The sequence below is a fragment of the Electrophorus electricus genome, chromosome 9 (assembly GCF_041902795.1).
Source record: "Electrophorus electricus isolate QZ-2024a chromosome 9, ASM4190279v1, whole genome shotgun sequence".
Classification (NCBI taxonomy): domain Eukaryota; kingdom Metazoa; phylum Chordata; class Actinopteri; order Gymnotiformes; family Gymnotidae; genus Electrophorus; species Electrophorus electricus.
In genome coordinates this window covers 3,252,322-3,324,410 of record NC_137505.1, presented here as the reverse complement: position 1 = coordinate 3,324,410, position 72,089 = coordinate 3,252,322, and positions in this window count along the sequence as shown.

The following is a 72,089-nucleotide window of genomic DNA, read 5'->3' as shown; positions in this document are numbered from 1 at the left end:
TCCTTGGGAGTAGAAAGTCTTTTCATGGCTCTTTGGAAAGGGCTGCATCTCCGCTGTAATCGCCTTCGAGCGGCACGCGGATCGAACCCACGGTTTTCACGCTATGATTTTTTTAAATGTGGTGCGCGGCGGAGAAAATGCGCGCGTCGGACGTCATTTCGGCTTAATATCTATTGTCTCCTTGGGAGTAGAAAGTCTTTTCATGGCTCTTTGGAAAGGTTTGCATCTCCCTTATAATCGCCTTTAAGCGGCACGCGGATTGGACCCACCGTTCTTCCGATACGATTTTTTAAATGTGGTGCGCGGCGTAGAAAAGACGCGCGTAGGACGTATTTGCGGCTTAATATCTTTGGGCTCCTTGGGAGTAGGAAGTCTGTTCATGCCTCTTTGGAAAGGGCTGCATCTCCCCTGTAATCGCCTTCGGGCGGCACGCGGATCGCACCCACGGTTTTCACGCTATGATTTTTTTAAATGTGGTGCGCGGCGGAGGAAATGCGCGCGTCGGACGTCATTTCGGCTTAATATCTCTTGTCTCCTTGGGAGTAGAAAGTCTTTTCATGGTTCTTTGGAAAGGGTTGCATCTCCCCTGTAATCGCCTTTAAGCGGCACGCGGATCGGACCCATCGTTCTCACGCTACGATTTTTTAAAATCCGCCAGGGAAGGAACGAACGCTTGGCAGGTGGCGTTCGTGACGGACAGTCAAGCAGTTAATGCGCACCGAGCTGCAGGCCATTTGGACCTGGCCCAGCCTAGATGTGAGTATTCAAAGTCAGCACGTTTGTTTCAAAGTTCTCCACCAATTCGTTGTAATTGCGTGTGTGCGCGTGAACACCAGGTTTGTGGAGGAGTTCGTCCTTGGACTGTACAAGGGGAGACAGTGTGTGGCCTGGCTGCGTGAGGTTGCAGTTTGCTGGGCATGAGAGATTGGCATGTGGTGCCCTGGAGGTGTGGTTGTTCCAGGACGGGCAAGGTGGGGTAGTGTGGCTGGGTGACGGTGCGCTTCACTGGGGATGTGGTTGTGAGTTGCAGGCCCATTCCTTTGAATGACAGAAAGGATCTGATTTGTTTCCAGGTTTAAACGTACTTTGCTGGGTATGACTGTGACCTCTTGGGCCAGGAAGTCTGTTTCTAGTTTTATTTAAACGGTCAAACTGCGTGAAGTGTGCCCAGGCCCAGAGCTACTTTGCTGGGCATGGCTGTGTGACCTCTTGGGCCTGGAAGTCTGGTTGTAGTATGATTTTAAAGGGTCAAATGCTCTCCATTGTGTGTCCAGGTTTAAGGCTACTTTGCTGGGCATGTGATTTGGACCCATCGGGTACGGAAGCCTTTCCGTCACGTGCTCGTTTTCCACGCCTTCAGCGCAGGTAGCCTGCGAATTTAAAACCGACGTGCATTTTATTCTTTTCCCCTTTTATCCTTTCATATCTCTCCGCTACCTTGGAGAAGAGAGACGCACGCGGGTAAATAAAATGTAAATATCTCTAAATATCTGTATAATATGTAAATAAAAGGAAGATGTGGTTGTGTAGTGTAGTCGTTTGATTATAAATAATCTCATAATAATTTTATCCACAAATTCTTATACATTTATACATGTTTATCTCTCTCTTTGTGTGTGTGTGTGTGTGTGTGGTTCTGTGTCACTAGTGGGGCCTGTGGCCCGATTGGAGTGTTTGCGGTGTGAGAAGGAGGAGTTGGAGAACAGTTTGTTGGAGCAGCTGAAGGAGTTGAGGTTGCAGAAGCAGAAGGAGCTGCAGGTTCTTCAGGAGATGCTGAAACACAAGCAGCAGGAGGAGACAGAGCTCCTGCAGAAACAGCAGGAGGAGGAGGAGCATAACAGGTCCATCAAGAGTAAGTACTATGGAAATGCAATAATACTAACATAACTAATAATGAATGTTAGCCTTTAGGCTCCAATAAAAGTGATACTAATATATGTATAGTACTATATATATTATATTTTATATATTCAGTAGTAATTATGTAGTATATACAATCTATGTTATATCCAGCAGTAATGATACTTGCTCTGGCAGATATGAAAATGGCCTGTGAACAGGAGAAGAAATCTCTGGAGGAAGAACTTGAGAAGCTCAGACTGTCACTGCAGGTAGAGATCCCTTATAGTGTCAGTACACATCCACCAGTAGCTCCACCTTTCACTTATAACGTCAGTACACATTCAGTACACATTCCCACCTTTCCATTGTACTGGCTGTAGTGATGATTCGTGTGTGTGTTATACCAGCCCATAGAGGAGGACATTATGAGTCTGAAAGTGGCGCTGGAGATGAAGAACCAGGAGATCAAAGATCAGCACGATCTTTTGGTCAAACTATATACTCTGTATGTATACTATATACTCTGTATGTAGTACCTGGTTTAACACTATATCCTCTGTATATATACTATATACTGTTTATGTAGTACCTGGTTTAACACTATACCCTCAGCTTACTCTAGTCTGCAGATGTGAAGAAATTAAACAGAATGTGTATCTGTGTATATGTGCGCACCTGTATGTGTCTGGTTGTAGTATTATTTAAAGGGTCAAACTGCGTGAAGTGTGCCCAGGCCCAGAGCTACTTTCATGGGCATGATTCTGTGACCTCTTGGGCCTTGAAATGTGGTGCTTTGAATGATTTAAAGAGTGAAACGGTCTGAAGTGTGCCCACGTTTAAAGCAACCTTGCTGGGCATGACTGTGTGACCTCTTGGGCCAGGAAGTCTGTTTCTAGTTTTATTTAAACGGTCAAACTGCGTGAAGTGTGCCCAGGCCCAGAGCTACTTTGCTGGGCATGACTGTGTGACCTCTTGGGCCTGGAAGTCTGGTTGTAGTATGATTTTAAAGGGTCAAATGGTCTCCATTGTGTGTCCAGGTTTAAGGCTACTTTGCTGGGCATGTGATTTGGACCCATCGGGTACGGAAGCCTTTCCGTGACGTGCTCGTTTTCCACGCCTTCAGCGCAGGTAGCCTGCGAATTTAAAACCCACGTGCATTTTATTCTTTTCCCCTTTTATCCCTTCATATCTCTCCGCTACCTTGGAGAAGAGAGACGCACACGGGTAAATAAAATGTAAATATCTCTAAATATCTGTATAATATGTAAATAAAAGGAAGAAGTGGTTGTGTAGTGTAGTCGTTTCATTATAAATAATCTCATAATAATTTTATCCACAAATTCTTATACATTTATACATGTTTATCTCTCTCTGTGTGTGTGTGTGTGTGTGTGTGTGTGTGTGTGTGTGTGTGTGTGTGTGGTTCTGTGTCACTAGTGGGGCCTGTGGCCCGATTGGAGTGTTTGCGGTGTGAGAAGGAGGAGTTGGAGAACAGTTTGTTGGAGCAGCTGAAGGAGTTGAGGTTGCAGAAGCAGAAGGAGCTGCAGGTTCTTCAGGAGATGCTGAAACACAAGCAGCATGAGGAGACAGAGCTCCTGCAGAAACAGCAGGAGGAGGAGGAGCATAACAGGTCCATCAAGAGTAAGTACTATGGAAATGCAATAATACTAACATAACTAATAATGAATGCTAGCCTTTAGGCTCCAATAAAAGTGATACTAATATATGTATAGTACTATATATATTATATTTTATATATTCAGTAGTAATTATGTAGTATATACAATCTGTGTTATATCCAGCAGTAATGATACTTGCTCTGGCAGATATGAAAATGGCCTGTGAACAGGAGAAGAAATCTCTGGAGGAAGAACTTGAGAAGCTCAGACTGTCACTGCAGGTAGAGATCCCTTATAGTGTCAGTACACATCCACCAGTAGCTCCACCTTTCACTTATAACGTCAGTACACATTCAGTACACATTCCCACCTTTCCATTGTACTGGCTGTAGTGATGATTCGTGTGTGTGTTATACCAGCCCATAGAGGAGGACATTATGAGTCTGAAAGTGGCGCTGGAGATGAAGAACCAGGAGATCAAAGATCAGCACGATCTTTTGGTCAAACTATATAGTCTGTATGTAGTACCTGGTTTAACATTATATCCTCTGTATATATACTATATACTGTTTATGTAGTACCTGGTTTAACACTATACCCTCAGCTTACTCTAGTCTGCAGATGTGAAGAAATTAAACAGAATGTGTATCTGTGTATATGTGCGCACCTGTATGTGTCTGGTTGTAGTATTATTTAAAGGGTCAAACTCCGTAAAGTGTGCCCAGGCCCAGAGCTACTTTGATGGGCATGATTCTGTAACCTCTTGGGCCTTGAAATGTGGTGCTTTGAATGATTTAAAGAGTGAAACGGTCTGAAGTGTGCCCACGTTTAAAGCATCCTTGCAGGGCATGACTGTGTGACCTCTTGGGCCAGGAAGTCTGTTTCTACTTTTATTTAAACGGTCAAACTGCGTGAAGTGTGCCCATGCCCAGAGCTACTTTGCTGGGCATGACTGTGTGACCTCTTGGGCCTGGAAGTCTGGTTGTAGTATGATTTTAAAGGGTCAAATGGTCTCCATTGTGTGTCCAGGTTTAAGGCTACTTTGCTTGGCATGTGATTTGGACCCATCGGGTATGGAAGCCTTTCCGTCAAGTGCTCGTTTTCCACGCCTTCAGCGCAGGTAGCCTGCGAATTTAAAACCGACGTGCATTTTATTCTTTTCCCCTTTTATCCCTTCATATCTCTCCGCTACCTTGGAGAAGAGAGACGCACACGGGTAAATAAAATGTAAATATCTCTAAATATCTGTATAATATGTAAATAAAAGGAAGAAGTGGTTGTGTAGTGTAGTCGTTTCATTATAAATAATCTCATAATAATTTTATCCACAAATTCTTATACATTTATACATGTTTATCTCTCTCTGTGTGTGTGTGTGTGTGTGTCTGTGTGTGTGTGTGTGTGGTTCTGTGTCACTAGTGGGGCCTGTGGCCCGATTGGAGTGTTTGCGGTGTGAGAAGGAGGAGTTGGAGAACAGTTTGTTTGAGCAGCTGAAGGAGTTGAGGTTGCAGAAGCAGAAGGAGCTGCAGGTTCTTCAGGAGATGCTGAAACACAAGCAGCAGGAGGAGACAGAGCTCCTGCAGAAACAGCAGGAGGAGGAGGAGCATAACAGGTCCATCAAGAGTAAGTACTATGGAAATGCAATAATACTAACATAACTAATAATGAATGTTAGCCTTTAGGCTCCAATAAAAGTGACACTAATATATGTATAGTACTATATATATTATATTTTATATATTCAGCAGTAATTATGTAGTATATACAATCTGTGTTATATCCAGCAGTAATGATACTTGCTCTGGCAGATATGAAAATGGCCTGTGAACAGGAGAAGAAATCTCTGGAGGAAGAACTTGAGAAGCTCAAACTGTCACTGCAGGTAGAGATCCCTTATAGTGTCAGTACACATCCACCAGTACCACCACCTCTCACTTATAACGTCAGTACACATTCAGTACACATTCCCACCTTTCCATTGTACTGGCTGTAGTGATGATTCGTGTCTGTGTTATACCAGCCCATAGAGGAGGACATTATGAGTCTGAAAGTGGCGCTGGAGATGAAGAACCAGGAGATCAAAGATCAGCACGATCTTTTGGTCAAACTATATACTCTGTATGTATACTATATCGAATCCACGGTTTTCACGCTACGATTTTTTAAAATGTGGTGAGCTGCGGAGAAAAGACGCGGTCCGGACGTATTTGTGGCTTAATATCTCTTGTCTCCTTGGGAGTAGGAAGTCTCTTCATGGCTCTTTGGAAAGGGCTGCATCTCCCCTCTAATCGCCTTCGAGCTTCAAGCGGATTGGACCCACGGTTATCACGCTACGATTTTTTAAAGCCGCCAGGGACGGGCCGAAAGCGTGGCAGGTGGCGTTCGTTAGGGACAGTCATGGAGGTGATGCGCACCGAGTTGCACGCCATTTGGACTTGGCCAGACCTAGATGTGAGCGTTCAAAGTCAGCGCGTTTGTTTAAACTTTCTCCTCCAATTCGTTGCAACTGCTCAAGCGTTTCTCGCTCATCCGACTGTAGCGTAACGCTTTATATGTTAATATCTCTTGTCTCCTTGGGAGTAGGAAGTCTGTTCATGGATCTTTGGAAAGGGCTGCATCTCCCCTGTAATCGCCTTTAAGCGGCACGCGGATCGAAGCCACGGTTTTCACGCTATGATTTTTTTAAATGTGTTGCGCGGCGGAGAAATTGCGCGCCTCGGACGTCATTTCGGCTTAATATCTCTTGTCTCCTTGGGAGTAGAAAGTCTTTTCATGGCTCTTTGGAAAGGGCTGCATCTCCCCTGTAATCGCCTTCAAGCGGCACGCGGATCGAACCCACGGTTTTCACGCTATGATTTTTTTAAATGTGGTGCGCGGCGGAGAAAATGCGCGCGTCGGACGTCATTGCGGCTTAATATCTCTTGTCTCCTTGGGAATAGAAAGTCTTTTCATGGCTCTTTGGAAAGGGTTGCATCTCCCCTGTAATCGCCTTTAAGCGGCATGCGGATCGGACCCACCGTTCTCACGCTACGATTTTTTAAATGTGGTGTGCGGCGGAGAAAATGCGCGCGTCGGATATCATTGCGGCTTAATATCTCTTGTCTCCTTGTGAGTAGAAAGTCTGTTCATTGCTCTTTGGAAAGGGCTGCATCTCCCCTGTAATCGCCTTCGCGCGGCACGCGCATCGGAACCATCGTTATCACGCTACGATTTTTTAATGCCGCCAGGGACGGGCCGAAAGCTTGGCAGGTGGCGTTCGTTAGGGACCGTCATGGAGGTGATGCGCACCGAGTTGCAGGCCATTTGGATCTGGCCCGGCCTAGATGTGAGCGTTCAAAGTCAGCGCGTTTGTTTAAACTTTCTCCTCCAATTCGTTGCAATTGTACAAGCGTTTCTCGCTCATCCGACTGGAGCGTAACGCTTTATCTGTTAATATCTCTGGTCTCCTTGGGAGTAGAAAGTCTGTTCATGGCTCTTTGGAAAGGGCTGCATCTCCCCTGTAATCGCCTTCGAGCGGCACGCGGATCGAACCCACGGTTTTCACGCTATGATTTTTTTAAATGTGTTGCGCGTCGGAGAAAATGCGCGCGTCGGACGTCATTGCGGCTTAATATCTCTTGTCTCCTTGGGAGTAGAAAGTCTTTTCATGGTTCTTTGGAAAGGGTTGCATCTCCCCTGTAATCGCCTTTAAGCGGCACGCGGATCGGACCCACCGTTCTTACGCTACGATTTTTTAAATGTGGTGCGCGGCGTAGAAAAGACGCGCGTAGGACTTATTTGCGGCTTAATATCTTTGGGCTCCTTGGGAGTAGAAAGTCTGTTCATAGCTCTTTGGAAAGGGCTGCATCTCCCCTGTAATCGCCTTCGCGCGGCACGCGGATCGGAACCATCGTTATCATGCTACGATTTTTTAATGCCGACAGGGACGGGCCGAAAGCTTGGCAGGTGGCGTTCGTTAGGAAAAGTCATGGACGTGATGCGGACCGAGTTGCAGGCCATTTGGACCTGGCCCGGCCTAGATGTGAGCCTTCAAAGTCAGCGCGTTTGTTTAAACTTTCTCCTCCAATTCGTTGCAATTGTACAAGCGTTTCTCGCTCATCCGACTGGAGCGTAACGCTTTATCTGTTAATATCTCTGGTCTCCTTGGGAGTAGAAAGTCTGTTCATGGCTCTTTGGAAAGGGATGCATCTCCCCTGTAATCGCCTTTAAGCGGCACGCGGATCGGACCCACCGTTCTCACGCTACGATTTTTTAAACGTGGTGCGCGTCGGAGAAAATGCGCGTAATATCTCTTGTCTCCTTGGGAGTAGAAAGTCTGTTCATGGCTCTTTGGAAAGGGCTGTATCTCCCCTGTAATCGCCTTCGAGCGGCACGCGGATCGAACCCACGTTTTTCACGCTACGATTTTTTTTAAATGTGTTGCGCGGCGGAGAAAAGACGCGCGCCGGACGTATTTGCGGCTTAATATCTCTTGTCTCATTGGATGTAGAAAGTCTGTTCATGGCTCTTTGGAAAGGGCTGCATCTCCCCTGTAATCGCCTTCGAGCGGCACGCGGATCGAACCCACGGTTTTCACGCTATGATTTTTTTAAATGTGGTGCGCGGCGGAGGAAATGCGCGCGTCGGACGTCATTTCGGCTTAATATCTCTTGTCTCCTTGGGAGTAGAAAGTCTTTTCATGGCTCTTTGGAAAGGGCTGCATCTCCGCTGTAATCGCCTTCGAGCGGCACGCGGATCGAACCCACGGTTTTCACGCTATGATTTTTTTAAATGTGGTGCGCGTCGGAGAAAATGCGCGCGTCGGACGTCATTTCGGCTTAATATCTATTGTCTCCTTGGGAGTAGAAAGTCTTTTCATGGCTCTTTGGAAAGGTTTGCATCTCCCTTGTAATCGCCTTTAAGCGGCACGCGGATTGGACCCACCGTTCTTCCGATACGATTTTTTAAATGTGGTGCGCGGCGTAGAAAAGACGCGCGTAGGACGTATTTGCGGCTTAATATCTTTGGGCTCCTTGGGAGTAGGAAGTCTGTTCATGCCTCTTTGGAAAGGGCTGCATCTCCCCTGTAATCGCCTTCGCGCGGCACGCGGATCGGAACCATCGTTATCACGCTACGATTTTTTAATGCCGACAGGGACGGGCCGAAAGCTTGGCAGGTGGCGTTCGTTAGGAAAAGTCATGGACGTGATGCGGACCGAGTTGCAGGCCATTTGGACCTGGCCCGGCCTAGATGTGAGCCTTCAAAGTCAGCGCGTTTGTTTAAACTTTCTCCTCCAATTCGTTGCAATTGTACAAGCGTTTCTCGCTCATCCGACTGGAGCGTAACGCTTTATCTGTTAATATCTCTGGTCTCCTTGGGAGTAGAAAGTCTGTTCATGGCTCTTTGGAAAGGGCTGTATCTCCCCTGTAATCGCCTTCGAGCGGCACGCGCATCGGAACCATCGTTATCACGCTACGATTTTTTAATGCCGCCAGGGACGGGCCGAAAGCGTGGCAGGTGGCGTTCGTTAGGGACCGTCATGGAGGTGATGCGCACCGAGTTGCAGGCCATTTGGATCTGGCCCGGCCTAGATGTGAGCGTTCAAAGTCAGCGCGTTTGTTTAAACTTTCTCCTCCAATTCGTTGCAATTGTACAAGCGTTTCTCGCTCATCCGACTGGAGCGTAACGCTTTATCTGTTAATATCTCTGGTCTCCTTGGGAGTAGAAAGTCTGTTCATGGCTCTTTGGAAAGGGCTGCATCTCCCCTGTAATCGCCTTCGAGCGGCACGCGGATCGAACCCACGGTTTTCACGCTATGATTTTTTTAAATGTGTTGCGCGTCGGAGAAAATGCGCGCGTCGGACGTCATTGCGGCTTAATATCTCTTGTCTCCTTGGGAGTAGAAAGTCTTTTCATGGCTCTTTGGAAAGGGTTGCATCTCCCCTGTAATCGCCTTTAAGCGGCACGCGGATCGGACCCACCGTTCTTACGCTACGATTTTTTAAATGTGGTGCGCGGCGTAGAAAAGACGCGCGTAGGACTTATTTGCGGCTTAATATCTTTGGGCTCCTTGGGAGTAGAAAGTCTGTTCATAGCTCTTTGGAAAGGGCTGCATCTCCCCTGTAATCGCCTTCGCGCGGCACGCGGATCGGAACCATCGTTATCATGCTACGATTTTTTAATGCCGACAGGGACGGGCCGAAAGCTTGGCAGGTGGCGTTCGTTAGGAAAAGTCATGGACGTGATGCGGACCGAGTTGCAGGCCATTTGGACCTGGCCCGGCCTAGATGTGAGCCTTCAAAGTCAGCGCGTTTGTTTAAACTTTCTCCTCCAATTCGTTGCAATTGTACAAGCGTTTCTCGCTCATCCGACTGGAGCGTAACGCTTTATCTGTTAATATCTCTGGTCTCCTTGGGAGTAGAAAGTCTGTTCATGGCTCTTTGGAAAGGGATGCATCTCCCCTGTAATCGCCTTTAAGCGGCACGCGGATCGGACCCACCGTTCTCACGCTACGATTTTTTAAACGTGGTGCGCGTCGGAGAAAATGCGCGTAATATCTCTTGTCTCCTTGGGAGTAGAAAGTCTGTTCATGGCTCTTTGGAAAGGGCTGTATCTCCCCTGTAATCGCCTTCGAGCGGCACGCGCATCGGAACCATCGTTATCACGCTACGATTTTTTAATGCCGCCAGGGATAGGCCGAAAGCGTGGCAGGTGGCGTTCGTTAGCGACAGTCATGGAGGTGATGCGCACCGAGTTGCACGCCATTTGGAGTTGGCCCGGCCTAGATGTGAGCGTTGAAAGTCAGCGCGTTTGTTTAAACTTTCTCCTCCAATTCGTTGCAATTGTACAAGCGTTTCTCGTTCATCCGACTGGAGCGTAACGCTTTATATGTTAATATTTCTGGTCTCCTTGGGAGTAGAAAGTCTGTTCATGGCTCTTTTGAAAGGGATGCATCTCCCCTGTAATCGCCTTCGAGCGGCACGCGGATCGAACCCACGTTTTTCACGCTACGATTTTTTTTTAAATGTGTTGCGCGGCGGAGAAAAGACGCGCGCCGGACGTATTTGCGGCTTAATATCTCTTGTCTCATTGGATGTAGAAAGTCTGTTCATGGCTCTTTGGAAAGGGCTGCATCTCCCCTGTAATCGCCTTCGAGCGGCACGCGGATCGAACCCACGGTTTTCACGCTATGATTTTTTTAAATGTGGTGCGCGGCGGAGGAAATGCGCGCGTCGGACGTCATTTCGGCTTAATATCTCTTGTCTCCTTGGGAGTAGAAAGTCTTTTCATGGCTCTTTGGAAAGGGCTGCATCTCCGCTGTAATCGCCTTCGAGCGGCACGCGGATCGAACCCACGGTTTTCACGCTATGATTTTTTTAAATGTGGTGCGCGTCGGAGAAAATGCGCGCGTCGGACGTCATTTCGGCTTAATATCTATTGTCTCCTTGGGAGTAGAAAGTCTTTTCATGGCTCTTTGGAAAGGTTTGCATCTCCCTTGTAATCGCCTTTAAGCGGCACGCGGATTGGACCCACCGTTCTTCCGATACGATTTTTTAAATGTGGTGCGCGGCGTAGAAAAGACGCGCGTAGGACGTATTTGCGGCTTAATATCTTTGGGCTCCTTGGGAGTAGGAAGTCTGTTCATGCCTCTTTGGAAAGGGCTGCATCTCCCCTGTAATCGCCTTCGCGCGGCACGCGGATCGGAACCATCGTTTTCACGCTACGATTTTTTAATGCCGACAGGGACGGGCCGAAAGCTTGGCAGGTGGCGTTCGTTAGGAAAAGTCATGGACGTGATGCGGACCGAGTTGCAGGCCATTTGGACCTGGCCCGGCCTAGATGTGAGCCTTCAAAGTCAGCGCGTTTGTTTAAACTTTCTCCTCCAATTCGTTGCAATTGTACAAGCGTTTCTCGCTCATCCGACTGGAGCGTAACGCTTTATCTGTTAATATCTCTGGTCTCCTTGGGAGTAGAAAGTCTGTTCATGGCTCTTTGGAAAGGGCTGTATCTCCCCTGTAATCGCCTTCGAGCGGCACGCGCATCGGAACCATCGTTATCACGCTACGATTTTTTAATGCCGCCAGGGACGGGCCGAAAGCGTGGCAGGTGGCGTTCGTTAGGGACAGTCATGGAGGTGATGCGCACCGAGTTGCACGCCATTTGGAGTTGGCCCGGCCTAGATGTGAGCCTTCAAAGTCAGCGCGTTTGTTTAAACTTTCTCCTCCAATTCGTTGCAATTGTACAAGCGTTTCTCGTTCATCCGACTGGAGCGTAACGCTTTATATGTTAATATTTCTGGTCTCCTTGGGAGTAGAAAGTCTGTTCATGGCTCTTTTGAAAGGGATGCATCTCCCCTGTAATCGCCTTCGAGCGGCACGCGGATCGAACCCACGTTTTTCACGCTACGATTTTTTTTTAAATGTGTTGCGCGGCGGAGAAAAGACGCGCGCCGGACGTATTTGCGGCTTAATATCTCTTGTCTCATTGGATGTAGAAAGTCTGTTCATGGCTCTTTGGAAAGGGCTGCATCTCCCCTGTAATCGCCTTCGAGCGGCACGCGGATCGAACCCACGGTTTTCACGCTATGATTTTTTTAAATGTGGTGCGCGGCGGAGGAAATGCGCGCGTCGGACGTCATTTCGGCTTAATATCTCTTGTCTCCTTGGGAGTAGAAAGTCTTTTCATGGCTCTTTGGAAAGGGCTGCATCTCCGCTGTAATCGCCTTCGAGCGGCACGCGGATCGAACCCACGGTTTTCACGCTATGATTTTTTTAAATGTGGTGCGCGTCGGAGAAAATGCGCGCGTCGGACGTCATTTCGGCTTAATATCTATTGTCTCCTTGGGAGTAGAAAGTCTTTTCATGGCTCTTTGGAAAGGTTTGCATCTCCCTTGTAATCGCCTTTAAGCGGCACGCGGATTGGACCCACCGTTCTTCCGATACGATTTTTTAAATGTGGTGCGCGGCGTAGAAAAGACGCGCGTAGGACGTATTTGCGGCTTAATATCTTTGGGCTCCTTGGGAGTAGGAAGTCTGTTCATGCCTCTTTGGAAAGGGCTGCATCTCCCCTGTAATCGCCTTCGCGCGGCACGCGGATCGGAACCATCGTTTTCACGCTACGATTTTTTAATGCCGACAGGGACGGGCCGAAAGCTTGGCAGGTGGCGTTCGTTAGGAAAAGTCATGGACGTGATGCGGACCGAGTTGCAGGCCATTTGGACCTGGCCCGGCCTAGATGTGAGCCTTCAAAGTCAGCGCGTTTGTTTAAACTTTCTCCTCCAATTCGTTGCAATTGTACAAGCGTTTCTCGCTCATCCGACTGGAGCGTAACGCTTTATCTGTTAATATCTCTGGTCTCCTTGGGAGTAGAAAGTCTGTTCATGGCTCTTTGGAAAGGGCTGTATCTCCCCTGTAATCGCCTTCGAGCGGCACGCGCATCGGAACCATCGTTATCACGCTACGATTTTTTAATGCCGCCAGGGACGGGCCGAAAGCGTGGCAGGTGGCGTTCGTTAGGGACAGTCATGGAGGTGATGCGCACCGAGTTGCACGCCATTTGGAGTTGGCCCGGCCTAGATGTGAGCCTTCAAAGTCAGCGCGTTTGTTTAAACTTTCTCCTCCAATTCGTTGCAATTGTACAAGCGTTTCTCGCTCATCCGACTGGAGCGTAACGCTTTATCTGTTAATATCTCTGGTCTCCTTGGGAGTAGAAAGTCTGTTCATGGCTCTTTGGAAAGGGCTGTATCTCCCCTGTAATCGCCTTCGAGCGGCACGCGCATCGGAACCATCGTTATCACGCTACGATTTTTTAATGCCGCCAGGGATAGGCCGAAAGCGTGGCAGGTGGCGTTCGTTAGCGACAGTCATGGAGGTGATGCCCACCGAGTTGCACGCCATTTGGAGTTGGCCCGGCCTAGATGTGAGCGTTCAAAGTCAGCGCGTTTGTTTAAACTTTCTCCTCCAATTCGTTGCAATTGTACAAGCGTTTCTCGTTCATCCGACTGGAGCGTAACGATTTATATGTTAATATTTCTGGTCTCCTTGGGAGTAGAAAGTCTGTTCATGGCTCTTTGGAAAGGGCTGCATCTCCGCTGTAATCGCCTTCGAGCGGCACGCGGATCGAACCCACGGTTTTCACGCTATGATTTTTTTAAATGTGGTGCGCGTCGGAGAAAATGCGCGCGTCGGACGTCATTTCGGCTTAATATCTATTGTCTCCTTGGGAGTAGAAAGTCTTTTCATGGCTCTTTGGAAAGGTTTGCATCTCCCTTGTAATCGCTTTCGAGCGGCACGTGGATCGAACCCACGGTTTTCACGCTATGATTTTTTTAAATGTGCTGCGCGGCGGAGAAAATGCGCGCGTCGGACGTCATTGCGGCTTAATATCTCTTGTCTCCTTGGGAGTAGAAAGTCTTTTCATGGTTCTTTGGAAAGGGCTGCATCTCCCCTGTAATCGCCTTCGAGCGGCACGCGGATCGGAACCATCCTTATCACGCTACGATTTTTTAATGCCGACAGGGACGGGCCGAAAGCTTGGCAGGTGGCGTTCGTTAGGAAAAGTCATGGACGTGATGCGGACCGAGTTGCAGGCCATTTGGACCTGGCCCGGCCTAGATGTGAGCCTTCAAAGTCAGCGCGTTTGTTTAAACTTTCTCCTCCAATTCGTTGCAATTGTACAAGCGTTTCTCGCTCATCCGACTGGAGCGTAACGCTTTATCTGTTAATATCTCTGGTCTCCTTGGGAGTAGAAAGTCTGTTCATGGCTCTTTGGAAAGGGATGCATCTCCCCTGTAATCGCCTTTAAGCGGCACGCGGATCGGACCCACCGTTCTCACGCTACGATTTTTTAAACGTGGTGCGCGTCGGAGAAAATGCGCGTAATATCTCTTGTCTCCTTGGGAGTAGAAAGTCTGTTCATGGCTCTTTGGAAAGGGCTGTATCTCCCCTGTAATCGCCTTCGAGCGGCACGCGCATCGGAACCATCGTTATCACGCTACGATTTTTTAATGCCGCCAGGGACGGGCCGAAAGCGTGGCAGGTGGCGTTCGTTAGGGACAGTCATGGAGGTGATGCGCACCGAGTTGCACGCCATTTGGAGTTGGCCCGGCCTAGATGTGAGCGTTCAAAGTCAGCGCGTTTGTTTAAACTTTCTCCTCCAATTCGTTGCAATTGTACAAGCGTTTCTCGCTCATCCGACTGGAGCGTAACGCTTTATCTGTTAATATCTCTGGTCTCCATATAAAGCGTTACGCTAACGCTTTATATGTTAATATTTCTGGTCTCCTTGGGAGTAGAAAGTCTTTTCATGGCTCTTTGGAAAGGGCTGCATCTCCGCTGTAATCGCCTTCGAGCGGCACGCGGATCGAACCCACGGTTTTCACGCTATGATTTTTTTAAATGTGGTGCGCGGCGGAGAAAATGCGCGCGTCGGACGTCATTTCGGCTTAATATCTATTGTCTCCTTGGGAGTAGAAAGTCTTTTCATGGCTCTTTGGAAAGGTTTGCATCTCCCTTGTAATCGCCTTTAAGCGGCACGCGGATTGGACCCACCGTTCTTCCGATACGATTTTTTAAATGTGGTGCGCGGCGTAGAAAAGACGCGCGTAGGACGTATTTGCGGCTTAATATCTTTGGGCTCCTTGGGAGTAGGAAGTCTGTTCATGCCTCTTTGGAAAGGGCTGCATCTCCTCTGTAATCGCCTTCGAGCGGCACGCGGATCGAACCCACGGTTTTAACGCTATGATTTTTTTAAATGTGGTGCGCGGCGGAGGAAATGCGCGCGTCGGACGTCATTTCGGCTTAATATCTCTTGTCTCCTTGGGAGTACAAAGTCTTTTCATGGCTCTTTGGAAAGGGCTGCATCTCCCCTGTAATCGCCTTTAAGCGGCACGCGGATCGAACCCACGGTTTTCACGCTACGATTTTTTTTAAATGTGTTGCGCGGCGGAGAATAGACGCGCGCCGGACGTATTTGCGGCTTGATATCTCTTGTCTCATTGGGAGTAGAAAGTCTGTTCATGGCTCTTTGGAAAGGGCTGCATCTCCCCTGTAATCGCCTTCGAGCGGCACGCGGATCGAACCCACGGTTTTCACGCTATGATTTTTTTAAATGTGTTGCGCGTCGGAGAAAATGCGCGCGTCGGACGTCATTGCGGCTTAATATCTCTTGTCTCCTTGGGAGTAGAAAGTCTTTTCATGGCTCTTTGGAAAGGGCTGCATCTCCGCTGTAATCGCCTTCGAGCGGCACGCGGATCGAACCCACGGTTTTCACGCTATGATTTTTTTAAATGTGGTGCGCGGCGGAGAAAATGCGCGCGTCGGACGTCATTTCGGCTTAATATCTATTGTCTCCTTGGGAGTAGAAAGTCTTTTCATGGCTCTTTGGAAAGGTTTGCATCTCCCTTGTAATCGCCTTTAAGCGGCACGCGGATTGGACCCACCGTTCTTCCGATACGATTTTTTAAATGTGGTGCGCGGCGTAGAAAAGACGCGCGTAGGACGTATTTGCGGCTTAATATCTTTGGGCTCCTTGGGAGTAGGAAGTCTGTTCATGCCTCTTTGGAAAGGGCTGCATCTCCTCTGTAATCGCCTTCGAGCGGCACGCGGATCGAACCCACGGTTTTCACGCTATGATTTTTTTAAATGTGGTGCGCGGCGGAGAAAATGCGCGCGTCGGACGTCATTTCGGCTTAATATCTATTGTCTCCTTGGGAGTAGAAAGTCTTTTCATGGCTCTTTGGAAAGGTTTGCATCTCCCTTGTAATCGCCTTTAAGCGGCACGCGGATTGGACCCACCGTTCTTCCGATACGATTTTTTAAATGTGGTGCGCGGCGTAGAAAAGACGCGCGTAGGACGTATTTGCGGCTTAATATCTTTGGGCTCCTTGGGAGTAGGAAGTCTGTTCATGCCTCTTTGGAAAGGGCTGCATCTCCCCTGTAATCGCCTTCGAGCGGCACGCGGATCGAACCCACGGTTTTAACGCTATGATTTTTTTAAATGTGGTGCGCGGCGGAGGAAATGCGCGCGTCGGACGTCATTTCGGCTTAATATCTCTTGTCTCCTTGGGAGTACAAAGTCTTTTCATGGCTCTTTGGAAAGGGCTGCATCTCCCCTGTAATCGCCTTTAAGCGGCACGCGGATCGAACCCACGGTTTTCACGCTACGATTTTTTTTAAATGTGTTGCGCGGCGGAGAATAGACGCGCGCCGGACGTATTTGCGGCTTGATATCTCTTGTCTCATTGGGAGTAGAAAGTCTGTTCATGGCTCTTTGGAAAGGGCTGCATCTCCCCTGTAATCGCCTTCGAGCGGCACGCGGATCGAACCCACGGTTTTCACGCTATGATTTTTTTAAATGTGTTGCGCGTCGGAGAAAATGCGCGCGTCGGACGTCATTGCGGCTTAATATCTCTTGTCTCCTTGGGAGTAGAAAGTCTTTTCATGGCTCTTTGGAAAGGGCTGCATCTCCGCTGTAATCGCCTTCGAGCGGCACGCGGATCGAACCCACGGTTTTCACGCTATGATTTTTTTAAATGTGGTGCGCGGCGGAGAAAATGCGCGCGTCGGACGTCATTTCGGCTTAATATCTATTGTCTCCTTGGGAGTAGAAAGTCTTTTCATGGCTCTTTGGAAAGGTTTGCATCTCCCTTGTAATCGCCTTTAAGCGGCACGCGGATTGGACCCACCGTTCTTCCGCTACGATTTTTTAAATGTGGTGCGCGGCGTAGAAAAGACGCGCGTAGGACGTATTTGCGGCTTAATATCTTTGGGCTCCTTGGGAGTAGGAAGTCTGTTCATGCCTCTTTGGAAAGGGCTGCATCTCCTCTGTAATCGCCTTCGAGCGGCACGCGGATCGAACCCACGGTTTTCACGCTATGATTTTTTTAAATGTGTTGCGCGGCGGAGGAAATGCGCGCGTCGGACGTCATTTCGGCTTAATATCTCTTGTCTCCTTGGGAGTAGAAAGTCTTTTCATGGCTCTTTGGAAAGGGCTGCATCTCCCCTGTAATCGCCTTTAAGCGGCACGCGGATCGAACCCACGGTTTTCACGCTACGATTTTTTTTAAATGTGTTGCGCGGCGGAGAATAGACGCGCGCCGGACGTATTTGCGGCTTGATATCTCTTGTCTCATTGGGAGTAGAAGGTCTGTTCATGGCTCTTTGGAAAGGGCTGCATCTCCCCTGTAATCGCCTTCGAGCGGCACGCGGATCGAACCCACGGTTTTCACGCTATGATTTTTTTAAATGTGGTGCGCGGCGGAGAAAATGCGCGCGTCGGACGTCATTTCGGCTTAATATCTATTGTCTCCTTGGGAGTAGAAAGTCTTTTCATGGCTCTTTGGAAAGGTTTGCATCTCCCTTGTAATCGCCTTTAAGCGGCACGCGGATTGGACCCACCGTTCTTCCGATACGATTTTTTAAATGTGGTGCGCGGCGTAGAAAAGACGCGCGTAGGACGTATTTGCGGCTTAATATCTTTGGGCTCCTTGGGAGTAGGAAGTCTGTTCATGCCTCTTTGGAAAGGGCTGCATCTCCCCTGTAATCGCCTTCGAGCGGCACGCGGATCGAACCCACGGTTTTAACGCTATGATTTTTTTAAATGTGGTGCGCGGCGGAGGAAATGCGCGCGTCGGACGTCATTTCGGCTTAATATCTCTTGTCTCCTTGGGAGTACAAAGTCTTTTCATGGCTCTTTGGAAAGGGCTGCATCTCCCCTGTAATCGCCTTTAAGCGGCACGCGGATCGAACCCACGGTTTTCACGCTACGATTTTTTTTAAATGTGTTGCGCGGCGGAGAATAGACGCGCGCCGGACGTATTTGCGGCTTGATATCTCTTGTCTCATTGGGAGTAGAAAGTCTGTTCATGGCTCTTTGGAAAGGGCTGCATCTCCCCTGTAATCGCCTTCGAGCGGCACGCGGATCGAACCCACGGTTTTCACGCTATGATTTTTTTAAATGTGTTGCGCGTCGGAGAAAATGCGCGCGTCGGACGTCATTGCGGCTTAATATCTCTTGTCTCCTTGGGAGTAGAAAGTCTTTTCATAGCTCTTTGGAAAGGGCTGCATCTCCGCTGTAATCGCCTTCGAGCGGCACGCGGATCGAACCCACGGTTTTCACGCTATGATTTTTTTAAATGTGTTGCGCGTCGGAGAAAATGCGCGCGTCGGACGTCATTGCGGCTTAATATCTCTTGTCTCCTTGGGAGTAGAAAGTCTTTTCATAGCTCTTTGGAAAGGGCTGCATCTCCGCTGTAATCGCCTTCGAGCGGCACGCGGATCGAACCCACGGTTTTCACGCTATGATTTTTTTAAATGTGTTGCGCGTCGGAGAAAATGCGCGCGTCGGACGTCATTGCGGCTTAATATCTCTTGTCTCCTTGGGAGTAGAAAGTCTGTTCATGGCTCTTTGGAAAGGGATGCATCTCCCCTGTAATCGCCTTTAAGCGGCACGCGGATCGGACCCACCGTTCTCACGCTACGATTTTTTAAACGTGGTGCGCGTCGGAGAAAATGCGCGCGTCGGACGTCATTGCGGCTTAATATCTCTTGTCTCCTTGGGAGTAGAAAGTCTGTTCATGGCTCTTTGGAAAGGGTTGCATCTCCCTTGTAATCGCCTTTAAGCGGCACGCGGATTGGACCCACCGTTCTTACGATACGATTTTTTAAATGTTGCGCGGCGTAGAAAAGACGCGCGAAGGACGTATTTGCGGCTTAATATCTTTGGGCTCCTTGGGAGTAGGAAGTCTGTTCATGCCTCTTTGGAAAGGGCTGCATCTCCCCTGTAATCGCCTTCGAGCGGCACGCGGATCGAACCCACGGTTTTCACGCTATGATTTTTTTAAATGTGTTGCGCGTCGGAGAAAATGCGCGCGTCGGACGTCATTGCGGCTTAATATCTCTTGTCTCCTTGGGAGTAGAAAGTCTGTTCATGGCTCTTTGGAAAGGGATGCATCTCCCCTGTAATCGCCTTTAAGCGGCACGCGGATCGGACCCACCGTTCTCACGCTACGATTTTTTAAACGTGGTGCGCGTCGGAGAAAATGCGCGCGTCGGACGTCATTGCGGCTTAATATCTCTTGTCTCCTTGGGAGTAGAAAGTCTGTTCATGGCTCTTTGGAAAGGGTTGCATCTCCCTTGTAATCGCCTTTAAGCGGCACGCGGATTGGACCCACCGTTCTTACGATACGATTTTTTAAATGTTGCGCGGCGTAGAAAAGACGCGCGAAGGACGTATTTGCGGCTTAATATCTTTGGGCTCCTTGGGAGTAGGAAGTCTGTTCATGCCTCTTTGGAAAGGGCTGCATCTCCCCTGTAATCGCCTTCGAGCGGCACGCGGATCGAACCCACGGTTTTCACGCTATGATTTTTTTAAATGTGCTGCGCGGCGGAGAAAATGAGCGCGTCGGACGTCATTGCGGCTTAATATCTCTTGTCTCCTTGGGAGTAGAAAGTCTTTTCATGGTTCTTTGGAAAGGGCTGCATCTCCCCTGTAATCGCCTTCGCGCGGCACGCAGATCGGAACCATCGTTATCACGCTACGATTTTTTAATGCCAACAGGGACGGGCCGAAAGCTTGGCAGGTGGCGTTCGTTAGGAAAAGTCATGGACGTGATGCGGACCGAGTTGCAGGCCATTTGGACCTGGCCCGGCCTAGATGTGAGCCTTCAAAGTCAGCGCGTTTGTTTAAACTTTCTCCTCCAATTCGTTGCAATTGTACAAGCGTTTCTCGTTCATCCGACTGGAGCGTAACGCTTTATCTGTTAATATCTCTGGTCTCCTTGGGAGTAGAAAGTCTGTTCATGGCTCTTTGGAAAGGGATGCATCTCCCCTGTAATCGCCTTTAAGCGGCACGCGGATCGGACCCACCGTTCTCACGCTACGATTTTTTAAACGTGGTGCGCGTCGGAGAAAATGCGCGCGTCGGACGTCATTGCGGCTTAATATCTCTTGTCTCCTTGGGAGTAGAAAGTCTGTTCATGGCTCTTTGGAAAGGGTTGCATCTCCCTTGTAATCGCCTTTAAGCGGCACGCGGATTGGACCCACCGTTCTTACGATACGATTTTTTAAATGTTGCGCGGCGTAGAAAAGACGCGCGAAGGACGTATTTGCGGCTTAATATCTTTGGGCTCCTTGGGAGTAGGAAGTCTGTTCATGCCTCTTTGGAAAGGGCTGCATCTCCCCTGTAATCGCCTTCGAGCGGCACGCGGATCGAACCCACGGTTTTCACGCTATGATTTTTTTAAATGTGTTGCGCGTCGGAGAAAATGCGCGCGTCGGACGTCATTGCGGCTTAATATCTCTTGTCTCCTTGGGAGTAGAAAGTCTTTTCATGGTTCTTTGGAAAGGGTTGCATCTCCCCTGTAATCGCCTTTAAGCGGCACGCGGATCGGACCCACCGTTCTTACGCTACGATTTTTTAAATGTGGTGCGCGGCGTGGAAAAGACGCGCGTAGGACTTATTTGCGGCTTAATATCTTTGGGCTCCTTGGGAGTAGAAAGTCTGTTCATAGCTCTTTGGAAAGGGCTGCATCTCCCCTGTAATCGCCTTCGCGCGGCACGCGGATCGGAAACATCGTTATCATGCTACGATTTTTTAATGCCGACAGGGACGGGCCGAAAGCTTGGCAGGTGGCGTTCGTTAGGAAAAGTCATGGACGTGATGCGGACCGAGTTGCAGGCCATTTGGACCTGGCCCGGCCTAGATGTGAGCCTTCAAAGTCAGCGCGTTTGTTTAAACTTTCTCCTCCAATTCGTTGCAATTGTACAAGCGTTTCTCGCTCATCCGACTGGAGCGTAACGATTTATCTGTTAATATCTCTGGTCTCCTTGGGAGTAGAAAGTCTGTTCATGGCTCTTTGGAAAGGGATGCATCTCCCCTGTAATCGCCTTTAAGCGGCACGCGGATCGGACCCACCGTTCTCACGCTACGATTTTTTAAACGTGGTGCGCGTCGGAGAAAATGCGCGTAATATCTCGTCTCCTTGGGAGTAGAAAGTCTTTTCATGGCTCTTTGGAAAGGGCTGCATCTCCGCTGTAATCGCCTTCGAGCGGCACGCGGATCGAACCCACGGTTTTCACGCTATGATTTTTTTAAATGTGTTGCGCGGCGGAGAAATTGCGCTCGTCGGACGTCATTTCGGCTTAATATCTCTTGTCTCCTTGGGAGTAGAAAGTCTTTTCATGGCTCTTTGGAAAGGGCTGCATCTCCCCTGTAATCGCCTTTAAGCGGCACGCGGATCGGACCCACCGTTCTCACGCTAAGATTTTTTAAATGTGGTGCGCGGCGGAGAAAATGCGCGTGTCGGACATCATTGCTGCTTAATATCTCTTTTCTCCTTGGGAGTAGGAAGTCTGTTCATGGCTCTTTGGAAATGCTGCATCTCCCCTGTAATCGCCTTCAAGCGGCACGCGGATCGAACCCACGGTTTTCACGCTATGATTTTTTTAAATGTGGTGCGCGGCGGAGAAAATGCGCGCGTCGGACGTCATTGCGGCTTAATATCTCTTGTCTCCTTGGGAATAGAAAGTCTTTTCATGGCTCTTTGGAAAGGGTTGCATCTCCCCTGTAATCGCCTTTAAGCGGCATGCGGATCGGACCCACCGTTCTCACGCTACGATTTTTTAAATGTGGTGTGCGGCGGAGAAAATGCGCGCGTCGGATATCATTGCGGCTTAATATCTCTTGTCTCCTTGTGAGTAGAAAGTCTGTTCATTGCTCTTTGGAAAGGGCTGCATCTCCCCTGTAATCGCCTTCGCGCGGCACGCGCATCGGAACCATCGTTATCACGCTACGATTTTTTAATGCCGCCAGGGACGGGCCGAAAGCTTGGCAGGTGGCGTTCGTTAGGGACCGTCATGGAGGTGATGCGCACCGAGTTGCAGGCCATTTGGATCTGGCCCGGCCTAGATGTGAGCGTTCAAAGTCAGCGCGTTTGTTTAAACTTTCTCCTCCAATTCGTTGCAATTGTACAAGCGTTTCTCGCTCATCCGACTGGAGCGTAACGCTTTATCTGTTAATATCTCTGGTCTCCTTGGGAGTAGAAAGTCTGTTCATGGCTCTTTGGAAAGGGCTGCATCTCCCCTGTAATCGCCTTCGAGCGGCACGCGGATCGAACCCACGGTTTTCACGCTATGATTTTTTTAAATGTGTTGCGCGTCGGAGAAAATGCGCGCGTCGGACGTCATTTCGGCTTAATATCTATTGTCTCCTTGGGAGTAGAAAGTCTTTTCATGGCTCTTTGGAAAGGTTTGCATCTCCCTTGTAATCGCCTTTAAGCGGCACGCGGATTGGACCCACCGTTCTTCCGATACGATTTTTTAAATGTGGTGCGCGGCGTAGAAAAGACGCGCGTAGGACGTATTTGCGGCTTAATATCTTTGGGCTCCTTGGGAGTAGGAAGTCTGTTCATGCCTCTTTGGAAAGGGCTGCATCTCCCCTGTAATCGCCTTCGAGCGGCACGTGGATCGAACCCACGGTTTTCACGCTATGATTTTTTTAAATGTGCTGCGCGGCGGAAAAAATGCGCGCGTCGGACGTCATTGCGGCTTAATATCTCTTGTCTCCTTGGGAGTAGAAAGTCTTTTCATGGTTCTTTGGAAAGGGCTGCATCTCCCCTGTAATCGCCTTCGCGCGGCACGCGGATCGGAACCATCGTTATCACGCTACGATTTTTTAATGCCGACAGGGACGGGCCGAAAGCTTGGCAGGTGGCGTTCGTTAGGAAAAGTCATGGACGTGATGCGGACCGAGTTGCAGGCCATTTGGACCTGGCCCGGCCTAGATGTGAGCCTTCAAAGTCAGCGCGTTTGTTTAAACTTTCTCCTCCAATTCGTTGCAATTGTACAAGCGTTTCTCTCTCATCCGACTGGAGCGTAACGCTTTATCTGTTAATATCTCTGGTCTCCTTGGGAGTAGAAAGTCTGTTCATGGCTCTTTGGAAAGGGATGCATCTCCCCTGTAATCGCCTTTAAGCGGCACGCGGATCGGACCCACCGTTCTCACGCTACGATTTTTTAAACGTGGTGCGCGTCGGAGAAAATGCGCGTAATATCTCTTGTCTCCTTGGGAGTAGAAAGTCTGTTCATGGCTCTTTGGAAAGGGCTGTATCTCCCCTGTAATCGCCTTCGAGCGGCACGCGCATCGGAACCATCGTTATCACGCTACGATTTTTTAATGCCGCCAGGGACGGGCCGAAAGCGTGGCAGGTGGCGTTCGTTAGGGACAGTCATGGAGGTGATGCGCACCGAGTTGCACGCCATTTGGAGTTGGCCCGGCCTAGATGTGAGCGTTCAAAGTCAGCGCGTTTGTTTAAACTTTCTCCTCCAATTCGTTGCAATTGTACAAGCGTTTCTCGTTCATCCGACTGGAGCGTAACGCTTTATATGTTAATATTTCTGGTCTCCTTGGGAGTAGAAAGTCTGTTCATGGCTCTTTTGAAAGGGATGCATCTCCCCTGTAATCGCCTTCGAGCGGCACGCGGATCGAACCCACGTTTTTCACGCTACGATTTTTTTTAAATGTGTTGCGCGGCGGAGAAAAGACGCGCGCCGGACGTATTTGCGGCTTAATATCTCTTGTCTCATTGGGTGTAGAAAGTCTGTTCATGGCTCTTTGGAAAGGGCTGCATCTCCCCTGTAATCGCCTTCGAGCGGCACGCGGATCGAACCCACGGTTTTCAAGCTATGATTTTTTTAAATGTGGTGCGCGGCGGAGGAAATGCGCGCGTCGGACGTCATTTCGGCTTAATATCTCTTGTCTCCTTGGGAGTAGAAAGTCTTTTCATGGCTCTTTGGAAAGGGCTGCATCTCCGCTGTAATCGCCTTCGAGCGGCACGCGGATCGAACCCACGGTTTTCACGCTATGATTTTTTTAAATGTGGTGCGCGTCGTAGAAAATGCGCGCGTCGGACGTCATTTCGGCTTAATATCTATTGTCTCCTTGGGAGTAGAAAGTCTTTTCATGGCTCTTTGGAAAGGTTTGCATCTCCCTTGTAATCGCCTTTAAGCGGCACGCGGATTGGACCCACCTTTCTTCCGATACGATTTTTTAAATGTGGTGCGCGGCGTAGAAAAGACGCGCGTAGGACGTATTTGCGGCTTAATATCTTTGTGCTCCTTGGGAGTAGGAAGTCTGTTCATGCCTCTTTGGAAAGGGCTGCATCTCCCCTGTAATCGCCTTCGAGCGGCACGCGGATCGAACCCACGGTTTTCACGCTATGATTTTTTTAAATGTGGTGCGCGGCGGAGGAAATGCGCGCGTCGGACGTCATTTCGGCTTAATATCTCTTGTCTCCTTGGGAGTAGAAAGTCTTTTCATGGCTCTTTGGAAAGGGCTGCATCTCCCCTGTAATCGCCTTTAAGCGGCACGCGGATCGAACCCACGGTTTTCACGCTACGATTTTTTTTTAAATGTGTTGCGCGGCGGAGAATAGACGCGCGCCGGACGTATTTGCGGCTTGATATCTCTTGTCTCATTGGGAGTAGAAAGTCTGTTCATGGCTCTTTGGAAAGGGCTGCATCTCCCCTGTAATCGCCTTCGAGCGGCACGCGGATCGAACCCACGGTTTTCACGCTATGATTTTTTTAAATGTGGTGAGCGGCGGAGGAAATGCGCGCGACGGACGTCATTTCGGCTTAATATCTCTTGTCTCCTTGGGAGTAGAAAGTCTTTTCATGGCTCTTTGGAAAGGGCTGCATCTCCCCTGTAATCGCCTTTAAGCGGCACGCGGATCGAACCCACGGTTTTCACGCTACGATTTTTTTTAAATGTGTTGCGCGGCGGAGAAAATGCGCGCGTCGGATGTCATTGCGGCTTAATATCTCGTTTCCTTGGGAGTAGAAAGTCTTTTCATGGTTCTTTGGAAAGGGTTGCATCTCCCCTGTAATCGCCTTTAAGCGGCACGCGGATCGGACCCATCGTTCTCACGCTACGATTTTTTAAAATCCGCCAGGGACGGAACGAACGCTTGGCAGGTGGCGTTCGTGACGGACAGTCAAGCAGTTAATGCGCACCGAGCTGCAGGCCATTTGGACCTGGCCCAGCCTAGATGTGAGTTTTCAAAGTCAGCACGTTTGTTTCAAAGTTCTCCACCAATTCGTTGTAATTGCGTGTGTGCGCGTGAACACCAGGTTTGTGGAGGAGTTCGTCCTTGGACTGTACAAGGGGAGACAGTGTGTGGCCTGGCTGCGTGAGGTTGCAGTTTGCTGGGCATGAGAGATTGGCATGTGGTGCCCTGGAGGTGTGGTTGTTCCAGGACGGGCAAGGTGGCGTAGTGTGGCTGGGTGACGGTGCGCTTCACTGGGGATGTGGTTGTGAGTTGCAGGCCCATTCCTTTGAATGACAGAAAGGATCTGATTTGTTTCCAGGTTTAAACGTACTTTGCTGGGTATGACTGTGACCTCTTGGGCCAGGAAGTCTGTTTCTAGTTTTATTTAAACGGTCAAACTGCGTGAAGTGTGCCCAGGCCCAGAGCTACTTTGCTGGGCATGACTGTGTGACCTCTTGGGCCTGGAAGTCTGGTTGTAGTATGATTTTAAAGGGTCAAATGGTCTCCATTGTGTGTCCAGGTTTAAGGCTACTTTGCTGGGCATGTGATTTGGACCCATCGGGTACGGAAGCCTTTCCGTCACGTGCTCGTTTTCCACGCCTTCAGCGCAGGTAGCCTGCGAATTTAAAACCGACGTGCATTTTATTCTTTTCCCCTTTTATCCTTTCATATCTCTCCGCTACCTTGGAGAAGAGAGACGCACGCGGGTAAATAAAATGTAAATATCTGTACATATCTGTATAATATCTAAATAAAAGGAAGAAGTGGTTGTATAGTGTAGTCGTTTGATTATAAATAATCTCATAATAATTTTATCCACAAATTCTTATACATTTATACATGTTTATCTCTCTCTTTGTGTGTGTGTGTGTGTGTGTGTGTGGTTCTGTGTCACTAGTGGGGCCTGTGGCCCGATTGGAGTGTTTGCGGTGTGAGAAGGAGGAGTTGGAGAACAGTTTGTTGGAGCAGCTGAAGGAGTTGAGGTTGCAGAAGCAGAAGGAGCTGCAGGTTCTTCAGGAGATGCTGAAACACAAGCAGCAGGAGGAGACAGAGCTCCTGCAGAAACAGCAGGAGGAGGAGGAGCATAACAGGTCCATCAAGAGTAAGTACTATGGAAATGCAATAATACTAACATAACTAATAATGAATGTTAGCCTTTAGGCTCCAATAAAAGTGACACTAATATATGTATAGTACTATATATATTAGATTTTATATATTCAGTAGTAATTATGTAGTATATACAATCTGTGTTATATCCAGCAGTAATGATACTTGCTCTGGCAGATATTAAAATGTCCTGTGAACAGGAGAAGAAATCTCTGGAGGAAGAACTTGAGAAGCTCAAACTGTCACTGCAGGTAGAGATCCCTTATAGTGTCAGTACACATCCACCAGTACCACCACCTCTCACTTATAACGTCAGTACACATTCAGTACACATTCCCACCTTTCCATTGTACTGGCTGTAGTGATGATTCGTGTCTGTGTTATACCAGCCCATAGAGGAGGACATTATGAGTCTGAAAGTGGCGCTGGAGATGAAGAACCAGGAGATCAAAGATCAGCACGATCTTTTGGTCAAACTATATACTCTGTATGTAGTACCTGGTTTAACATTATATCCTCTGTATATATACTATATACTGTTTATGTAGTACCTGGTTTAACACTATACCCTCAGCTTACTCTAGTCTGCAGATGTGAAGAAATTAAACAGAATGTGTATCTGTGTATATGTGCGCACCTGTATGTGTCTGGTTGTAGTATTATTTAAAGGGTCAAACTGCGTGAAGTGTGCCCAGGCGCAGAGCTACTTTGATGGGCATGATTCTGTGACCTCTTGGGTCTTGAAATGTGGTGCTTTGAATGATTTAAAGAGTGAAACGGTCTGAAGTGTGCCCACGTTTAAAGCATCCTTGCTGGGCATGACTGTGTGACCTCTTGGGCCTGGAAGTCTGGTTGTAGTATGATTTTAAAGGGTCAAATGGTCTCCATTGTGTGTCCAGGTTTAAGGCTACTTTGCTGGGCATGTGGTTTGGACCCATCGGGTACGGAAGCCTTTCCGTCACGTGCTCGTTTTCCACGCCTTCAGTGCAGGTAGCCTGCGAATTTAAAACCGACGTGCATTTTATTCTTTTCCCCTTTTATCCTTTCATATCTCTCCGCTACCTTGGAGAAGAGAGATGCATGCGGGTAAATAAAATGTAAATATCTGTAAATATCTGTATAATATGTAAATAAAAGGAAGAAGTGGTTGTGTAGTGTAGTCGTTTGATTATGAATAATCTCATAATAATTTTATCCACAAATTCTTATACATTTATACATGTTTATCTCTCTCTTTGTGTGTGTGTGTGTGTGTGTGTGTGTGTGTTGTGTGTGTGTGTGTGGTTCTGTGTCACTAGTGGGGCCTGTGGCCCGATTGGAGTGTTTGCGGTGTGAGAAGGAGGAGTTGGAGAACAGTTTGTTGGAGCAGCTGAAGGAGTTGAGGTTGCAGAAGCAGAAGGAGCTGCAGGTTCTTCAGGAGATGCTGAAACACAAGCAGCAGGAGGAGACAGAGCTCCTGCAGAAACAGCAGGAGGAGGAGGAGCATAACAGGTCCATCAAGAGTAAGTACTATGGAAATGCAATAATACTAACATAACTAATAATGAATGTTAGCCTTTAGGCTCCAATAAAAGTGATACTAATATATGTATAGTACTATATATATTATATTTTATATATTCAGTAGTAATTATGTAGTATATACAATCTGTGTTATATCCAGCAGTAATGATACTTGCTCTGGCAGATATGAAAATGGCCTGTGAACAGGAGAAGAAATCTCTGGAGGAAGAACTTGAGAAGCTCAGACTGTCACTGCAGGTAGAGATCCCTTATAATGTCAGTACACATCCACCAGTACCTCCACCTTTCACTTATAACGTCAGTACACATTCAGTACACATTCCCACCTTTCCATTGTACTGGCTGTAGTGATGATTCGTGTGTGTGGGTTATACCAGCCCATAGAGGAGGACATTATGAGTCTGAAAGTGGCGCTGGAGATGAAGAACCAGGAGATCAAAGATCAGCACGATCTTTTGGTCAAACTATATACTCTGTATGTATACTATATACTCTGTATGTAGTACCTGGTTTAACACTATATCCTCTGTATATATACTATATACTGTTTATGTAGTACCTGGTTGAACACTATACCCTCAGCTTACTCTAGTCTGCAGATGTGAAGAAATTTAAACAGAATGTGTATCTGTGTATATGTGCGCACCTGTATGTGTCTGGTTGTAGTATTATTTAAAGGGTCAAACTGCGTGAAGTGTGCCCAGGCCCAGAGCTACTTTGATGGGCATGATTCTGTGACCTCTTGGGCCTTGAAATGTGGTGCTTTGAATGATTTAAAGAGTGAAACGGTCTGAAGTGTGCCCACGTTTAAAGCAACCTTGCTGGGCATGACTGTGTGACCTCTTGGGCCAGGAAGTCTGTTTCTAGTTTTATTTAAACGGTCAAACTGCGTGAAGTGTGCCCAGGCCCAGAGGTACTTTGCTGGGCATGACTGTGTGACCTCTTGGGCCTGGAAGTCTGCTTGTAGTATGATTTTAAAGGGTCAAATGGTCTCCATTGTGTGTCCAGGTTTAAGGCTACTTTGCTGGGCATGTGATTTGGACCCATCGGGTACGGAAGCCTTTCCGTCACGTGCTCGTTTTCCACGCCTTCAGCGCAGGTAGCCTGCGAATTTAAAACCGACGTGCATTTTATTCTTTTCCCCTTTTATCCTTTCATATCTCTCCGCTACCTTGGAGAAGAGAGACGCATGCGGGTAAATAAAATGTAAATATCTGTAAATATCTGTATAATATGTAAATAAAAGGAAGAAGTGGTTGTGTAGTGTAGTCGTTTGATTATAAATAATCTCATAATAATTTTATCCACAAATTCTTATACATTTATACATGTTTATCTCTCTCTGTGTGTGTGTGTGTGTGTGTGTGTGTGTGTGTGTGAGTGTGTGTGTGTGTGTGGGTGTGTGTCTGTGTCTGTGTGTGTGTGTGGTTCTGTGTCACTAGTGGGGCCTGTGGCCCGATTGGAGTGTTTGCGGTGTGAGAAGGAGGAGTTGGAGAACAGTTTGTTGGAGCAGCTGAAGGAGTTGAGGTTGCAGAAGCAGAAGGAGCTGCAGGTTCTTCAGGAGATGCTGAAACACAAGCAGCAGGAGGAGACAGAGCTCCTGCAGAAACAGCAGGAGGAGGAGGAGCATAACAGGTCCATCAAGAGTAAGTACTATGGAAATGCAATAATACTAACATAACTAATAATGAATGCTAGCCTTTAGGCTCCAATAAAAGTGATACTAATATATGTATAGTACTATATATATTATATTTTATATATTCAGTAGTAATTATGTAGTATATACAATCTATGTTATATCCAGCAGTAATGATACTTGCTCTGGCAGATATGAAAATGGCCTGTGAACAGGAGAAGAAATCTCTGGAGGAAGAACTTGAGAAGCTCAGACTGTCACTGCAGGTAGAGATCCCTTATAGTGTCAGTACACATCCACCAGTACCTCCACCTTTCACTTATAACGTCAGTACACATTCAGTACACATTCCCACCTTTCCATTGTACTGGCTGTAGTGATGATTCGTGTGTGTGGGTTATACCAGCCCATAGAGGAGGACATTATGAGTCTGAAAGTGGCGCTGGAGATGAAGAACCAGGAGATCAAAGATCAGCACGATCTTTTGGTCAAACTATATACTCTGTATGTATACTATATACTCTGTATGTAGTACCTGGTTTAACACTATATCCTCTGTATATATACTATATACTGTTTATGTAGTACCTGGTTTAACACTATACCCTCAGCTTACTCTAGTCTGCAGATGTGAAGAAATTAAACAGAATGTGTATCTGTGTATATGTGCGCACCTGTATGTGTCTGGTTGTAGTATTATTTAAAGGGTCAAACTGCGTGAAGTGTGCCCAGGCCCAGAGCTACTTTGATGGGCATGATTCTGTGACCTCTTGGGCCTTGAAATGTGGTGCTTTGAATGATTTAAAGAGTGAAACGGTCTGAAGTGTGCCCACGTTTAAAGCAACCTTGCTGGGCATGACTGTGTGACCTCTTGGGCCAGGAAGTCTGTTTCTAGTTTTATTTAAACGGTCAAACTGCGTGAAGTGTGCCCAGGCCCAGAGCTACTTTGCTGGGCATGACTGTGTGACCTCTTGGGCCTGGAAGTCTGGTTGTAGTATGATTTTAAAGGGTCAAATGGTCTCCATTGTGTGTCCAGGTTTAAGGCTACTTTGCTGGGCATGTGATTTGGACCCATCGGGTACGGAAGCCTTTCCGTCACGTGCTCGTTTTCCACGCCTTCAGCGCAGGTAGCCTGCGAATTTAAAACCGACGTGCATTTTATTCTTTTCCCCTTTTATCCCTTCATATCTCTCCGCTACCTTGGAGAAGAGAGACGCACGCGGGTAAATAAAATGTAAATATCTCTAAATATCTGTATAATATGTAAATAAAAGGAAGAAGTGGTTGTGTAGTGTAGTCGTTTCATTATAAATAATCTCATAATAATTTTATCCACAAATTCTTATACATTTATACATGTTTATCTCTCTCTTTGTCTGTGTGTGTGTGTGTGTGTGTGTGTGTGTGTGTGTGTGTGTGGTTCTGTGTCACTAGTGGGGCCTGTGGCCCGATTGGAGTGTTTGCGGTGTGAGAAGGAGGAGTTGGATAACAGTTTGTTGGAGCAGCTGAAGGAGTTGAGGTTGCAGAAGCAGAAGGAGCTGCAGGTTCTTCAGGAGATGCTGAAACACAAGCAGCAGGAGGAGACAGAGCTCCTGCAGAAACAGCAGGAGGAGGAGGAGCATAACAGGTCCATCAAGAGTAAGTACTATGGAAATGCAATAATACTAACATAACTAATAATGAATGTTAGCCTTTAGGCTCCAATAAAAGTGATACTAATATATGTATAGTACTATATATATTATATTTTATATATTCAGTAGTAATTATGTAGTATATACAATCTGTGTTATATCCAGCAGTAATGATACTTGCTCTGGCAGATATGAAAATGGCCTGTGAACAGGAGAAGAAATCTCTGGAGGAAGAACTTGAGAAGCTCAGACTGTCACTGCAGGTAGAGATCCCTTATAGTGTCAGTACACATCCACCAGTACCTCCACCTTTCACTTATAACATCAGTACACATTCAGTACACATTCCCACCTTTCCATTGTACTGGCTGTAGATATGATTCGTGTGTGTGTTATACCAGCCCATAGAGGAGGACATTATGAGTCTGAAAGTGGCGCTGGAGATGAAGAACCAGGAGATCAAAGATCAGCACGATCTTTTGGTCAAACTATATACTCTATATGTATACTATATACTCTGTATGTAGTACCTGGTTTAACACTATATCCTCTGTATATATATTATATACTGTTTATGTAGTTCCTGGTTTAACACTATACCCTCAGCTTACTCTAGTCTGCAGATGTGAAGAAATTTAAACAGAATGTGTATCTGTGTATATGTGCGCACCTGTATGTGTCTGGTTGTAGTATTATTTAAAGGGTCAAATGGTCTCCATTGTGTGTCCAGGTTTAAGGCTACTTTGCTGGGCATGTGATTTGGACCCATCGGGTACGGAAGCCTTTCCGTCACGTGCTCGTTTTCCACGCCTTCAGCGCAGGTAGCCTGCGAATTTAAAACCGACGTGCATTTTATTCTTTTCCCCTTTTATCCTTTCATATCTCTCCGCTACCTTGGAGAAGAGAGACGCACGCGGGTAAATAAAATGTAAATATCTGTAAATATCTGTATAATATGTAAATAAAAGGAAGAAGTGGTTGTGTAGTGTAGTCGTTTGATTATAAATAATCTCATAATAATTTTATCCACAAATTCTTATACATTTATACATGTTTATCTCTCTCTTTGTGTGTGTGTGTGTGTGTGTGTGTGTGTGTGTGTGTGTGTGTGTGTCTGTGTGTGTGTGTGTGTGGTTCTGTGTCACTAGTGGGGCCTGTGGCCCGATTGGAGTGTTTGCGTTGTGAGAAGGAGGAGTTGGAGAACAGTTTGTTGGAGCAGCTGAAGGAGTTGAGGTTGCAGAAGCAGAAGGAGCTGCAGGTTCTTCAGGAGATGCTGAAACACAAGCAGCAGGAGGAGACAGAGCTCCTGCAGAAACAGCAGGAGGAGGAGGAGCATAACAGGTCCCTCAAGGGTAAGTACTATGGAAATGCAATAATACTAACATAACTAATAATGAATGTTAGCCTTTAGGCTCCAATAAAAGTGATACTAATATATGTATAGTACTATATATATTATATTTTATATATTCAGTAGTAATTATGTAGTATATACAATCTGTGTTATATCCAGCAGTAATGATACTTGCTCTGGCAGATATGAAAATGGCCTGTGAACAGGAGAAGAAATCTCTGGAGGAAGAACTTGAGAAGCTCAGACTGTCACTGCAGGTAGAGATCCCTTATAGTGTCAGTACACATCCACCAGTAGCTCCACCTTTCACTTATAACGTCAGTACACATTCAGTACACATTCCCACCTTTCCATTGTACTGGCTGTAGTGATGATTCGTGTGTGTGTTATACCAGCCCATAGAGGTGGACATTATGAGTCTGAAAGTGGCGCTGGAGATGAAGAACCAGGAGATCAAAGATCAGCACGATCTTTTGGTCAAACTATATACTCTGTATGTATACTATATACTCTGTATGTAGTACCTGGTTTAACACTATATCCTCTGTATATATACTATATACTGTTTATGTAGTACCTGGTTTAACACTATACCCTCAGCTTACTCTAGTCTGCAGATGTGAAGAAATTTAAACAGAATGTGTATCTGTGTATATGTGCGCACCTGTATGTGTCTGGTTGTAGTATTATTTAAAGGGTCAAACTGCGTGAAGTGTGCCCAGGCCCAGAGCTACTTTGATGGGCATGATTCTGTGACCTCTTGGGCCTTGAAATGTGGTGCTTTGAATGATTTAAAGAGTGAAACGGTCTAAAGTGTGCCCACGTTTAAAGCAACCTTGCTGGGCATGACTGTGTGACCTCTTGGGCCAGGAAGTCTGTTTCTAGTTTTATTTAAACGGTCAAACTGCGTGAAGTGTGCCCAGGCCCAGAGGTACTTTGCTGGGCATGACTGTGTGACCTCTTGGGCCTGGAAGTCTGCTTGTAGTATGATTTTAAAGGGTCAAATGGTCTCCATTGTGTGTCCAGGTTTAAGGCTACTTTGCTGGGCATGTGATTTGGACCCATTGGGTACGGAAGCCTTTCCGTCACGTGCTCGTTTTCCACGCCTTCAGCGCAGGTAGCCTGCGAATTTAAAACCGACGTGCATTTTATTCTTTTCCCCTTTTATCCTTTCATATCTCTCCGCTACCTTGGAGAAGAGAGACGCATGCGGGTAAATAAAATGTAAATATCTGTAAATATCTGTATAATATGTAAATAAAAGGAAGAAGTGGTTGTGTAGTGTAGTCGTTTGATTATAAATAATCTCATAATAATTTTATCCACAAATTCTTATACATTTATACATGTTTATCTCTCTGTGTGTGTGTGTGTGTGTGTGTGTGTGTGTGTGTGTGTGTGTGTGTGTGTGTGTGGTTCTGTGTCACTAGTGGGGCCTGTGGCCCGATTGGAGTGTTTGCGGTGTGAGAAGGAGGAGTTGGAGAACAGTTTGTTGGAGCAGCTGAAGGAGTTGAGGTTGCAGAAGCAGAAGGAGCTGCAGGTTCTTCAGGAGATGCTGAAACACAAGCAGCAGGAGGAGACAGAGCTCCTGCAGAAACAGCAGGAGGAGGAGGAGCATAACAGGTCCATCAAGAGTAAGTACTATGGAAATGTAATAATACTAACATAACTAATAATGAATGTTAGCCTTTAGGCTCCAATAAAAGTGATACTAATATATGTATAGTACTATATATATTATATTTTATATATTCAGTAGTAATTATGTAGTATATACAATCTGTGTTATATCCAGCAGTAATGATACTTGCTCTGGCAGATATGAAAATGGCCTGTGAACAGGAGAAGAAATCTCTGGAGGAAGAACTTGAGAAGCTCAGACTGTCACTGCAGGTAGAGATCCCTTATAGTGTCAGTACACATCCACCAGTACCTCCACCTCTCACTTATAACGTCAGTACACATTCAGTACACATTCCCACCTTTCCATTGTACTGGCTGTAGTGATGATTCGTGTGTGTGTTATACCAGCCCATAGAGGAGGACTTTATGAGTCTGAAAGTGGCGCTGGAGATGAAGAACCAGGAGATCAAAGATCAGCACGATCTTTTGGTCAAACTATATACTCTGTATGTATACTATATACTCTGTATGTAGTACCTGGTTTAACACTATATCCTCTGTATATATACTATATACTGTTTATGTAGTACCTGGTTTAACACTATACCCTCAGCTTACTCTAGTCTTCAGATGTGAAGAAATTTAAACAGAATGTGTATCTGTGTATTTGTGCGCACCTGTATGTGTCTGGTTGTAGTATTATTTAAAGGGTCAAACTGCGTGAAGTGTGCCCAGGCCCAGAGCTACTTTGATGGGCATGATTCTGTGACCTCTTGGGCCTTGAAATGTGGTGCTTTGAATGATTTAAAGAGTGAAACGGTCTGAAGTGTGCCCACGTTTAAAGCAACCTTGCTGGGCATGACTGTGTGACCTCTTGGGCCAGGAAGTCTGTTTCTAGTTTTATTTAAACGGTCAAACTGCGTGAAGTGTGCCCAGGCCCAGAGGTACTTTGCTGGGCATGACTGTGTGACCTCTTGGGCCTGGAAGTCTGGTTGTAGTATGATTTTAAAGGGTCAAATGGTCTCCATTGTGTGTCCAGGTTTAAGGCTACTTTGCTGGGCATGTGATTTGGACCCATCGGGTACGGAAGCCTTTCCGTCACGTGCTCGTTTTCCACGCCTTCAGCGCAGGTAGCCTGCGAATTTAAAACGGACGTGCATTTTATTCTTTTCCCCTTTTATCCTTTCATATCTCTCCGCTACCTTGGAGAAGAGAGACGCACGCGGGTAAATAAAATGTAAATATCTCTAAATATCTGTATAATATGTAAATAAAAGGAAGAAGTGGTTGTGTAGTGTAGTCGTTTCATTATAAATAATCTCATAATAATTTTATCCACAAATTCTTACACATTTATACATGTTTATCTCTCTGTGTGTGTGTGTGTGTGTGTGGTTCTGTGTCACTAGTGGGGCCTGTGGCCCGATTGGAGTGTTTGCGGTGTGAGAAGGAGGAGTTGGATAACAGTTTGTTGTAGCAGCTGAAGGAGTTGAGGTTGCAGAAGCAGAAGGAGCTGCAGGTTCTTCAGGAGATGCTGAAACAAAAGCAGCAGGAGGAGACAGAGCTCCTGCAGAAACAGCAGGAGGAGGAGGAGCATAACAGGTCCATCAAGAGTAAGTACTATGGAAATGCAATAATACTAACATAACTAATAATGAATGCTAGCCTTTAGGCTCCAATAAAAGTGATACTAATATATGTATAGTACTATATATATTATATTTTATATATTCAGTAGTAATTATGTAGTATATACAATCTATGTTATATCCAGCAGTAATGATACTTGCTCTGGCAGATATGAAAATGCCCTGTGAACAGGAGAAGAAATCTCTGGAGGAAGAACTTGAGAAGCTCAGACTGTCACTGCAGGTAGAGATCCCTTATAGTGTCAGTACACATCCACCAGTAGCTCCACCTTTCACTTATAACGTCAGTACACATTCAGTACACATTCCCACCTTTCCATTGTACTGGCTGTAGTGATGATTCGTATGTGTGGGTTATACCAGCCCATAGAGGAGGACATTATGAGTCTGAAAGTGGCGCTGGAGATGAAGAACCAGGAGATCAAAGATCAGCACGATCTTTTGGTCAAACTATATACTCTGTATGTATACTATATACTCTGTATGTAGTACCTGGTTTAACACTATATCCTCTGTATATATACTATATACTGTTTATGTAGCACCTGGTTTAACACTATACCCTCAGCTTACTCTAGTCTGCAGATGTGAAGAAATTTAAACAGAATGTGTATCTGTGTATATGTGCGCACCTGTATGTGTCTGGTTGTAGTATTATTTAAAGGGTCAAATGGTCTCCATTGTGTGTCCAGGTTTAAGGCTACTTTGCTGGGCATGTGATTTGGACCCATCGGGTACGGAAGCCTTTCCGTCACGTGCTCGTTTTCCACGCCTTCAGCGCAGGTAGCCTGCGAATTTAAAACCGACGTGCATTTTATTCTTTTCCCCTTTTATCCTTTCATATCTCTCCGCTACCTTGGAGAAGAGAGACGCACGCGGGTAAATAAAATGTAAATATCTGTAAATATCTGTATAATATGTAAATAAAAGGAAGAAGTGGTTGTGTAGTGTAGTCGTTTCATTATAAATAATCTCATAATAATTTTATCCACAAATTCTTATACATTTATACATGTTTATCTCTCTCTTTGTGTGTGTGTGTGTGTGTGTGTGTGTCTGTGTGTGTGTGTGTGTGTGGTTCTGTGTCACTAGTGGGGCCTGTGGCCCGATTGGAGTGTTTGCGGTGTGAGAAGGAGGAGTTGGAGAACAGTTTGTTGGAGCAGCTGAAGGAGTTGAGGTTGCAGAAGCAGAAGGAGCTGCAGGTTCTTCAGGAGATGCTGAAACACAAGCAGCAGGAGGAGACAGAGCTCCTGCAGAAACAGCAGGAGGAGGAGGAGCATAACAGGTCCCTCAAGGGTAAGTACTATGGAAATGCAATAATACTAACATAACTAATAATGAATGTTAGCCTTTAGGCTCCAATAAAAGTGATACTAATATATGTATAGTACTATATATATTATATTTTATATATTCAGTAGTAATTATGTAGTATATACAATCTGTGTTATATCCAGCAGTAATGATACTTGCTCTGGCAGATATGAAAATGGCCTGTGAACAGGAGAAGAAATCTCTGGAGGAAGAACTTGAGAAGCTCAGACTGTCACTGCAGGTAGAGATCCCTTATAGTGTCAGTACACATCCACCAGTACCTCCACCTTTCACTTATAACGTCAGTACACATTCAGTACACATTCCCACCTTTCCATTGTACTGGCTGTAGTGATGATTCGTGTGTGTGTTATACCAGCCCATAGAGGAGGACATTATGAGTCTGAAAGTGGCGCTGGAGATGAAGAACCAGGAGATCAAAGATCAGCACGATCTTTTGGTCAAACTATATACTCTGTATGTAGTACCTGGTTTAACATTATATCCTCTGTATATATACTATAGACTGTTTATGTAGTACCTGGTTTAACACTATACCCTCAGCTTACTCTAGTCTGCAGATGTGAATAAATTAAACAGAATGTGTATCTGTGTATATGTGCGCACCTGTATGTGTCTGGTTGTAGTATTATTTAAAGGGTCAAACTGCATGAAGTGTGCCCAGGCCCAGAGCTACTTTGATGGGCATGATTCTGTGACCTCTTGGGCCTTGAAATGTGGTGCTTTGAATGATTTAAAGAGTGAAACGGTCTGAAGTGTGCCCACGTTTAAAGCATCCTTGCTGGGCATGACTGTGTGACCTCTTGGGCCAGGAAGTCTGTTTCTACTTTTATTTAAACGGTCAAACTGCGTGAAGTGTGCCCATGCCCAGAGCTACTTTGCTGGGCATGACTGTGTGACCTCTTGGGCCTGGAAGTCTGGTTGTAGTATGATTTTAAAGGGTCAAATGGTCTCCATTGTGTGTCCAGGTTTAAGGCTACTTTGCTTGGCATGTGATTTGGACCCATCGGGTACGGAAGCCTTTCCGTCACGTGCTCGTTTTCCACGCCTTCAGCGCAGGTAGCCTGCGAATTTAAAACCGACGTGCATTTTATTCTTTTCCCCTTTTATCTTTTCATATCTCTCCGCTACCTTGGAGAAGAGAGACGGACGCAGGTAAATAAAATGTAAATATCTCTAAATATCTGTATAATATGTAAATAAAAGGAAGATGTGGTTGTGTAGTGTAGTCGTTTGATTATAAATATTCTCATAATAATTTTATCCACAAATTCTTATACATTTATACATGTTTATCTCTCTCTCTGTGTGTGTGTGTGTGGTTCTGTGTCACTAGTGGGGCCTGTGGCCCGATTGGAGTGTTTGCGGTGTGAGAAGGAGGAGTTGGAGAACAATTTGTTGGAGCAGCTGAAGGAGTTGAGGTTGCAGAAGCAGAAGGAGCTGCAGGTTCTTCAGGAGATGCTGAAACACAAGCAGCAGGAGGAGACAGAGCTCCTGCAGAAACAGCAGGAGGAGGAGGAGCATAACAGGTCCATCAAGAGTAAGTACTATGGAAATGCAATAATACTAACATAACTAATAATGAATGTTAGCCTTTAGGCTCCAATAAAAGTGATACTAATATATGTATAGTACTATATATATTATATTTTATATATTCAGTAGTAATTATGTAGTATATACAATCTGTGTTATATCCAGCAGTAATGATACTTGCTCTGGCAGATATGAAAATGGCCTGTGAACAGGAGAAGAAATCTCTGGAGGAAGAACTTGAGAAGCTCAGACTGTCACTGCAGGTAGAGATCCCTTATAGTGTCAGTACACATCCACCAGTACCTCCACCTTTCACTTATAACGTCAGTACACATTCAGTACACATTCCCACCTTTCCATTGTACTGGCTGTAGATATGATTCGTCTGTGTGTTATACCAGCCCATAGAGGAGGACTTTATGAGTCTGAAAGTGGCGCTGGAGATGAAGAACCAGGAGATCAAAGATCAGCACGATCTTTTGGTCAAACTATATACTCTGTATGTATACTATATACTCTGTATGTAGTACCTGGTTTAACACTATATCCTCTGTATATATACTATATACTGTTTATGTAGTTCCTGGTTTAACACTATACCCTCAGCTTACTCTAGTCTGCAGATGTGAAGAAATTTAAACAGAATGTGTATCTGTGTATATGTGCGCACCTGTATGTGTCTGGTTGTAGTATTATTTAAAGGGTCAAATGGTCTCCATTGTGTGTCCAGGTTTAAGGCTACTTTGCTGGGCATGTGATTTGGACCCATCGGGTACGGAAGCCTTTCCGTCACGTGCTCGTTTTCCACGCCTTCAGCGCAGGTAGCCTGCGAATTTAAAACCGACGTGCATTTTATTCTTTTCCCCTTTTATCCTTTCATATCTCTCCGCTACCTTGGAGAAGAGAGACGCACGCGGGTAAATAAAATGTAAATATCTCTAAATATCTGTATAATATGTAAATAAAAGGAAGAAGTGGTTGTGTAGTGTAGTCGTTTCATTATAAATAATCTCATAATAATTTTATCCACAAATTCTTATACATTTATACATGTTTATCTCTCTCTTTGTGTGTGTGTGTGTGTGTGTGTCTGTGTGTGTGTGTGTGTGGTTCTGTGTCACTAGTGGGGCCTGTGGCCCGATTGGAGTGTTTGCGGTGTGAGAAGGAGGAGTTGGAGAACAGTTTGTTGGAGCAGCTGAAGGAGTTGAGGTTGCAGAAGCAGAAGGAGCTGCAGGTTCTTCAGGAGATGCTGAAACACAAGCAGCAGGAGGAGACAGAGCTCCTGCAGAAACAGCAGGAGGAAGAGGAGCATAACAGGTCCATCAAGAGTAAGTACTATGGAAATGCAATAATACTAACATAACTAATAATGAATGTTAGCCTTTAGGCTCCAATAAAAGTGATACTAATATATGTATAGTACTATATATATTATATTTTATATATTCAGTAGTAATTATGTAGTATATACAATCTGTGTTATATCCAGCAGTAATGATACTTGCTCTGGCAGATATGAAAATGGCCTGTGAACAGGAGAAGAAATCTCTGGAGGAAGAACTTGAGAAGCTCAGACTGTCACTGCAGGTAGAGATCCCTTATAGTGTCAGTACACATCCACCAGTACCTCCACCTTTCACTTATAACGTCAGTACACATTCAGTACACATTCCCACCTTTCCATTGTACTGGCTGTAGTGATGATTCGTGTGTGTGTTATACCAGCCCATAGAGGAGGACATTATGAGTCTGAAAGTGGCGCTGGAGATGAAGAACCAGGAGATCAAAGATCAGCACGATCTTTTGGTCAAACTATATACTCTGTATGTAGTACCTGGTTTAACATTATATCCTCTGTATATATACTATATACTGTTTATGTAGTACCTGGTTTAACACTATACCCTCAGCTTACTCTAGTCTGCAGATGTGAATAAATTAAACAGAATGTGTATCTGTGTATATGTGCGCACCTGTATGTGTCTGGTTGTAGTATTATTTAAAGGGTCAAACTGCATGAAGTGTGCCCAGGCCCAGAGCTACTTTGATGGGCATGATTCTGTGACCTCTTGGGCCTTGAAATGTGGTGCTTTGAATGATTTAAAGAGTGAAACGGTCTGAAGTGTGCCCACGTTTAAAGCATCCTTGCTGGGCATGACTGTGTGACCTCTTGGGCCAGGAAGTCTGTTTCTACTTTTATTTAAACGGTCAAACTGCGTGAAGTGTGCCCAGGCCCAGAGCTACTTTGCTGGGCATGACTGTGTGACCTCTTGGGCCTGGAAGTCTGGTTGTAGTATGATTTTAAAGGGTCAAATGGTCTCCATTGTGTGTCCAGGTTTAAGGCTACTTTGCTTGGCATGTGATTTGGACCCATCGGGTACGGAAGCCTTTCCGTCACGTGCTCGTTTTCCACGCCTTCAGCGCAGGTAGCCTGCGAATTTAAAACCGACGTGCATTTTATTCTTTTCCCCTTTTATCCTTTCATATCTCTCCGCTACCTTGGAGAAGAGAGACGCACGCGGGTAAATAAAATGTAAATATCTCTAAATATCTGTATAATATGTAAATAAAAGGAAGAAGTGGTTGTGTAGTGTAGTCGTTTCATTATAAATAATCTCATAATAATTTTATCCACAAATTCTTATACATTTATACATGTTTATCTCTCTCTGTGTGTGTGTGTGTGTGGTTCTGTGTCACTAGTGGGGCCTGTGGCCCGATTGGAGTGTTTGCGGTGTGAGAAGGAGGAGTTGGAGAACAATTTGTTGGAGCAGCTGAAGGAGTTGAGGTTGCAGAAGCAGAAGGAGCTGCAGGTTCTTCAGGAGATGCTGAAACACAAGCAGCAGGAGGAGACAGAGCTCCTGCAGAAACAGCAGGAGGAGGAGGAGCATAACAGGTCCATCAAGAGTAAGTACTATGGAAATGCAATAATACTAACATAACTAATAATGAATGTTAGCCTTTAGGCTCCAATAAAAGTGATACTAATATATGTATAGTACTATATATATTATATTTTATATATTCAGTAGTAATTATGTAGTATATACAATCTGTGTTATATCCAGCAGTAATGATACTTGCTCTGGCAGATATGAAAATGGCCTGTGAACAGGAGAAGAAATCTCTGGAGGAAGGACTTGAGAAGCTCAGACTGTCACTGCAGGTAGAGATCCCTTATAGTGTCAGTACACATCCACCAGTAGCTCCACCTTTCACTTATAACGTCAGTACACATTCAGTACACATTCCCACCTTTCCATTGTACTGGCTGTAGTGATGATTCGTGTGTGTGTTATACCAGCCCATAGAGGAGGACATTATGAGTCTGAAAGTGGCGCTGGAGATGAAGAACCAGGAGATCAAAGATCAGCACGATCTTTTGGTCAAACTATATACTCTGTATGTAGTAGCTGGTTTAACATTATATCCTCTGTATATATACTATATACTGTTTATGTAGTACCTGGTTTAACACTATACCCTCAGCTTACTCTAGTCTGCAGATGTGAAGAAATTAAACAGAATGTGTATCTGTGTATATGTGCGCACCTGTATGTGTCTGGTTGTAGTATTATTTAAAGGGTCAAACTGCATGAAGTGTACCCAGGCCCAGAGCTACTTTGATGGGCATGATTCTGTGACCTCTTGGGCCTTGAAATGTGGTGCTTTGAATGATTTAAAGAGTGAAACGGTCTGAAGTGTGCCCACGTTTAAAGCATCCTTGCTGGGCATGACTGTGTGACCTCTTGGGCCAGGAAGTCTGTTTCTACTTTTATTTAAACGGTCAAACTGTGTGAAGTGTGCCCATGCCCAGAGCTACTTTGCTGGGCATGACTGTGTGACCTCTTGGGCCTGGAAGTCTGGTTGTAGTATGATTTTAAAGGGTCAAATGGTCTCCATTGTGTGTCCAGGTTTAAGGCTACTTTGCTTGGCATGTGATTTGGACCCATCGGGTACGGAAGCCTTTCCGTCACGTGCTCGTTTTCCACGCCTTCAGCGCAGGTAGCCTGCGAATTTAAAACCGACGTGCATTTTATTCTTTTCCCCTTTTATACTTTCATATCTCTCCGCTACCTTGGAGAAGAGAGACGCACGCCGGTAAATAAAATGTAAATATCTCTAAATGTCTGTATAATATGTAAATAAAAGGAAGATGTGGTTGTATAGTGTAGTCGTTTGATTATAAATAATCTCATAGTAATTTTATCCACAAATTCTTATACATTTATACATGTTTATCTCTCTCTCTGTGTGTGTGTGTGTGTGTGTGTCTGTGTGTGTGTGTGTGTGGTTCTGTGTCACTAGTGGGGCCTGTGGCCCGATTGGAGTGTTTGCGGTGTGAGAAGGAGGAGTTGGAGAACAATTTGTTGGAGCAGCTGAAGGAGTTGAGGTTGCAGAAGCAGAAAGAGCTGCAGGTTCTTCAGGAGATGCTGAAACACAAGCAGCAAGAGGAGACAGAGCTCCTGCAGAAACAGCAGGAGGAGGAGGAGCATAACAGGTCCATCAAGAGTAAGTACTATGGAAATGCAATAATACTAACATAACTAATAATGAATGTTAGCCTTTAGGCTCCAATAAAAGTGATACTAATATATGTATAGTACTATATATATTATATTTTATATATTCAGTAGTAATTATGTAGTATATACAATCTGTGTTATATCCAGCAGTAATGATACTTGCTCTGGTAGATATGAAAATGGCCTGTGAACAGGAGAAGAAATCTCTGGAGGAAGAACTTGAGAAGCTCAGACTGTCACTGCAGGTAGAGATCCCTTATAGTGTCAGTACACATCCACCAGTAGCTCCACCTTTCACTTATAACGTCAGTACACATTCAGTACACATTCCCACCTTTCCATTGTACTGGCTGTAGTGATGATTCGTGTGTGTGTTATACCAGCCCATAGAGGAGGACATTATGAGTCTGAAAGTGGCGCTGGAGATGAAGAACCAGGAGATCAAAGATCAGCACGATCTTTTGGTCAAACTATATACTCTGTATGTAGTACCTGGTTTAACATTATATCCTCTGTATATATACTATATACTGTTTATGTAGTACCTGGTTTAACACTATACCCTCAGCTTACTCTAGTCTGCAGATGTGAATAAATTAAACAGAATGTGTATCTGTGTATATGTGCGCACCTGTATGTGTCTGGTTGTAGTATTATTTAAAGGGTCAAACTGCGTGAAGTGTGCCCAGGCGCAGAGCTACTTTGATGGGCATGATTCTGTGACCTCTTGGGTCTTGAAATGTGGTGCTTTGAATGATTTAAAGAGTGAAACGGTCTGAAGTGTGCCCACGTTTAAAGCATCCTTGCTGGGCATGACTGTGTGACCTCTTGGGCCTGGAAGTCTGGTTGTAGTATGATTTTAAAGGGTCAAATGGTCTCCATTGTGTGTCCAGGTTTAAGGCTACTTTGCTGGGCATGTGATTTGGACCCATCGGGTACGGAAGCCTTTCCGTCACGTGCTCGTTTTCCACGCCTTCAGCGCAGGTAGCCTGCGAATTTAAAACCGACGTGCATTTTATTCTTTTCCCCTTTTATCCTTTCATATCTCTCCGCTACCTTGGAGAAGAGAGACGCACGCGGGTAAATAAAATGTAAATATCTCTAAATGTCTGTATAATATGTAAATAAAAGGAAGATGTGGTTGTATAGTGTAGTCGTTTGATTATAAATAATCTCATAGTAATTTTATCCACAAATTCTTATACATTTATACATGTTTATCTCTCTCTCTGTGTGTGTGTGTGTGTCTGTGTGTGTGTGTGTGTGGTTCTGTGTCACTAGTGGGGCCTGTGGCCCGATTGGAGTGTTTGCGGTGTGAGAAGGAGGAGTTGGAGAACAGTTTGTTGGAGCAGCTGAAGGAGTTGAGGTTGCAGAAGCAGAAGGAGCTGCAGGTTCTTCAGGAGATGCTGAAACAAAAGCAGCAGGAGGAGACAGAGCTCCTGCAGAAACAGCAGGAGGAGGAGGAGCATAACAGGTCCATCAAGAGTAAGTACTATGGAAATGCAATAATACTAACATAATAATGAATGCTAGCCTTTAGGCTCCAATAAAAGTGATACTAATATATGTATAGTACTATATATATTATATTTTATATATTCAGTAGTAATTATGTAGTATATACAATCTATGTTATATCCAGCAGTAATGATACTTGCTCTGGCAGATATGAAAATGGCCTGTGAACAGGAGAAGAAATCTCTGGAGGAAGAACTTGAGAAGCTCAGACTGTCACTGCAGGTAGAGATCCCTTATAGTGTCAGTACACATCCACCAGTACCTCCACCTTTCACTTATAACGTCAGTACACATTCAGTACACATTCCCACCTTTCCATTGTACTGGCTGTAGTGATGATTCGTGTGTGTGGGTTATACCAGCCCATAGAGGAGGACATTATGAGTCTGAAAGTGGCGCTGGAGATGAAGAACCAGGAGATCAAAGATCAGCACGATCTTTTGGTCAAACTATATACTCTGTATGTAGTACCTGGTTTAACATTATATCCTCTGTATATATACTATATACTGTTTATGTAGTACCTGGTTTAACACTATACCCTCAGCTTACTCTAGTCTGCAGATGTGAATAAATTAAACAGAATGTGTATCTGTGTATATGTGCGCACCTGTATGTGTCTGGTTGTAGTATTATTTAAAGGGTCAAACTGCGTGAAGTGTGCCCAGGCGCAGAGCTACTTTGATGGGCATGATTCTGTGACCTCTTGGGTCTTGAAATGTGGTGCTTTGAATGATTTAAAGAGTGAAACGGTCTGAAGTGTGCCCACGTTTAAAGCATCCTTGCTGGGCATGACTGTGTGACCTCTTGGGCCTGGAAGTCTGGTTGTAGTATGATTTTAAAGGGTCAAATGGTCTCCATTGTGTGTCCAGGTTTAAGGCTACTTTGCTGGGCATGTGATTTGGACCCATCGGGTACGGAAGCCTTTCCGTCACGTGCTCGTTTTCCACGCCTTCAGCGCAGGTAGCCTGCGAATTTAAAACCGACGTGCATTTTATTCTTTTCCCCTTTTATCCTTTCATATCTCTCCGCTACCTTGGAGAAGAGAGACGCACCCGGGTAAATAAAATGTAAATATCTCTAAATATCTGTATAATATGTAAATAAAAGGAAGATGTGGTTGTGTAGTGTAGTCGTTTGATTATAAATAATCTCATAATAATTTTATCCACAAATTCTTATACATTTATACATGTTTATCTCTCTCTTTGTGTGTGTGTGTGTGTGTGTGTGTGTGTGTGTGTGTGTGTGGTTCTGTGTCACTAGTGGGGCCTGTGGCCCGATTGGAGTGTTTGCGGTGTGAGAAGGAGGAGTTGGAGAACAGTTTGTTGGAGCAGCTGAAGGAGTTGAGGTTGCAGAAGCAGAAGGAGCTGCAGGTTCTTCAGGAGATGCTGAAACACAAGCAGCAGGAGGAGACAGAGCTCCTGCAGAAACAGCAGGAGGAGGAGGAGCATAACAGGTCCATCAAGAGTAAGTACTATGGAAATGCAATAATACTAAAATAACTAATAATGAATGTTAGCCTTTAGGCTCCAATAAAAGTGACACTAATATATGTATAGTACTATATATATTATATTTTATATATTCAGTAGTAATTATGTAGTATATACAATCTGTGTTATATCCAGCAGTAATGATATTTGTTCTGGCAGATATGAAAATGGCCTGTGAACAGGAGAAGAAATCTCTGGAGGAAGAACTTGAGAAGCTCAAACTGTCACTGCAGGTAGAGATCCCTTATAGTGTCAGTACACATCCACCAGTACCACCACCTCTCACTTATAACGTCAGTACACATTCAGTACACATTCCCACCTTTCCATTGTACTGGCTGTAGTGATGATTCGTGTCTGTGTTATACCAGCCCATTGAGGAGGACATTGAGTCTGAAAGTGGCGCTGGAGATGAAGAACCAGGAGATCAAAGATCAGCACGATCTTTTGGTCAAACTATATACTCTGTATGTATACTATATCGAACCCACGGTTTTCACGCTTCGATTTTTTTAAATGTGGTGAGCTGCGGAGAAAAGACGCGCGTCGGACGTCATTGCGGCTTAATATCTCTTGTCTCCTTGGGAGTAGGAAGTCTGTTCATGGCTCTTTGGAAAGGGATGCATCTCCCCTGTAATCGCCTTCGAGCGGCACGCGGATCGAACCCACTGTTTTCACGCTACGATTTTTTATATGTGGTGCGCGGCGGAGAAAATGCGCGCGTCGGACGTCATTGCGGCTTAATATCTCTTGTGTCCTTGGGAGTAGAAAGTCTGTTCATGGCTCTTTGGAGAGGGTTGCATCTCCCCTGTAATCGCCTTTAAGCGGCACGCGGATCGGACCCACCGTTCTTACGATACGATTTTTTAAATGTGGTGCGCGGCGTAGAAAAGACGCGAGTAGGACATATTTCCGGCTTAATATCTTTGGGCTCCTTGGGAGTAGAAAGTCTGTTCATGGCTCTTTGGAAAGGGCTGCATCTCCCCTGTAATCGCCTTCGAGCGGCACACGGATCGGAACCATCGTTATCACGCTACGATTTTTTAATGCCGCCAGGGACGGGCCGAAAGCGTGGCAGGTGGCGTTCGTTAGGGACAGTCATGGAGGTGATGCGCACCGAGTTGCAGGCCATTTGGACCTGGCCCGGCCTAGATGTGAGCGTTCAAATCAGCGCGTTTGTTTAAACTTTCTCCTCCAGTTCGTTGCAATTGTACAAGCGTTTCTCGCTCATCCGACTGGAGCGTAACGCTTTATCTGTTAATGTCTCTGGTCTCCTTGGGAGTAGAAAGTCTATTCATGGCTCTTTGGAAAGGGCTGCATCTCCCCTGTAATCGCCTTTAAGCGGCACGCGGATCGGACCCACCGTTCTTACGATACGATTTTTTAAATGTGGTGCGCGGCGGAGAAAAGACGCGCGTAGGAAATATTTGCGGCTTAATATCTTTGGGCTCCTTGGGAGTAGAAAGTCTGTTCATGGCTCTTTGGAAAGGGCTGCATCTCCCCTGTAATCGCCTTCGAGCGGCACGCGGATCGAACCCACGGTTTTCACGCTATGATTTTTTAAAATGTGTTGCGCGGCGGAGAAAATGCGCGCGTCGGACGTCATTGCGGCTTAATATCTCTTGTCTCCTTGGGAGTAGAAAGTCTTTTCATGGCTCTTTGGAAAGGGTTGCATCTCCCCTGTAATCGCCTTTAAGCGGCACGCGGATCGGACCCACCGTTCTTACTATACGATTTTTTAAATGTGGTGCGCGGCGTAGAAAAGACGCGCGTAGGACGTATTTGCGGCTTAATATCTTTGGGCTCCTTGGGAGTAGGAAGTCTGTTCATGCCTCTTTGGAAAGGGCTGCATCTCCCCTGTAATCCCCTTCGAGCGGCACGCGGATCGAACCCACGGTTTTCACGCTATGATTTTTTTAAATGTGGTGCGCGGCGGAGAAAATGCGCGTGTCGGACGTCATTTCGGCTTAATATCTCTTGTCTCCTTGAGAGTAGAAAGTCTTTTCATGGCTCTTTGGAAAGGGTTGCGTCTCCCCTGTAATCGCCTTTAAGCGGCACGCGGATCGAACCCACGGTTTTCACGCTATGATTTTTTTAAATGTGCTGCGCGGCGGAGAAAATGCGCGCGTCGGACGTCATTGCGGCTTAATATCTCTTGTCTCCTTGGGAATAGAAAGTCTGTTCATGGCTCTTAGGAAAGGGCTGCATCTCCACTGTAATCGCCTTCGAGCGGCACGCGGATCGGAACCATCGTTATCATGCTACGATTTTTTAATGCCTCTAGGGACGGGCCGAAAGCGTGGCAGGTGGCGTTCGTTAGGGACAGTCATGGAGGTGATGCGCACCGAGTTGCAGGCCATTTGGACCTGGCCCGGCCTAGATGTGAGCGTTCAAATTCAGCGCGTTTGTTTAAACTTTCTCCTCCAATTCGTTGCAATTGTACAAGCGTTTCTCGCTCATCCGACTGGAGCGTAACGCTTTATATGTTAATATTTCTGGTCTCCTTGGGAGTAGAAAGTCTGTTCATGGCTCCTTTGAAAGGGATGCATCTCCCCTGTAATCGCCTTCGAGCGGCACGCGGATCGAACCCACGGTTTTCACGCTACGATTTTTTTTAAATGTGTTGCGCGGCGGAGAAAAGACGCGCGCCGGACGTATTTGCGGCTTAATATCTCTTGTCTCATTGGGAGTAGAAAGTCTGTTCATGGCACTTTGGAAAGGGCTGCATCTCCCCTGTAATCGCCTTCGAGCGGCACGCGGATCGAACCCACGGTTTTCACGCTATGATTTTTTTAAATGTGGTGCGCGGCGGAGAAAATGCGCGCGTCGGACGTCATTGCGGCTTAATATCTCTTGTCTCCTTGGGAGTAGAAAGTCTGTTCATGGCTCTTTGGAAAGGGCTGCATCTCCCCTGTAATCGCCTTTAAGCGGCACGCGGATCGGACCCACCGTTCTTACGATACGATTTTTTAAATGTGGTGCGCGGCGTAGAAAAGACGCGCGTAGGACGTATTTGCGGCTTAATATCTTTGGGCTCCTTGGGAGTAGAAAGTCTGTTCATGGCTCTTTGGAAAGGGATGCATCTCCACTGTTTTCGCCTTCGAGCGGCACGCGGATCGGAACCATCGTTATCACGCTACGATTTTTTAATGCCGCCAGGGACGGGCCGAAAGCGTGGCAGGTGGCGTTCGTTAGGGACCGTCATGGAGGTGATGCGCACCGAGTTGCAGGCCATTTGGACCTGGCCCGGCCTAGATGTGAGCGTTCAAATCAGCGCGTTTGTTTAAACTTTCTCCTCCATTTCGATGCAATTGTACAAGCGTTTCTCGCTCATCCGACTGGAGCGTAACGCTTTATCTGTTAATATCTCTGGTCTCCTTGGGAGTAGAAAGTCTATTCATGGCTCTTTGGAAAGGGCTGCATCTCCCCTGTAATCGCCTTTAAGCGGCACGCGGATCGAACCCACGGTTTTCACGCTATGATTTTTTTAAATGTGCTGCGCGGCGGAGAAAATGCGCGCGTCGGACGTCATTGCGGCTTAATATCTCTTGTCTCCTTGGGAGTAGAAAGTCTATTCATGGCTCTTTGGAAAGGGCTGCATCTCCCCTGTAATCGCCTTTAAGCGGCACGCGGATCGAACCCACGGTTTTCACGCTATGATTTTTTTAAATGTGCTGCGCGGCGGAGAAAATGCGCGCGTCGGACGTCATTGCGGCTTAATATCTCTTGTCTCCTTGGGAGTAGAAAGTCTGTTCATGGCTCTTTGGAAAGGGCTGCATCTCCCCTGTAATCGCCTTCGAGCGGCACGCGGATCGAACCCACGGTTTTCACGCTATGATTTTTTTAAATGTGGTGCGCGGCGGAGGAAATGCGCGCGTCGGACGTCATTTCGGCTTAATATCTCTTGTCTCCTTGGGAGTAGAAAGTCTTTTCATGGCTCTTTGGAAAGGGCTGCATCTCCGCTGTAATCGCCTTCGAGCGGCACGCGGATCGAACCCACGGTTTTCACGCTATGATTTTTTTAAATGTGGTGCGCGGCGGAGAAAATGCGCGCGTCGGACGTCATTTCGGCTTAATATCTATTGTCTCCTTGGGAGTAGAAAGTCTTTTCATGGCTCTTTGGAAAGGTTTGCATCTTCCTTGTAATCGCCTTTAAGCGGCGCGCGGATTGGACCCACCGTTCTTCCGATACGATTTTTTAAATGTGGTGCGCGGGGTAGAAAAGACGCGCGTAGGACGTATTTGCGGCTTAATATCTTTGGGCTCCTTGGGAGTAGGAAGTCTGTTCATGCCTCTTTGGAAAGGGCTCCATCTCCCCTGTAATCGCCTTCGAGCGGCACGCGGATCGAACCCACGGTTTTCACGCTATGATTTTTTTTTAAATGTGCTGCGCGGCGGAGAAAATGCGCGCGTCGGACGTCATTGCGGCTTAATATCTCTTGTCTCCTTGGGAGTAGAAAGTCTTTTCATGGTTCTTTGGAAAGGGTTGCATCTCCCCTGTAATCGCCTTTAAGAGGCACGCGGATCGGACCCACCGTTCTCACGCTACGATTTTTTAAACGTGGTGCGCGTCGGAGAAAATGCGCGTAATATCTCTTGTCTCCTTGGGAGTAGAAAGTCTGTTCATGGCTCTTTGGAAAGGGCTGTATCTCCCCTGTAATCGCCTTCGAGCGGCACGCGCATCGGAACCATCGTTATCACGCTACGATTTTTTAATGCCGACAGGGATAGGCCGAAAGCGTGGCAGGTGGCGTTCGTTAGGGACAGTCATGGAGGTGATGCACACCGAGTTGCACGCCATTTGGAGTTGGCCCGGCCTAGATGTGAGCGTTCAAAGTCAGCGCGTTTGTTTAAACTTTCTCCTCCAATTCGTTGCAATTGTACAAGCGTTTCTCGTTCATCCGACTGGAGCGTAACGCTTTATATGTTAATATCTCTTGTCTCCTTGGGAGTAGAAAGTCTTTTCATGGCTCTTTAGAAAGGGCTGCATCTCCCCTGTAATCGCCTTTAAGCGGCACGCGGATCGAACCCACGGTTTTCACGTTATGATTTTTTTTAAATGTGTTGCGCGGCGGAGAATAGACGCGCGCCGGACGTATTTGCGGCTTGATATCTCTTGTCTCATTGGGAGTAGAAAGTCTGTTCATGGCTCTTTGGAAAGGGCTGCATCTCCCCTGTAATCGCCTTCGCGCGGCACGCGCATCGGAACCATCGTTATCACGCTACGATTTTTTAATGCCGCCAGGGACGGGCCGAAATCGTGGCAGGTGGCGTTCGTTAGGGACCGTCATGGAGGTGATGCGCACCAAGTTGCAGGCCATTTGGACCTGGCCCGGCCTAGATGTGAGCGTTCAAAGTCAGCGCGTTTGTTTAAACTTTCTCCTCCAATTCGTTGCAATTGTACAAGCGTTTCTCGCTCATCCGACTGGAGCGTAACGCTTTATCTGTTAATATCTCTGGTCTCCTTGGGAGTAGAAAGTCTGTTCATGGCTCTTTGGAAAGGGCTGCATCTCGCCTTCGAGCGGCACGCGGATCGAACCCACGGTTTTCACGCTATGATTTTTTTAAATGTGTTGCGCGTCGGAGAAAATGCGCGCGTCGGACGTCATTGCGGCTTAATATCGCTTTTCTCCTTGGGAGTAGAAAGTCTTTTCATGGCTCTTTGGAAAGGGCTGCATCTCCGCTGTAATCGCCTTCGAGCGGCACGCGGATCGAACCCACGGTTTTCACGCTATGATTTTTTTAAATGTGGTGCGCGGCGGAGAAAATGCGCGCGTCGGACGTCATTTCGGCTTAATATCTATTGTCTCCTTGGGAGTAGAAAGTCTTTTCATGGCTCTTTGGAAAGGTTTGCATCTTCCTTGTAATCGCCTTTAAGCGGCACGCGGATTGGACCCACCGTTCTTCCGATACGATTTTTTAAATGTGGTGCGCGGGGTAGAAAAGACGCGCGTAGGACGTATTTGCGGCTTAATATCTTTGGGCTCCTTGGGAGTAGGAAGTCTGTTCATGCCTCTTTGGAAAGGGCTCCATCTCCCCTGTAATCGCCTTCGAGCGGCACGCGGATCGAACCCACGGTTTTCACGCTATGATTTTTTTAAATGTGCTGCGCGGCGGAGGAAATGCGCGCGTCGGACGTCATTGCGGCTTAATATCTCTTGTCTCCTTGGGAGTAGAAAGTCTTTTCATGGCTCTTTGGAAAGGGCTGCATCTCCCCTGTAATCGCCTTTAAGCGGCACGCGGATCGGACCCACCGTTCTCACGCTACGATTTTTTAAACGTGGTGCGCGTCGGAGAAAATGCGCGTAATATCTCTTGTCTCCTTGGGAGTAGAAAGTCTGTTCATGGCTCTTTGGAAAGGGCTGCATCTCCCCTGTAATCACCTTCGAGCGGCACGCGGATCGAACCCACGGTTTTCACGCTATGATTTTTTTAAATGTGGTGCGCGGCGGAGGAAATGCGCGCGTCGGACGTCATTTCGGCTTAATATCTCTTGTCTCCTTGGGAGTAGAAAGTCTTTTCATGGCTCTTTGGAAAGGGCTGCATCTCCGCTGTAATCGCCTTCGAGCGGCACGCGGATCGAACCCACGGTTTTCACGCTATGATTTTTTTAAATGTGGTGCGCGGCGGAGAAAATGCGCGCGTCGGACGTCATTTCGGCTTAATATCTATTGTCTCCTTGGGAGTAGAAAGTCTTTTCATGGCTCTTTGGAAAGGTTTGCATCTTCCTTGTAATCGCCTTTAAGCGGCGCGCGGATTGGACCCACCGTTCTTCCGATACGATTTTTTAAATGTGGTGCGCGGGGTAGAAAAGACGCGCGTAGGACGTATTTGCGGCTTAATATCTTTGGGCTCCTTGGGAGTAGGAAGTCTGTTCATGCCTCTTTGGAAAGGGCTCCATCTCCCCTGTAATCGCCTTCGAGCGGCACGCGGATCGAACCCACGGTTTTCACGCTATGATTTTTTTTTAAATGTGCTGCGCGGCGGAGAAAATGCGCGCGTCGGACGTCATTGCGGCTTAATATCTCTTGTCTCCTTGGGAGTAGAAAGTCTTTTCATGGTTCTTTGGAAAGGGTTGCATCTCCCCTGTAATCGCCTTTAAGAGGCACGCGGATCGGACCCACCGTTCTCACGCTACGATTTTTTAAACGTGGTGCGCGTCGGAGAAAATGCGCGTAATATCTCTTGTCTCCTTGGGAGTAGAAAGTCTGTTCATGGCTCTTTGGAAAGGGCTGTATCTCCCCTGTAATCGCCTTCGAGCGGCACGCGCATCGGAACCATCGTTATCACGCTACGATTTTTTAATGCCGCCAGGGATAGGCCGAAAGCGTGGCAGGTGGCGTTCGTTAGGGACAGTCATGGAGGTGATGCACACCGAGTTGCACGCCATTTGGAGTTGGCCCGGCCTAGATGTGAGCGTTCAAAGTCAGCGCGTTTGTTTAAACTTTCTCCTCCAATTCGTTGCAATTGTACAAGCGTTTCTCGTTCATCCGACTGGAGCGTAACGCTTTATATGTTAATATCTCTTGTCTCCTTGGGAGTAGAAAGTCTTTTCATGGCTCTTTAGAAAGGGCTGCATCTCCCCTGTAATCGCCTTTAAGCGGCACGCGGATCGAACCCACGGTTTTCACGTTATGATTTTTTTTAAATGTGTTGCGCGGCGGAGAATAGACGCGCGCCGGACGTATTTGCGGCTTGATATCTCTTGTCTCATTGGGAGTAGAAAGTCTGTTCATGGCTCTTTGGAAAGGGCTGCATCTCCCCTGTAATCGCCTTCGCGCGGCACGCGCATCGGAACCATCGTTATCACGCTACGATTTTTTAATGCCGCCAGGGACGGGCCGAAATCGTGGCAGGTGGCGTTCGTTAGGGACCGTCATGGAGGTGATGCGCACCAAGTTGCAGGCCATTTGGACCTGGCCCGGCCTAGATGTGAGCGTTCAAAGTCAGCGCGTTTGTTTAAACTTTCTCCTCCAATTCGTTGCAATTGTACAAGCGTTTCTCGCTCATCCGACTGGAGCGTAACGCTTTATCTGTTAATATCTCTGGTCTCCTTGGGAGTAGAAAGTCTGTTCATGGCTCTTTGGAAAGGGCTGCATCTCGCCTTCGAGCGGCACGCGGATCGAACCCACGGTTTTCACGCTATGATTTTTTTAAATGTGTTGCGCGTCGGAGAAAATGCGCGCGTCGGAAGTCATTGCGGCTTAATATCGCTTTTCTCCTTGGGAGTAGAAAGTCTTTTCATGGCTCTTTGGAAAGGGCTGCATCTCCGCTGTAATCGCCTTCGAGCGGCACGCGGATCGAACCCACGGTTTTCACGCTATGATTTTTTTAAATGTGGTGCGCGGCGGAGAAAATGCGCGCGTCGGACGTCATTTCGGCTTAATATCTATTGTCTCCTTGGGAGTAGAAAGTCTTTTCATGGCTCTTTGGAAAGGTTTGCATCTTCCTTGTAATCGCCTTTAAGCGGCACGCGGATTGGACCCACCGTTCTTCCGATACGATTTTTTAAATGTGGTGCGCGGGGTAGAAAAGACGCGCGTAGGACGTATTTGCGGCTTAATATCTTTGGGCTCCTTGGGAGTAGGAAGTCTGTTCATGCCTCTTTGGAAAGGGCTCCATCTCCCCTGTAATCGCCTTCGAGCGGCACGCGGATCGAACCCACGGTTTTCACGCTATGATTTTTTTAAATGTGCTGCGCGGCGGAGGAAATGCGCGCGTCGGACGTCATTGCGGCTTAATATCTCTTGTCTCCTTGGGAGTAGAAAGTCTTTTCATGGCTCTTTGGAAAGGGCTGCATCTCCCCTGTAATCGCCTTTAAGCGGCACGCGGATCGGACCCACCGTTCTCACGCTACGATTTTTTAAACGTGGTGCGCGTCGGAGAAAATGCGCGTAATATCTCTTGTCTCCTTGGGAGTAGAAAGTCTGTTCATGGCTCTTTGGAAAGGGCTGTATCTCCCCTGTAATCGCCTTCGAGCGGCACGCGCATCGGAACCATCGTTATCACGCTACGATTTTTTAATGCCGCCAGGGATAGGCCGAAAGCGTGGCAGGTGGCGTTCGTTAGGGACAGTCATGGAGGTGATGCACACCGAGTTGCACGCCATTTGGAGTTGGCCCGGCCTAGATGTGAGCGTTCAAAGTCAGCGCGTTTGTTTAAACTTTCTCCTCCAATTCGTTGCAATTGTACAAGCGTTTCTCGCTCATCCGACTGGAGCGTAACGCTTTATCTGTTAATATCTCTGGTCTCCTTGGGAGTAGAAAGTTTGTTCATGGCTCTTTGGAAAGGGATGCATCTCCCCTGTAATCGCCTTTAAGCGGCACGCGGATCGGACCCACCGTTCTCACGCTACGATTTTTTAAACGTGGTGCGCGTCGGAGAAAATGCGCGTAATATCTCTTGTCTCCTTGGGAGTAGAAAGTCTGTTCATGGCTCTTTGGAAAGGGCTGTATCTCCCCTGTAATCGCCTTCGAGCGGCACGCGGATCGAACCCACGTTTTTCACGCTACGATTTTTTTTAAATGTGTTGCGCGGCGGAGAAAAGACGCGCGCCGGACGTATTTGCGGCTTAATATCTCTTGTCTCATTGGGTGTAGAAAGTCTGTTCATGGCTCTTTGGAAAGGTTTGCATCTCCCTTGTAATCGCCTTTAAGCGGCACGCGGATTGGACCCACCGTTCTTCCGATACGATTTTTTAAATGTGGTGCGCGACGTAGAAAAGACGCGCGTAGGACGTCATTTCGGCTTAATATCTCTTGTCTCCTTGGGAGTAGAAAGTCTTTTCATGGCTCTTTGGAAAGGGCTGCATCTCCCCTGTAATCGCCTTCGAGCGGCACGCGGATCGAACCCACGGTTTTCACGCTATGATTTTTTTAAATGTGCTGCGCGGCGGAGAAAATGCGCGCGTCGGACGTCATTGCGGCTTAATATCTCTTGTCTCCTTGGGAGTAGAAAGTCTTTTCATGGCTCTTTGGAAAGGTTTGCATCTCCCCTGTAATCGCCTTTAAGCGGCACGCGGATCGGACCCACCGTTCTTACGCTACGATTTTTTAAATGTGGTGCGCGGCGTAGAAAAGACGCGCGTAGGACGTATTTGCGGCTTAATATCTTTGGGCTCCTTGGGAGTAGGAAGTCTGTTCATGCCTCTTTGGAAAGGGCTCCATCTCCCCTGTAATCGCCTTCGAGCGGCACGCGGATCGAACCCACGGTTTTCACGCTATGATTTTTTTAAATGTGCTGCGCGGCGGAGAAAATGCGCGCGTCGGACGTCATTGCGGCTTAATATCTCTTGTCTCCTTGGGAGTAGAAAGTCTTTTCATGGTTCTTTGGAAAGGGTTGCATCTCCCCTGTAATCGCCTTTAAGCGGCACGCGGATCGGACCCACCGTTCTCACGCTACGATTTTTTAAACGTGGTGCGCGTCGGAGAAAATGCGCGTAATATCTCTTGTCTCCTTGGGAGTAGAAAGTCTGTTCATGGCTCTTTGGAAAGGGCTGTATCTCCCCTGTAATCGCCTTCGAGCGGCACGCGCATCGGAACCATCGTTATCACGCTATGATTTTTTAATGCCGCCAGGGATAGGCCGAAAGCGTGGCAGGTGGCGTTCGTTAGGGACAGTCATGGAGGTGATGCACACCGAGTTGCACGCCATTTGGAGTTGGCCCGGCCTAGATGTGAGCGTTCAAAGTCAGCGCGTTTGTTTAAACTTTCTCCTCCAATTCGTTGCAGTTGTACAAGCGTTTCTCGTTCATCCGACTGGAGCGTAACGCTTTATATGTTAATATTTCTGGTCTCCTTGGGAGTAGAAAGTCTGTTCATGGCTCTTTTGAAAGGGATGCATCTCCCCTGTAATCGCCTTCGAGCGGCACGCGGATCGAACCCACGGTTTTCACGCTATGATTTTTTTAAATGTGGTGCGCGGCGGAGGAAATGCGCACGTCGGACGTCATTTCGGCTTAATATCTCTTGTCTCCTTGGGAGTAGAAAGTCTTTTCATGGCTCTTTGGAAAGGGCTGCATGTCCGCTGTAATCGCCTTCGAGCGGCACGCGGATCGAATCCACGGTTTTCACGCTATGATTTTTTTAAATGTGGTGCGCGTCGGAGAAAATGCGCGCGTCGGACGTCATTTCGGCTTAATATCTATTGTCTCCTTGGGAGTAGAAAGTCTTTTCATGGCTCTTTGGAAAGGTTTGCATCTCCCTTGTAATCGCCTTTAAGCGGCACGCGGATTGGACCCACCGTTCTTCCGATACGATTTTTTAAATGTGGTGCGCGGCGTGGAAAAGACGCGCGTAGGACGTATTTGCGGCTTAATATCTTTGGGCTCCTTGGGAGTAGGAAGTCTGTTCATGGCTCTTTGGAAAGGGCTGCATCTCCCCTGTAATAGCCTTCGAGCGGCACGTGGATCGAACCCACGGTTTTCACACTATGATTTTTTTAAATGTGCTGCGCGGCGGAGAAAATGCGCGCGTCGGACGTCAATGCGGCTTAATATCTCTTGTCTCCTTGGGAGTAGAAAGTCTTTTCATGGTTCTTTGGAAAGGGCTGCATCTCCCCTGTAATCGCCTTCGCGCGGCACGCGGATCGGAACCATCGTTATCACGCTACGATTTTTTAATGCCGACAGGGACGGCCCGAAAGCTTGGCAGGTGGCGTTCGTTAGGAAAAGTCATGGACGTGATGCGGACCGAGTTGCAGGCCATTTGGACCTGGCCCGGCCTAGATGTGAGCCTTCAAAGTCAGCGCGTTTGTTTAAACTTTCTCCTCCAATTCGTTGCAATTGTACAAGCGTTTCTCGCTCATCCGACTGGAGCGTAACGCTTTATCTGTTAATATCTCTGGTCTCCTTGGGAGTAGAAAGTCTGTTCATGGCTCTTTGGAAAGGGATGCATCTCCCCTGTAATCGCCTTTAAGCGGCACGCGGATCGGACCCACCGTTCTCACGCTACGATTTTTTAAACGTGGTGCGCGTCGGAGAAAATGCGCGTAATATCTCTTGTCTCCTTGGAGTAGAAAGTCTGTTCATGGCTCTTTGGAAAGGGCTGTATCTCCCCTGTAATCGCCTTCGAGCGGCACGCGCATCGGAACCATCGTTATCACGCTACGATTTTTTAATGCCGCCAGGGACGGGCCGAAAGCGTGGCAGGTGGCGTTCGTTAGGGACAGTCATGGAGGTGATGCGCACCGAGTTGCACGCCATTTGGAGTTGGCCCGGCCTAGATGTGAGCGTTCAAAGTCAGCGCGTTTGTTTAAACTTTCTCCTCCAATTCGTTGCAATTGTACAAGCGTTTCTCGTTCATCCGACTGGAGCGTAACGCTTTATATGTTAATATTTCTGGTCTCCTTGGGAGTAGAAAGTCTGTTCATGGCTCTTTTGAAAGGGATGCATCTCCCCTGTAATCGCCTTCGAGCGGCACGCGGATCGAACCCACGTTTTTCACGCTACGATTTTTTTTAAATGTGTTGCGCGGCGGAGAAAAGACGCGCGCCGGACGTATTTGCGGCTTAATATCTCTTGTCTCATTGGGTGTAGAAAGTCTGTTCATGGCTCTTTGGAAAGGTTTGCATCTCCCTTGTAATCGCCTTTAAGCGGCACGCGGATTGGACCCACCGTTCTTCCGATACGATTTTTTAAATGTGGTGCGCGGCGTAGAAAAGACGCGCGTAGGACGTCATTTCGGCTTAATATCTCTTGTCTCCTTGGGAGTAGAAAGTCTTTTCATGGCTCTTTGGAAAGGGCTGCATCTCCCCTGTAATCGCCTTTAAGCGGCACGCGGATCGAACCCACGGTTTTCACGTTACGATTTTTTTTAAATGTGTTGCGCGGCGGAGAATAGACGCGCGCCGGACGTATTTGCGGCTTGATATCTCTTGTCTCATTGGGAGTAGAAAGTCTGTTCATGGCTCTTTGGAAAGGGCTGCATCTCCCCTGTAATCGCCTTCGAGCGGCACGCGGATCGAACCCACGGTTTTCACGCTATGATTTTTTTAAATGTGTTGCGCGTCAGAGAAAATGCGCGCGTCGGACGTCATTGCGGCTTAATATCTCTTGTCTCCTTGGGAGTAGAAAGTCTTTTCATGGCTCTTTGGAAAGGTTTGCATCTCCCCTGTAATCGCCTTTAAGTGGCACGCGGATCGGACCCACCGTTCTTACGCTACGATTTTTTAAATGTGGTGCGCGGCGTAGAAAAGACGCGCGTAGGACGTATTTGCGGCTTAATATCTTTGGGCTCCTTGGGAGTAGGAAGTCTGTTCATGCCTCTTTGGAAAGGGCTCCATCTCCCCTGTAATCGCCTTCGAGCGGCACGCGGATCGAACCCACGGTTTTCACGCTATGATTTTTTTAAATGTGCTGCGCGGCGGAGAAAATGCGCGCGTCGGACGTCATTGCGGCTTAATATCTCTTGTCTCCTTGGGAGTAGAAAGTCTTTTCATGGTTCTTTGGAAAGGGTTGCATCTCCCCTGTAATCGCCTTTTAGCGGCACGCGGATCGGACCCACCGTTCTCACGCTACGATTTTTTAAACGTGGTGCGCGTCGGAGAAAATGCGCGTAATATCTCTTGTCTCCTTGGGAGTAGAAAGTCTTTTCATGGTTCTTTGGAAAGGGCTGCATCTCCCCTGTAATCGCCTTCGCGCGGCACGCGGATCGGAACCATCGTTATCACGCTACGATTTTTTAATGCCGACAGGGACGGGCCGAAAGCTTGGCAGGTGGCCTTCGTTAGGAAAAGTCATGGACGTGATGCGGACCGAGTTGCAGGCCATTTGGACCTGGCCCGGCCTAGATGTGAGCCTTCAAAGTCAGCGCGTTTGTTTAAACTTTCTCCTCCAATTCGTTGCAATTGTACAAGCGTTTCTCGCTCATCCGACTGGAGCGTAACGCTTTATCTGTTAATATCTCTGGTCTCCTTGGGAGTAGAAAGTCTGTTCATGGCTCTTTGGAAAGGGATGCATCTCCCCTGTAATCGCCTTTAAGCGGCACGCGGATCGGACCCACCGTTCTCACGCTACGATTTTTTAAACGTGGTGCGCGTCGGAGAAAATGCGCGTAATATCTCTTGTCTCCTTGGAGTAGAAAGTCTGTTCATGGCTCTTTGGAAAGGGCTGTATCTCCCCTGTAATCGCCTTCGAGCGGCACGCGCATCGGAACCATCTTTATCACGCTACGATTTTTTAATGCCGCCAGGGACGGGCCGAAAGCGTGGCAGGTGGCGTTCGTTAGGGACAGTCATGGAGGTGATGCGCACCGAGTTGCACGCCATTTGGAGTTGGCCCGGCCTAGATGTGAGCGTTCAAACTCAGCGCGTTTGTTTAAACTTTCTCCTCCAATTCGTTGCAATTGTACAAGCGTTTCTCGTTCATCCGACTGGAGCGTAACGCTTTATATGTTAATATTTCTGGTCTCCTTGGGAGTAGAAAGTCTGTTCATGGCTCTTTTGAAAGGGATGCATCTCCCCTGTAATCGCCTTCGAGCGGCACGCGGATCGAACCCACGGTTTTCACGCTATGATTTTTTTAAATGTGGTGCGCGGCGGAGGAAATGCGCACGTCGGACGTCATTTCGGCTTAATATCTCTTGTCTCCTTGGGAGTAGAAAGTCTTTTCATGGCTCTTTGGAAAGGGCTGCATGTCCGCTGTAATCGCCTTCGAGCGGCACGCGGATCGAATCCACGGTTTTCACGCTATGATTTTTTTAAATGTGGTGCGCGTCGGAGAAAATGCGCGCGTCGGACGTCATTTCGGCTTAATATCTATTGTCTCCTTGGGAGTAGAAAGTCTTTTCATGGCTCTTTGGAAAGGTTTGCATCTCCCTTGTAATCGCCTTTAAGCGGCACGCGGATTGGACCCACCGTTCTTCCGATACGATTTTTTAAATGTGGTGCGCGGCGTGGAAAAGACGCGCGTAGGACGTATTTGCGGCTTAATATCTTTGGGCTCCTTGGGAGTAGGAAGTCTGTTCATGGCTCTTTGGAAAGGGCTGCATCTCCCCTGTAATCGCCTTTAAGCGGCACGCGGATCGAACCCACGGTTTTCACGCTACGATTTTTTTTAAATGTGTTGCGCGGCGGAGAAAAGACGCGCGCCGGACGTATTTGCGGCTTAATATCTCTTGTCTCATTGGGTGTAGAAAGTCTGTTCATGGCTCTTTGGAAAGGGCTGCATCTCCCCTGTAATCGCCTTCGAGCGGCACGCGGATCGAACCCACGGTTTTCACGCTATGATTTTTTTAAATGTGGTGCGCGGCGGAGGAAATGAGCGCGTCGGACGTCATTTCGGCTTAATATCTCTTGTCTCCTTGGGAGTAGAAAGTCTTTTCATGGCTCTTTGGAAAGGTTTGCATCTCCCTTGTAATCGCCTTTAAGCGGCACGCGGATTGGACCCACCGTTCTTCCGATACGATTTTTTAAATGTGGTGCGCGGCGTAGAAAAGACGCGCGTAGGACGTATTTGCGGCTTAATATCTTTGGGCTCCTTGGGAGTAGGAAGTCTGTTCATGCCTCTTTGGAAAGGGCTGCATCTCCCCTGTAATCGCCTTCGAGCGGCACGCGGATCGAACCCACGGTTTTCACGCTATGATTTTTTTAAATGTGGTGCGCGGCGGAGGAAATGCGCGCGTCGGACGTCATTTCGGCTTAATATCTCTTGTCTCCTTGGGAGTAGAAAGTCTTTTCATGGCTCTTTGGAAAGGGCGGCATCTCCCCTGTAATCGCCTTTAAGCGGCACGCGGATCGAACCCACGGTTTTCACGTTACGATTTTTTTTAAATGTGTTGCGCGGCGGAGAATAGACGCGCGCCGGACGTATTTGCGGCTTGATATCTCTTGTCTCATTGGGAGTAGAAAGTCTGTTCATGGCTCTTTGGAAAGGGCTGCATCTCCCCTGTAATCGCCTTCGAGCGGCACGCGGATCGAACCCACGGTTTTCACGCTACGATTTTTTTTAAATGTGTTGCGCGGCGGAGAAAAGACGCGCGCCGGACGTATTTGCGGCTTAATATCTCTTGTCTCATTGGGTGTAGAAAGTCTGTTCATGGCTCTTTGGAAAGGGCTGCATCTCCCCTGTAATCGCCTTCGAGCGGCACGCGGATCGAACCCACGGTTTTCACGCTATGATTTTTTTAAATGTGGTGCGCGGCGGAGGAAATGCGCGCGTCAGACGTCATTTCGGCTTAATATCTCTTGTCTCCTTGGGAGTAGAAAGTCTTTTCATGGCTCTTTGGAAAGGGCTGCATCTCCGCTGTAATCGCCTTCGAGCGGCACGCGGATCGAACCCACGGTTTTCACGCTATGATTTTTTTAAATGTGGTGCGCGGCGGAGGAAATGCGCGCGTCGGACGTCATTTCGGCTTAATATCTCTTGTCTCCTTGGGAGTAGAAAGTCTTTTCATGGCTCTTTGGAAAGGGCGGCATCTCCCCTGTAATCGCCTTTAAGCGGCACGCGGATCGAACCCACGGTTTTCACGTTACGATTTTTTTTAAATGTGTTGCGCGGCGGAGAATAGACGCGCGCCGGACGTATTTGCGGCTTGATATCTCTTGTCTCATTGGGAGTAGAAAGTCTGTTCATGGCTCTTTGGAAAGGGCTGCATCTCCCCTGTAATCGCCTTCGAGCGGCACGCGGATCGAACCCACGGTTTTCACGCTATGATTTTTTTAAATGTGTTGCGCGTCGGAGAAAATGCGCGCGTCGGACGTCATTGCGGCTTAATATCTCTTGTCTCCTTGGGAGTAGAAAGTCTTTTCATGGCTCTTTGGAAAGGTTTGCATCTCCCCTGTAATCGCCTTTAAGCGGCACGCGGATCGGACCCACCGTTCTTACGCTACGATTTTTTAAATGTGGTGCGCGGCGTAGAAAAGACGCGCGTAGGACGTATTTGCGGCTTAATATCTTTGGGCTCCTTGGGAGTAGGAAGTCTGTTCATGCCTCTTTGGAAAGGGATGCATCTCCCCTGTAATCGCCTTCGAGCGGCACGCGGATCGGACCCACCGTTCTCACGCTACGATTTTTTAAACGTGGTGCGCGTCGGAGAAAATGCTCGTAATATCTCTTGTCTCCTTGGGAGTAGAAAGTGTGTTCATGGCTCTTTGGAAAGGGCTGTATCTCCCCTGTAATCGCCTTCGAGCGGCACGCGGATCGAACCCATGTTTTTCACGCTACGATTTTTTTTAAATGTGTTGCGCGGCGGAGAAAAGACGCGCGCCGGACGTATTTGCGGCTTAATATCTCTTGTCTCATTGGGTGTATAATAGCCTGTTCATGGCTCTTTGGAAAGGTTTGCATCTCCGTTGTAATCGCCTTTAAGCGGCACGCGGATTGGACCCACCGTTCTTCCGATACGATTTTTTAAAAGTGGTGCGCGGCGTAGAAAAGACGCGCGTAGGACGTATTTGCGGCTTAATATCTTTGGGCTCCTTGGGAGTAGGAAGTCTGTTCATGCCTCTTTGGAAAGGGCTGCATCTCCCCTGTAATCGCCTTCGAGCGGCACGCGGATCGAACCCACGGTTTTCACGCTATGATTTTTTTAAATGTGGTGCGCGGCGGAGGAAATGCGCGCGTCGGACGTCATTTCGGCTTAATATCTCTTGTCTCCTTGGGAGTAGAAAGTCTTTTCATGGCTCTTTGGAAAGGGCTGCATCTCCCCTGTAATCGCCTTTAAGCGGCACGCGGATCGAACCCACGGTTTTCACGCTACGATTTTTTTTAAATGTGTTGCGCGGCGGAGAATAGACGCGCGCCGGACGTATTTGCGGCTTGATATCTCTTGTCTCATTGGGAGTAGAAAGTCTGTTCATGGCTCTTTGGAAAGGGCTGCATCTCCCCTGTAATCGTCTTCGAGCGGCACGCGGATCGAACCCACGGTTTTCACGCTACGATTTTTTTTAAATGTGTTGCGCGGCGGAGAAAAGACGCGCGCCGGACGTATTTGCGGCTTAATATCTCTTGTCTCATTGGGTGTAGAAAGTCTGTTCATGGCTCTTTGGAAAGGGCTGCATCTCCCCTGTAATCGCCTTCGAGCGGCACGCGGATCGAACCCACGGTTTTCACGCTATGATTTTTTTAAATGTGGTGCGCGGCGGAGGAAATGCGCGCGTCGGACGTCATTTCGGCTTAATATCTCTTGTCTCCTTGGGAGTAGAAAGTCTTTTCATGGCTCTTTGGAAAGGGCTGCATCTCCCCTGTAATCGCCTTTAAGCGGCACGCGGATCGAACCCACGGTTTTCACGTTACGATTTTTTTTAAATGTGTTGCGCGGCGGAGAATAGACGCGCGCCGGACGTATTTGCGGCTTGATATCTCTTGTCTCATTGGGAGTCGAAAGTCTGTTCATGGCTCTTTGGAAAGGGCTGCATCTCCCCTGTAATCGCCTTCGAGCGGCACGCGGATCGAACCCACGGTTTTCACGCTATGATTTTTTTAAATGTGTTGCGCGTCGGAGAAAATGCGCGCGTCGGACGTCATTGCGGCTTAATATCTCTTGTCTCCTTGGGAGTAGAAAGTCTTTTCATGGCTCTTTGGAAAGGTTTGCATCTCCCCTGTAATTGCCTTTAAGCGGCACGCGGATCGGACCCACCGTTCTTACGCTACGATTTTTTAAATGTGGTGCGCGGCGTAGAAAAGACGCGCGTAGGACGTATTTGCGGCTTAATATCTTTGGGCTCCTTGGGAGTAGGAAGTCTGTTCATGCCTCTTTGGAAAGGGATGCATCTCCCCTGTAATCGCCTTCGAGCGGCACGCGGATCGGACCCACCGTTCTCACGCTACGATTTTTTAAACGTGGTGCGCGTCGGAGAAAATGCTCGTAATATCTCTTGTCTCCTTGGGAGTAGAAAGTGTGTTCATGGCTCTTTGGAAAGGGCTGTATCTCCCCTGTAATCGCCTTCGAGCGGCACGCGGATCGAACCCATGTTTTTCACGCTACGATTTTTTTTAAATGTGTTGCGCGGCGGAGAAAAGACGCGCGCCGGACGTATTTGCGGCTTAATATCTCTTGTCTCATTGGGTGTAGAAAGTCTGTTCATGGCTCTTTGGAAAGGTTTGCATCTCCGTTGTAATCGCCTTTAAGCGGCACGCGGATTGGACCCACCGTTCTTCCGATACGATTTTTTAAATGTGGTGCGCGGCGTAGAAAAGACGCGCGTAGGACGTATTTGCGGCTTAATATCTTTGGGCTCCTTGGGAGTAGGAAGTCTGTTCATGCCTCTTTGGAAAGGGCTGCATCTCCCCTGTAATCGCCTTCGAGCGGCACGCGGATCGAACCCACGGTTTTCACGCTATGATTTTTTTAAATGTGGTGCGCGGCGGAGGAAATGCGCGCGTCGGACGTCATTTCGGCTTAATATCTCTTGTCTCCTTGGGAGTAGAAAGTCTTTTCATGGCTCTTTGGAAAGGGCTGCATCTCCCCTGTAATCGCCTTTAAGCGGCACGCGGATTCGACCCACCGTTCTTACGCTACGATTTTTTAAATGTGGTGCGGGGCGTAGAAAAGACGCGCGCCGGACGTATTTGCGGCTTAATATCTTTGGGCTCCTTGGGAGTAGGAAGTCTGTTCATGCCTCTTTGGAAAGGGCTCCATCTCCCCTGTAATCGCCTTCGAGCGGCACGCGGATCGAACCCATGGTTTTCACGCTATGATTTTTTTAAATGTGCTGCGCGGCGGAGAAAATGCGCGCGTCGGACGTCATTGCGGCTTAATATCTCTTGTCTCCTTGGGAGTAGAAAGTCTTTTCATGGTTCTTTGGAAAGGGTTGCATCTCCCCTGTAATCGCCTTTAAGCGGCACCCGGATCGGACCCACCGTTCTCACGCTACGATTTTTTAAACGTGGTGCGCGTCGGAGAAAATGCGCGTAATATCTCTTGTCTCCTTGGGAGTAGAAAGTCTGTTCATGGCTCTTTGGAAAGGGCTGCATCTCCCCTGTAATCGCCTTTGAGCTGCACGCGCATCGGAACCATCGTTCTCACGCTACGATTTTTTAAAATCCGCCAGGGACGGAACGAACGCTTGGCAGGTGGCGTTCGTGACGGACAGTCAAGCAGTTAATGCGCACCGAGCTGCAGGCCATTTGGACCTGGCCCAGCCTAGATGTGAGTATTCAAAGTCAGCACGTTTGTTTCAAAGTTCTCCACCAATTCGTTGTAATTGCGTGTGTGCGCGTGAACACCAGGTTTGTGGAGGAGTTCGTCCTTGGACTGTACAAGGGGAGACAGTGTGTGGCCTGGCTGCGTGAGGTTGCAGTTTGCTGGGCATGAGAGATTGGCATGTGGTGCCCTGGAGGTGTGGTTGTTCCAGGACGGGCAAGGCGGGGTAGTGTGGCTGGGTGACGGTGCGCTTCACTGGGGATGTGGTTGTGAGTTGCAGGCCCATTCCTTTGAATGACAGAAAGGATCTGATTTGTTTCCAGGTTTAAACGTACTTTGCTGGGTATGACTGTGACCTCTTGGGCCAGGAAGTCTGTTTCTAGTTTTATTTAAACGGTCAAACTGCGTGAAGTGTGCCCAGGCCCAGAGCTACTTTGCTGGGCATGGCTGTGTGACCTCTTGGGCCTGGAAGTCTGGTTGTAGTATGATTTTAAAGGGTCAAATGCTCTCCATTGTGTGTCCAGGTTTAAGGCTACTTTGCTGGGCATGTGATTTGGACCCATCGGGTACGGAAGCCTTTCCGTCACGTGCTCGTTTTCCACGCCTTCAGCGCAGGTAGCCTGCGAATTTAAAACCGACGTGCATTTTATTCTTTTCCCCTTTTATCCTTTCATATCTCTCCGCTACCTTGGAGAAGAGAGACGCACGCGGGTAAATAAAATGTAAATATCTCTAAATATCTGTATAATATGTAAATAAAAGGAAGATGTGGTTGTGTAGTGTAGTCGTTTGATTATAAATAATCTCATAATAATTTTATCCACAAATTCTTATACATTTATACATGTTTATCTCTCTCTTTGTGTGTGTGTGTGTGTGTGTGTGGTTCTGTGTCACTAGTGGGGCCTGTGGCCCGATTGGAGTGTTTGCGGTGTGAGAAGGAGGAGTTGGAGAACAGTTTGTTGGAGCAGCTGAAGGAGTTGAGGTTGCAGAAGCAGAAGGAGCTGCAGGTTCCTCAGGAGATGCTGAAACACAAGCAGCAGGAGGAGACAGAGCTCCTGCAGAAACAGCAGGAGGAGGAGGAGCATAACAGGTCCATCAAGAGTAAGTACAATGGAAATGCAATAATACTAACATAACTAATAATGAATGTTAGCCTTTAGGCTCCAATAAAAGTGATACTAATATATGTATAGTACTATATATATTATATTTTATATATTCAGTAGTAATTATGTAGTATATACAATCTATGTTATATCCAGCAGTAATGATACTTGCTCTGGCAGATATGAAAATGGCCTGTGAACAGGAGAAGAAATCTCTGGAGGAAGAACTTGAGAAGCTCAGACTGTCACTGCAGGTAGAGATCCCTTATAGTGTCAGTACACATCCACCAGTAGCTCCACCTTTCACTTATAACGTCAGTACACATTCAGTACACATTCCCACCTTTCCATTGTACTGGCTGTAGTGATGATTCGTGTGTGTGTTATACCAGCCCATAGAGGAGGACATTATGAGTCTGAAAGTGGCGCTGGAGATGAAGAACCAGGAGATCAAAGATCAGCACGATCTTTTGGTCAAACTATATACTCTGTATGTATACTATATACTCTGTATGTAGTACCTGGTTTAACACTATATCCTCTGTATATATACTATATACTGTTTATGTAGTACCTGGTTTAACACTATACCCTCAGCTTACTCTAGTCTGCAGATGTGAAGAAATTAAACAGAATGTGTATCTGTGTATATGTGCGCACCTGTATGTGTCTGGTTGTAGTATTATTTAAAGGGTCAAACTGCGTGAAGTGTGCCCAGGCCCAGAGCTACTTTGATGGGCATGATTCTGTGACATCTTGGGCCTTGAAATGTGGTGCTTTGAATGATTTAAAGAGTGAAACGGTCTGAAGTGTGCCCACGTTTAAAGCAACCTTGCTGGGCATGACTGTGTGACCTCTTGGGCCAGGAAGTCTGTTTCTAGTTTTATTTAAACGGTCAAACTGCGTGAAGTGTGCCCAGGCCCAGAGCTACTTTGCTGGGCATGACTGTGTGACCTCTTGGGCCTGGAAGTCTGGTTGTAGTATGATTTTAAAGGGTCAAATGGTCTCCATTGTGTGTCCAGGTTTAAGGCTACTTTTCTGGGCATGTGATTTGAACCCATCGTGTACGGAAGCCTTTCCGTCACGTGCTCGTTTTCCACGCCTTCAGCGCAGGTAGCCTGCGAATTTAAAACCGACGTGCATTTTATTCTTTTCCCCTTTTATCCCTTCATATCTCTCCGCTACCTTGGAGAAGAGAGACGCACGCGGGTAAATAAAATGTAAATATCTCTAAATATCTGTATAATATGTAAATAAAAGGAAGAAGTGGTTGTGTAGTGTAGTCGTTTCATTATAAATAATCTCATAATAATTTTATCCACAAATTCTTATACATTTATACATGTTTATCTCTCTCTGTGTGTGTGTGTGTGTGTGGTTCTGTGTCACTAGTGGGGCCTGTGGCCCGATTGGAGTGTTTGCGGTGTGAGAAGGAGGAGTTGGAGAACAGTTTGTTGGAGCAGCTGAAGGAGTTGAGGTTGCAGAAGCAGAAGGAGCTGCAGGTTCTTCAGGAGATGCTGAAACACAAGCAGCAGGAGGAGACAGAGCTCCTGCAGAAACAGCAGGAGGAGGAGGAGCATAACAGGTCCATCAAGAGTAAGTACTATGGAAATGCAATAATACTAACATAACTAATAATGAATGTTAGCCTTTAGGCTCCAATAAAAGTGACACTAATATATGTATAGTACTATATATATTATATTTTATATATTCAGCAGTAATTATGTAGTATATACAATCTGTGTTATATCCAGCAGTAATGATACTTGCTCTGGCAGATATGAAAATGGCCTGTGAACAGGAGAAGAAATCTCTGGAGGAAGAACTTGAGAAGCTCAAACTGTCACTGCAGGTAGAGATCCCTTATAGTGTCAGTACACATCCACCAGTACCACCACCTCTCACTTATAACGTCAGTACACATTCAGTACACATTCCCACCTTTCCATTGTACTGGCTGTAGTGATGATTCGTGTCTGTGTTATACCAGCCCATAGAGGAGGACATTATGAGTCTGAAAGTGGCGCTGGAGATGAAGAACCAGGAGATCAAAGATCAGCACGATCTTTTGGTCAAACTATATACTCTGTATGTATACTATATCGAACCCACGGTTTTCACGCTACGATTTTTTTAAATGTGGTGAGCTGCGGAGAAAAGACGCGGTCCGGACGTATTTGTGGCTTAATATCTCTTGTCTCCTTGGGAGTAGGAAGTCTGTTCATGGCTCTTTGGAAAGGGCTGCATCTCCCCTCTAATCGCCTTCGAGCTTCAAGCGGATTGGACCCACGGTTATCACGCTACGATTTTTTAAAGCCGCCAGGGACGGGCCGAAAGCGTGGCAGGTGGCGTTCGTTAGGGACAGTCATGGAGGTGATGCGCACCGAGTTGCACGCCATTTGGACTTGGCCAGACCTAGATGTGAGCGTTCAAATTCAGCGCGTTTCTTTAAACTTTCTCCTCCAATTCGTTGCAACTGCTCAAGCGTTTCTCGCTCATCCGACTGGAGCGTAACGCTTTATATGTTAATATCTCTTGTCTCCTTGGGAGTAGGAAGTCTGTTCATGGATCTTTGGAAAGGGCTGCATCTCCCCTGTAATCGCCTTCGAGCGGCACGCGGATCGAACCCACGGTTTTCACGCTATGATTTTTTTAAATGTGGTGCGCGGCGGAGAAAATGCGCGCGTCGGACGTCATTTCGGCTTAATATCTCTTGTCTCCTTGGGAGTAGAAAGTCTTTTCATGGCTCTTTGGAAAGGGCTGCATCTCCCCTGTAATCGGCTTTAAGCGGCACGCGGATCGGACCCACCGTTCTCACGCTAAGATTTTTTAAATGTGGTGCGCGGCGGAGAAAATGCGCGTGTCGGACATCATTGCTGCTTAATATCTCTTGTCTCCTTGGGAGTAGGAAGTCTGTTCATGGCACTTTGGAAAGGGCTGCATCTCCCCTGTAATCGCCTTCGCGCGGCACGCGCATCGGAACCATCGTTATCACGCTACGATTTTTTAATGCCGCCAGGGACGGCCCGAAATCGTGGCAGGTGGCGTTCGTTAGGGACCGTCATGGAGGTGATGCGCACCAAGTTGCAGGCCATTTGGACCTCGCCCGGCCTAGATGTGAGCGTTCAAAGTCAGCGCGTTTGTTTAAACTTTCTCCTCCAATTCGTTGCAATTGTACAAGCGTTTCTCGCTCATCCGACTGGAGCGTAACGCTTTATCTGTTAATATCTCTGGTCTCCTTGGGAGTAGAAAGTCTGTTCATGGCTCTTTGGAAAGGGCTGCATCTCGCCTTCGAGCGGCACGCGGATCGAACCCACGGTTTTCACGCTATGATTTTTTTAAATGTGTTGCGCGTCGGAGAAAAGACGCGCGCCGGACGTATTTGCGGCTTAATATCTCTTGTCTCATTGGGTGTAGAAAGTCTGTTCATGGCTCTTTGGAAAGGGCTGCATCTCCCCTGTAATCTCCTTCGAGCGGCACGCGGATCGAACCCACGGTTTTCACGCTATGATTTTTTTAAATGTGGTGCGCGTCGGAGAAAATGCGCACGTCGGACGTCATTTCGGCTTAATATCTCTTGTCTCCTTGGGAGTAGAAAGTCTTTTCATGGCTCTTTGGAAAGGGCTGCATCTCCGCTGTAATCGCCTTCGAGCGGCACGCGGATCGAACCCACGGTTTTCACGCTATGATTTTTTTAAATGTGGTGCGCGTCGGAGAAAATGCGCGCGTCGGACTTCATTTCGGCTTAATATCTATTGTCTCCTTGGGAGTAGAAAGTCTTTTCATGGCTCTTTGGAAAGGTTTGCATCTCCCTTGTAATCGCCTTTAAGCGGCACGCGGATTGGACCCACCGTTCTTCCGATACGATTTTTTAAATGTGGTGCGCGGCGTGGAAAAGACGCGCGTAGGACGTATTTGCGGCTTAATATCTTTGGGCTCCTTGGGAGTAGGAAGTCTGTTCATGGCTCTTTGGAAAGGGCTGCATCTCCCCTGTAATCGCCTTCGAGCGGCACGTGGATCGAACCCACGGTTTTCACACTATGATTTTTTTAAATGTGCTGCGCGGCGGAGAAAATGCGCGCGTCGGACGTCATTTCGGCTTAATATCTCTTGTCTCCTTGGGAGTAGAAAGTCTTTTCATGGCTCTTTGGAAAGGGCTGCATCTCCCCTGTAATCGCCTTTAAGCGGCACGCGGATCGAACCCACGGTTTTCACGCTACGATTTTTTTTAAATGTGTTGCGCGGCGGAGAATAGACGCGCGCCGGACGTATTTGCGGCTTGATATCTCTTGTCTCATTGGGAGTAGAAAGTCTGTTCATGGCTCTTTGGAAAGGGCTGCATCTCCCCTGTAATCGCCTTCGAGCGGCACGCGGATCGAACCCACGGTTTTCACGCTACGATTTTTTTTAAATGTGTTGCGCGGCGGAGAAAAGACGCGCGCCGGACGTATTTGCGGCTTAATATCT